Raw genomic sequence first — 72,089 nt, forward strand, 5'->3', positions numbered from 1 at the left:
CAATCCAAAGAGAATGAAACAAAGAGCCCCCAAGTTAGAAACCATAGACTTTTTATAACCTAATTCCGAAGTGGCACTCCCTCATCTCTATCACATTCTTTTCTTAGAGGCAGGTCGCTGTATCTCCCACTTAACTTCAAGAGAAGGTAGTTGCTCAGGGTTGTGAATGGCAGGAAGCAGAAATCATTATGGGCCACCCCAGAAGGTGCTCACCCGACACATGTGCATTCCTGTTAAGTGGCCCAGGGAAATTTTTCACATTACAAAAGACTTTCAAAATATAAGCCTGTCATCATGGTTTTAAACTGAAAGTAATTGCTGCCTCACAAATTCTGCAGTTTTATTTTTTTCCAAATATTTTCTCACGCCATATAATCTTATTAGTTTTAGGAAGTTTCATAATTTGAAAATGATGAGTATCGTTACTTAAATCTTTAAAGTAACTGGTTTTATCATCTTGCCATGGAAAAACTGAGATTTAAAAAAAATCCTCACCGACATAATTGTGTAAATTCTGGAGCTAACAAAATACTTAGCACTGAAGTTATGTAACATATGGTTATCCTAGTCCCAAACAGAAAATGTGTCTGTATGTGCCAGCTCTTAATTACCAGCTCATTAACACTCAGGTGTCAATTGCTGGTGGCGAAGGCAATACCCAAATGGCCTAGTTTCTGTCATGCACAGTGTAATTAAATTGACCTCCAGTACTAAAGCTTGCAAGTTGCCTGATACTATTTGGACACTAATTTCAGGCACTAGTCAAAGAAGAGTAATATGATGAACAAATCAATGCAATGAGAGAAAAGCTCTAGCAGGTTTTAAATTATATTTTCATGTATAATTATAACCTTAAAGATAATTGAATAATCATAATTCAAATCTCTATGTAGTACAAAAGTGCCTATCACATATTTGATTTTAACATCATTGATCTAAAACTGCATTAGCCACAAGATAAGGATAAAGTTGTTACAAACTAAAAGTAAGATAATTATTGCCATAGTTTCACTTGAGGATATTGGAACTACATAAGTATTGTGTGATTTTATTTATTGAGATATGAGAGAAATTAATTATTTACAATTTTATCTAAATTATTAATTTCCAAGTGTGACCCAATGTCAAACATACCAATGCTTTCTATACCAGTTTAACAACAACACAAAATATATACTAGAAATAATCCCACAAACTTTCAATAATCTAAGAGCAGATTTCTTCATGACATTTTCTGTTATATTCATAAGGCTTTGTTAATTATGTCAAAAATTTATTTTTAAGCTTCCAGTTAAAGAGAGAGAGAAGGTGAATTCATACAGTACCCTTTATTTTTCCTAAAACTTCACTAAAATGAAAAAAAAATGTAAAGGTAAAACCTCCTTGAAAGACAAATAAATAAGGAAGGAAACAAATGTGACATTTTAGAGTTTGGAAGTAGGTCAATAAATGGTAATTGACTTAAAATTTAATCCTTAGGTAGGAGTATGGAGAAGAAACCTCATTTATGCCACAGAAAATTCCAAAGGCTCAGTAACTAATAAGACAAATTAGTTCTGAAGTGGGAATAAATATAAAAGTAAAAAGAAGGATCAAATATGCCATTAAGAAACAGTTAGACTTCCTAAGTTTTTCTCATTGACTGCATACATGTCAGTGATCAGTTATCCTCTCTGCTTGGAAGACAGGAGATTTTCTCTCTGAGGAGTTTAGCACAGAGATGCCGAGACTGGAAAACAACTGACCCTGTTTGACGTGAGACTTTGAACCAAGAAAACTTGGGATCCCGAGTCTCCCAGCCATTTTTCACCATTCACTCTCAGAATGCAAGTGCCCAGTCTATACCTCTAGGAAGAAAATGCCAAAGTATTTATCTTGGTTTCTAACTACCCCCAAAATAAAAATATACCTAACATGCTAACATTGGACATGTCTCAATTAAGTGGTCCAGCCAGATCACCATAGAGACAAAGACACTCAAATGCCCTTTGCACAAGCATAGGGCTTAACTTCAGCAGTTTAGAGTACTGTTCCTACTTCCGAGAAAACAGCCATCACTGGCTGCCTGGGGCAGCTACGTGGACATTATTTGTAATGGTCCATCCTCAGGAGGAGCCCAGGGATGACTCGTTGTGAGGATTGGGGGATAAAGAGATCACAACCCAAGAGTGCATTGCACACGGCACTGCAGTCACCTAATAAGAGTCGTCCTGGCAAGGGCAGCTCCCAGCCCACTTCCCGCGTGACTGGTTCCCAGGCTGGCCATTATGCCTTGGCTACTGGAAGCAGCACTCCACAGCTCCGCACAGTTGCCAAGGCCTCCTCCCTCCAGGCTGGAGCTGCGTCTGGACCCTCGGACATAGCCCACGTGCAAGGAGGGGGTTGCCTTGCCTCTCCTTAGTCCCTTGCCAGTGCCATGGTGCTAGAGGAGGTTGCTCATCTCTCAGACCCCTTGGCAACCTGGAAAGCCCCTTGGGGACAAATAAGCTTTGAACATTAATATGAGTTCATACACTTTATGAACCACATCGTCACCATTACATAAGATGGATCTCGCTGGAATGTTGTTGCTTTTCATTTCTTAGGATATCCCTAATAAATGGCAGGACCTTGAGGGCTGGCACACCTCAGGCAGTTATCTCGGCACCAGGTGCTCTGGCCAGGAAATGGCCTCAGTTGCACATTTTTATAAACTTTCGTTGTGTTGTGTAAGACTTGACCCTTTTGAGGCAAAGGATTCTGGGAATCTCTTGCCTCACATTAACCTCAAATATCAATCAACAGATGTCCTACCAAGGTCACAATTTCTGGCCTCACCAGAACACCCTTTATCCCAGTCAGAACTCCAGGGGCTAAAGTGGAATACAGTAGAAAGCCTATCAGTTGCTACAAGGCAAAAATCTAAAATTCTATGACAATGTTAAAACATGTATAATGTAGTTCAGTTCCCATGTGGGAAGTAAGCATAGTGACACTTGAGTGATAAAGAGAAAATTAGCAAGTCCTTCTATAAATAAGACTACCTTCTACACACACCTTTGCCTTTCTTTCATGTTATCTTATTAAAGACAACAGGATCCACTAAGAGAAACCTAAAATCCCACTCACAGTAACTTCTCTCTCTCTGTGTCATCAGCCAGCTGCCCGCCTAATCAGGGAGAAAGTATAAATCTATGTGTCTTCTAAACGCATCTCAATCCTATCTCTCCCTCTTCCATGTTCAGTCCATTTTGCGGGTTCGCTGGGCCTGGCTGGAGATTTACAACAGCGTGGGGTCTTGCCTTATCCCAATTTCTCTTTTTTTCTTTTTTCAAGGTTATGAGTTATCTTACTAAATTTAAATTAGGTAGTAGTTAGATATTTGCAAGATTTATTGTTACCTTTTAGTCGTTATATGTAATACTGGGGAAAATGCTCTTCTAAAAAGAGTGTTAAAACAAATATTACACGTGAACTAACTGTGCTGATATCTGAAATTAAAACAAATACCTAATACTACAGTATTAGTATTAGGTGTCACAGATTCCTCAAGTGTCACAGGGATATACCTAATACCTAATTGTTCGCTCCTGGTAATGATTTGCAGTCGAAAACTTGCTTCTCTTCTCAGCAGCAACACCCGTCACTAGTAATCACAGCTTCATGGTCTTGTCATAAAGCTTGATGTCATTATGCCAACATCACATGATTCTTCACACAATTTCTGTTAATGGTATCGCCAATTTTTCCCCTGTTCTGGACACTATATTTGCAAGTTCATTATCTTAAAATCACTGAGACACCTCCGAACTGAGTAATATTTGCAAACACTGTCCTATGAATGTAGATAATTTGATGGCACCCCAATGAGTGACATTGGATACTTTTAAATGAAATGTATATACATTTTCTTTTTTATTCCTTCCTAAGGCATACTATATATCACTTTATTATTATTTTTTCATAATCTAACCATAATTACTTCCTTCAAATCTTTTATTTGTATTAATTTTCTTGTTTTAATTTACATATGGATATGACTACATGGACTTCAAAAATCAAAACTGCTTTTCAGTCTCTTACAACTTACTGAAGAATGAAAGAAGATAATATCTTTTTTCTCTCTCGTATTTTTTATTTACTATCTCTAAATTGACTTTACTTGGAATATTTAATTATAATCATTATGTTGACTCTTCGTAGTTGATGTAGGCCAGTAATAAATTAGGGTAGTTTTCACACAATGTTAAAAGAAATTGATCATTGATTGCCCGAGTGTAGAAACCCCAAGCCAACTTGTCGATGCAGATATTATTACGTTCCATCCAGACATTTTGATCTTCTAAACACTAATTAATAGAAAGTCACGGAATGTGCTTATCTATGAGACGAACCTTTCCTTTCATGTATTTCTCCACATGAATCTGTCTTGTGACAACTAATACCTGTCACCAAATTACCATGTCCCTCCTCCCCCCTCCTCTCCCTTCCTTTGCCTCTCTGCCTCTGTCTCTGTTCCTGTCTGTCTTTCTCTCTATCACACACACACACACACACACACACACACACACACACACACACACACACACACACAATCAGTTTTAAGAGAAATATATTGCCAGAAAACTGAAATTGATCATTCACTTCACTGTTAATTAGAAAACACAATTAAAAATGAGAGCATTATCACTCTTTTAGAATAAATTTCTGGTTTACGCAGTTCAAAACATCAATTTTTCCCCCCTTTGTCATTATTAAGAGAGGAGTCACACTGATAAGGGGCGGGGGGAGGCTCCGGGGATCGCGCTCCAGCTTAAGGGAGGGCGATGTTAATTCAATGGCCTTACTCCCAGGCGGATTGGTTGAGGAGTTGCCTAATGATGATCAACTGCTCTCAGAGAAAAAGGACAGAAGTAAAAAGAAAAAAAAACAATGAATATCTTCATCCACACAATATTCTCAATAGAAGTTTTTACATGAATTAATAAATGTCTCTAAAATATAAATGTTTCTTAGATATATTAATTTAGAGATTACTACGAACTGCCTATTAATATGATTTAAATTATAGTTTTCATGACAAAGAAATAAAATTCTCAATTGATGAAAAAGAGAAATTCTTTAAAAATTTTTGGACAGCTGAAGGGGCAGCTCTAGAGAACAGGTCTGATCTGCTCAGTGAAGAAACAACAATCTCAAGAAGTCTACAGTTAGAACCATTTTTAAAAAATCCAATTTTATTGAGCAGATATGGAATACTGCCCAAATTCATTTTTCTAATGTAAGTCATATGCAAAAATATATAATTCTTTTGAATACACAGTTGTTCCAACACCTAAAGAAAGATATTCAGAAAGCACATTGGGGTCAAGGGAAAAAAAAAACAACCCAAAACAGGTAACTGTGTTTGAGTGCAATCATACATCCGTATTGCTCAATAGAAGACCAAGAGGGGAGTGGAAGGCAATCGATCGCTGGAGCCCAGGGGCCGCGAGCTGCGTTTTGTGGACTCTGCCCCACCAATAAATAGAGACACACAGGGGAGATCGGCTAATCGGCCAATACCAAAGTTAAGTCTATTGTTTTTCAATCATCACTGATTAAAAACAACTCTAAAGTAGTCTGCAATCTTGAAAGAATTTTTCTCTTTGTAAACTGTTTTCTATACTTTTGGTAACCAAAAATAGGGTAAAGTCATGGCAAATAATATTAATAATAAAATGCACCACCTGTGTGTTAGCATTGTGTTATATGCATTTCATGTACATCTGTTCACCTAATTCTCACAAAATTTCTACAGTTAATTGTACTTCTCCATAATTTACAAATGTAACACTAAGATTAAATGAGAAGTGACTTTTTGAAAAAGATCTTCCCTGACTTTCCACAGCATTAAATGAGTTTAAATTTGAAATAGAGATCATATGGTGCTGTGCTTTTCAAACATTTGGGGAAATGATTCACAGTAAAAAAAAAAAAAATACATTTCACATTGTGACCTATTTCACACATGTATTTTGAAAAAGTATTTCACAAGGAACTATTTGCTTTTGCCATAAATTATGTTTTAATATTTCTCTATTTTACCTTTTTTAACTTTATTTACATCCTGGTGTTTTTATATTATCTTCTTAATGTATTAATTTGCTCTCATAACCCCACTGTTGGGATTTGACCACAAAACCTGATCACTTAATTATTTGACCATTTTGGTTATTTAGTATTTGTCTGTAATTTCTTTGTTTTCCAAAGCAAACTAGAATTTCTTTGAAGGCAGATATTACCGTGCTTTATTGCATCCCCTCTGTCAGACTTTAGTACATTTGTAATCTAATAAAATGTAATTTTACCTCTGAAAATCCATAAACTTGGTTAATTAGAAGAGTTCATGATATGATTCACAAAAGGTAAACTTTAGGGACAGGGGAACCAGAGCAAGTTGTAATTATAACTGTTAGTGATTCATTGAGAACTACCATTTCTGTATATTTTATGTAGGTCTTGTCCACCATAGCGCTGGCTTTAATAGATGTTCGGAGCAAGAGAAATACCTAGCCCTCTCCCTTGTTTCGTCATAAAATTAACCTCTGTCCAGACATGTGTCGTTTGAATTTAAGGAAACCAGTTTTATAGATTATACATGAGATTAAGAAGCACATTGCTTCTGTTACCTTTCTGCCATTTCAGAATGTAAATTTCTATAAATTTGTTCGGATTATTTTTAGATTACACTTTAACTTATATTTTCTTCTTGAAAAATGATACCCATGTACATTTTATTTTTCCTTATGTTTCTATCGACCAAATGTGAAATATTTTTCTCTAAAATTTTAGATACGTTTTTCTTTTATTACTTGAAGGCACTCACATTCTATGTATAGCCTCTATATTAATCCTTATAGACCCCTTGTGTTACTGCAAATCAAAAATCTAAAAAGAAAATATAACATCGAGTGGAAAATATATGTTTAAGATGCTCATTGTGGGTATCATGGGAACCATATGGGACTAAATGCCTACTTTCAAAACTATAAATATAGTGAAATCCTTTAAACCTAACATATGTTGCTTTGAATGAGACTCAGTTTTGAGCAGATGTCCCCTTGGACCTGTTTTATTAAAACTGAAATTACTAAATCAGCATTAGTTGTTTTTAAACTTAGGGCCATACTTTGCCACTGAATTTTATTCAAAGATCCCACCGGCGTCAGTGGAAGATCCATGCATGGAAAACTGGCATAATATGTATCCTAGTTTTATTTATTTCATATGTATACAGCAGTATAAAATAATATATTACATATACACTCATTTTACTTATGTATTATTATAGCATTCACAGTAACAAACACTATAGTTAAGATTTAAACTCATCTTTTGTTATAATACCCTGTTTTCACTCACAGATAACTGTCTCAAAAATGTGTCTAGAGCAGAAATTCCCTGCTTACTTTCAGCTCAAGGATGTATGGATGAATTGGAAGTCTGAGTTCCATCGTTCAGAAGCTTTTGAGTCTCCTGTGAAAATTAAAATTTTTTTTTGCATCGTCAATGCCATATTTTCACGCAACTCAAAAACATCTGGAGTGTAAAACTTCAAACTATGCATGTGACAAGTTTTCAAGAAATAAAAGCCATTTTTCTAACTTTACAAATACTTAAAAATAACAGTGATTAGAAATACATGCATGCACACCGAAGGCAATAGAATTTTAGTCATATTATTGCCTGCAATACTCTGGCGGCACCCATCTACTTGCATTCTCACAGAATGCGATCATCTAAAACCTACGCAGAGTGTTAGACGGAAAAAAGATACTCTACGGAACAGTAGTTTCACAAAGTACTGTAGAAGGACTCCGTTTGACCTAGCAGAGGGCTATTCCTTGAAGTGCAAACAATATATAAAATAATTTGACTACTCCATGGCATAAAATATATGGAATTCTGTCATTTCCCTTTTTTTCTTGTTAAAAAGGAAGCTAAAAAGGATGTTAAATGCAAAGCCTTTACCACTACAAAATGAAAGTTGAAAAAGGGAAAGAACGCAAGAAATTGCATTAGGAAATATATAAGATTTTCAGAAAAATTATCCAGTTTACCAATGTTTTTTAGGATTTTTTTTAGGTCCTCAGGTATTAAAAGTACACACAGAAATGCGAGGAAGAGGGGGAAACCACGGGCGATGACAAAGGGCAGCGCTAGTATCAGTCAGTAATGTGAATAATTTTCTTTATCCCGCTTAAAATTTATGTTTTGCCTGAGTAATTATATTAAGGATGAACTTTACTCCAGTAAGTAATTTTTGGACGGTAAAATGATTCAATATAATGCACAGTTTATTAAAGTTTATGCTGAGAACACTAAGGATTTTTTCCCATCCTTTTATTGGAGAAGAGGAGTGTCTCCATTATAAAAGATCTCACAGCAAATTATCACACTATTAAGAAATGAAAGAGGAGAATGAGTAATTAAGATATTTAAATATTCTATATTACTTAATTTGCAATGTTTGATAAAGGCATTGCATTTAATATCTTCATAAAATAAAATATACATATTCCCTTAATACTTCCCCCAAAAGATGATTCACATATTGAAACAGACATTATTATATATGTACAGTAATTCCTTTGTGATATTTAAATATTTAACTTAAAATGATTCCACAAAATTATATTCACAGTTAAAAATTAGAATTTTACATGTGGCTGAAATATTTCTAAAAATTGTCATTTGACATACCTTTGAAACATTAAGACACTGTTTCCACAGGAAAATATTTTGACTTTTAACTATTCTAAAACTATGTTAACAAGAAGTAAATATCATAATTATGCTTTTCTGAAATAATTTACTGATGAAAAACTGTCATAATTTGGACATTATTTTTGATATATATAAAATTATGAAAATTAGATATTAAGATGACTAAATAGAAACCCTGTTTTACAGTTCTTTGCATATGAATCTAATAAATGTTTATTTGGAAACCTTAAATTATTGGTTGGTTGCATTTTCTATTTAATAGTCCCTTATAGTAATGTATAACAATTTAGCCAATGTACTAAAACCAATCCCTCATTCTGTTGTAACCTCTGACTTATTCTGGATGTAGTAGTTGATTAATAACCTAATCAATTAGTATCTTATGTTTAAATAATTCTACTTGTCCCACAAATTAAGTTTAGGTAAAAGTTTTGTTGTTTTTGTTTCTGTAGATTGATAATAAAATTTAAGATCTAAAATGCAAATTAGCATAACTGGTTACTATGCTATATTAAAAAACTAATGCACATATATAAAAGAAGCTGGTTCAAGAAAGATTATATACAGTGATATAAAGGGCTAATTAAAGAAAAATTTTAAGTCAAAAGAATTAATAGAGCTATTATATATATAAAGTGAGAATAACCTTGTTTCCCATGCACATAATAAGGCAGATGGATGTGGGTTTTCCCCATAATTGTAAAATGATAAATAAAAGTTTTTAATTAAAGCAAGGTGATTCAACAAGAAAATGATTTTCTTGTTTAAAAAGCAATTACAACAAACACACTTTTTCTAGTTAAATTATATAGAAACATTTTCTTACTAAAATAGTCCATCATTCAAAATATTAATGTAGCAATGCCAAAAGTTTGAGAAATTTTTACCGCTGCACTTAGTGAACATATGTGCTTTTTGTGTCATAGATGATGAATTTGATATATTTTTAAAGGGTCCCCAAAAGACTGGAACATTACACACATTATTTTGTTATAAAAACTGATTGTGATTATGACATTAATATCTAATTTGACAACAGTCAAACAAGTGATACCAAGATATCTCTCAAATATACACATCAAAGATCTATGAATATATGTATGCATTTTAATGTTAAACCTAAGGAAAATATTCCCCATTAAATGACATAAAATTAGGTGGAAAACATTTGTTATGAGTTAATTTTTAGTCTATTCTTTAATAACATAGCATTGCCCAAACTATCATTGTAAAATAAGATCAGGTAAAAAGTAAGGGAAATATTTCCAAGTAGGTCTGTAATTTGGATTGGGCAAACCTTTAGATATAATGTTGAAGTTTTTTGTTTTTGTTTTTGTTTTTATGGGAAGTTGTGACAATTCTGTTTTTTTGTTTGTTTGTTTAGAAGTTTATCTCACATTCTCAGATTTTTTCCTCTTTTAATTTTGTTTCAATAAGCAATAGATAGTAGTAGAAATAAAGGAATATGTGTAAAGAAAAAAATGCACTCTACTGAATTTAGTAATTAATCTTGTTGACATAAAGTAAAAGGCAGGCTTCACTTTTCAAGGCTGACTCATGAAGAATTTTCTCATTAAAACAACACTGACTACATTTAAGCTATAAAATTTTCACACATCAGATAATATTGAAACAATAATGTACCATGTTTCTATCTCCAAATTTATTAAATTTGTTTTAAATTTAGAGATTCTTAATATCTTATAGGTATTCATTATCAGTTCAGGTATTTATATATCTCTATATATTCATATAGAGTTATAAATAGATTTTATACGCATGTTATTAGAAGTCACAAAACTATGTAAAATAAAATTCTGTGTAAGTTATATGATTGAGGACTTCTTAAAATAGTAATCTTCAATTACATATTTTACACCACAAAATGTACAGATACCCAGTGTTTGTTTTTTTTCCCTAACAACAGATACAGATGGATGTATTGATTCTTTATAAAAGCTTTAAATGATTCTAAATTCAAAGCCATAGAAATAGAATCGAAATAACGTAAATTGTTAGGTATTTTGATAGTACATGTTCAGTGCTCCTCTGATAATGTCGGCAGCTATATCTTTGGCATTGAAAATTCAGTACAAGTTCTTGGCAAAATTTTGTAGCTTAGAGCTTCGTTTTCTTTTAAACAAGGGAAAACAGGGTTGAATAAGATATGAAAACTGGGAGGAAACTATTAATGCTTATTTTTTCCTTCATACGTTTATCTTTGGGACCCTGAATTACCTTTTACTTTATTGTATGATGTGGACTGTATGAATCCATTTAAAAACCAACTGAGTTGTACCACATTTTAGGAAAATTATATAATATAATATATATTTATATTTATTTAGAAGCTTTGAAATAGTACAGTAAACACTTTGCAACACGGTGTATAAACTACAGAATGTCTTTGATATTTTGTGGGTCTTCAGAATACATTTTTTTATAACCCACAGGTGAAAAGAACATAATCACAATCTCTCTGGTAAAGTTGGAATAGTTTGGGGAACACTTGATCACACAAAAATAATATAAAACAGTCAAGTTGAAAACAGTGATATTGCATCTGTAATGCACAAATTTCCTTTATCCTTAATGACTGGCTTCTCGTGGTGAATATAAACATGAAAGGGCTCAGTGACATTTGGAGAGAGTAAGATAGATAGTGCTGTAAACAGGCACACACTGATCGGAGAGGCAAAATCCGTTGCCCAAAGTTTCTACAGTTCTGCACATTTCAACTCATTTCTCAGGCCTGCTGAGAGCAAAGAGGTCCTCTAATTGGCCACGATGACTGCGGGGGCGATCGACTACTCAGTTACACACAACTAACTGGATGGCCAAGATAATGAAGTTGAAAAGTTGATGCTTTTGTTGGTCGACTTTGTGCAAATCATGCTGCTTCAGGGAAGTCCTGTAGAATTGACTAGCATATCCTTTTCCGTGCTGCGAAAAAGAAAAAAAAAAAACTATAAGAAAATGAGCTCGACTTCTGGTGTGCAGAATTGAGCATTATCCTAACAGACACAAATATACGTGGAAACGCATCGTATGCCCAGACAAGACCCCATACTGTCAAAATGTTTCAGTATTTACCTTGGTTGCTATTGGTCACAGTTGTTCTGTTGTCGGGCTTTCTGAAGATGACAATTTGGATATTTTTACAAATAGGTTTTGTGTGGGAAATGTGTACTTCATACGTGAACCACCAATTATGTGAGATTAACTTTTAAAAATTATCAATAAACCAATCCCTACTTCATAATTCATACACGATCAGAGTATTGAAAAAATGTGTGGCTCTTACATTTTTAGAACAAGTCCTTAGAATATCTGTGAACAACTCGTTATACATATAATTTAATAAACTCTAAATTACATATATTAAATCAATATCTAATAGAGAAAACTGTACCAGGAAATGTTTATGTAATTAAAGAAGTAAAGGATGATTAACATGTTCTAGGTTTATTTTATCTCATTTTTCAAATTATATGAAAACCAAACCTTTTTATGGTCTGCATATTTTTTAAATGCATAAATGTATCCACTGAAATGAATTGTTTTTCTCATAGGGTAAAGGCGAAGAAAAAGAAAAGATAACAAATTTGGTCCAATCTTATAAAATGTGTTGAAATACATTCAGGTTCAATCATTCAGATTTTATGCTTTTAAAGTATTGTGTACATTTATAGTGATAAAGTCCATTTCTCCTCATTTATCCACAATCTCTTTGATATTATACCATGAGCTCAATGAGAACAGAAACCTGTGTCCCTTAGATCAGTAACTGGCACATATTAGATGTATATTAAAGATGAGCTGAAAATCAAGATGGTTCAATTACCTGTAGGAATATCTCATTAAAAATTAAGAACTAAACTACAGTGCATGACTGAATTTTTTTAATCTGGTGAATAATTGGCATCTTTTTTTTTTGACAAACGAAAGAATATGCTGATCAGTGCAATTCTTCTCCTAAGGTATTTCCACTCATTTCAAACAGATCATCTACTTATACGTTTTTCCTAATTTATTGTCCCTGATTTGTCAGTTACATTCACTCTCAAATCCAGTTTCTGAGCAGGCCACCACCCATTTCTTTACTAGTTCACCTTTGAGCAGAGACGCAGTGATTAACATTGTAGAGGCCAGCCACTACGATTCCAGAAATCAAAGCACAAATGAAGAGATGCGTGCCCTGCACAGTTACCAGCATTGAGAATAACCAAATGTATTTTGTTTTATATCATATAATATAATGAATTAATAAATGAGTTAGCAACAACATGGGACCACATGGTAACTATTACAACTTATCTGGTCAAATACTACAGAGACTATTCTATTAGCACATAGACATTATTTTAAAGGAATCTTTTAAAAGAATCCAATCCTATTTTTCTATGCCCCTGAATTCAATATCCTGCTTTATGATAAACTTGCGTATAAATGCTTCAAATACATTTTGTTTATACCAATCAGAATTTAAAATTATTCATTAAACTAGAATTGTTACAATAGAAATTCAGGTTTACAAAATAAATTAGAATAAATAATTACAGTGACCAAATAACTTATACTTCAAACAATTGTGTAAGAGAAAGAGAGCACCATTAACAATTACACAAGATATTATCTTGAAAGAAATGAATATATTGAAAAGCTACCTCTTAGTGTAAATTCAGAAATTAGTCGACCTAACACATCTTTAAATCTGTAAAATATTTCTAATTTGGTTAAAAATTACTTATGAGACAAGCTACTAACATCAATATTATATGTTCGTTTGACTTAGAATACAGAAAGAAGTTGTGTTATGAAAGTGATTCATAGTTATAAGAATCCAGAAGTTCAGCACTTTATACTCAATATCTTTAATATAAACATAAGCTTAAAAGGCATATGTTGATCTCTGCTTAGGGTTACTGTGATCTGCTTTTATTTAAAGCACACCTATTCCAGTATTATCTGAATAATATAATCATCTTGTATTAACTACACCTCCTCTGACCTCTCTGTTAATTCAGTGATGCAAATCTAAATAGGACATGTATAAGGACAGAGATTGAAGGTCAGCACAAATTAGAATGGGGAGGGACGACTTCCTCCATCACAGAAGCTAATTTGCCAAATGTGAAACACTGTCAGACAAACTAGGAAAATGAAATATTATATTATTACTGAAGTCATAGTCACACACATCTCGTTCCAAGACCTTTAAGGGGTGAATGTGTGAATACTGAATAATCATTATTGTTTGGGACATTATGAGTTAATAGTAGACAAGTAGCACACAAATATTATTTTTTTAAATCAATGTTATTACATTTTAGAGTCAGTGCCAACGGCAGTTACTCCACAGTGTTAACTATTATGACTATGCATTTGCTGAAGCATTTCAGGCTTGAGAGAATGGGTCAAATACATCGAATCTCTCTGTTTTCTGCTATGTTCTATATGTTTTAGAATTATCATAGCATAGTTGGAAAATTTCAATGCATTTTCCTCTAGCTATTCATCACCATATGAGGGGAATTGGTCACTTGATATGGATGAAAGATTTTCTTTTCAGTCAAATCCAAAGTAATAGGAAAGAGACTATTAGTATTCCTTTTTACCTCTATTTATTCCTTCACTGCATTTATTCTTCATAGTGAGTCATAGAAATGTTATATTTAAGACATTTATCTCACTGTCCAAACCACAGATAAAAAAATCACTCGATGGAAAAATTATATTCAAATATCTACCTTCTTATAATTTAGCATATATATGTATGTGTATATTTAGCATATATATGTATATCTAGTATATATACATACTTTTAATGAAAGTTTAATGATGCATATTTTTCTTATATTGTGCAACCCTGTTATTGCCTTTGATAATTTGTAAAGTATAAAATTAAACTATAGAGCTTTTAAAATTTGTAATTAATGACTTAAGAAGAATGACTACAAACATGTATGTTGCAAAATCAGTTGTAAAAATGTCAGTGCTAATATCTTATTTATACCATGTATAATAACACATAATATCCCAGTAAGAATAATTTTGTGAATATACTAACATGACAATTTAATAATTTCAATACTCACATTCTTATACGTGCATAAAAACAAAAAACCCTTTATACTTTATGACAGTACAAACCGCAGAAGCCAAAGCAATAAATAAGGCTTGTGAAGTGATCTAATTTGTTTCTGCAACTGAAAACTAGAACAGCCTTTAAACATCCCAGGTGACTGAGACTCTCCACTACAGGGAAACACTTCAGGGGCAGAGTTCAGAAACCTACTCCGGAGCTCATCCAAATGTGTAATGAGCCTCACATCACGACACTGCTTTATATCTAAGGTGAATCCGGCCTACGAGAGTTTAAGCCCATTACCCTTTGGAGAAGTCAGAAACACCTGCTCTCTCTTCCCTTTGTAAAGCTGAATCATCACAGGGTTCTTTCTAAACAGAGGATCCACAGGCTCTTGTAAATTTCTACACATTTGGGTATGTTTGTGTGTATGTGCACGCACAATGTAAAACTACCTTCTCACAAAGGCAAGAGTACATTTACAACTGCTTTCAAAGGAAGTGTCTACTCTGAATTACTGTAACCATGTCGACAACCACTCATATTTTTAACAGGCTGGTGTAATTACGGTAACTTGGTTTTGTTCGGTTTAAAAATCTTTGTCTCAGCAATTATATGAATTAAGAGTACTTTGAACTCTACAACAAAAGCCAGTGATAGTGTATCAACTTCTTTAATGTGACAATACACTTTGATTATTATCATTATCTGAAATGATTTGAGCAAGATATCCAAAAACGCACACTAATCACATATAACTTTTCCATCCAGACACAAGAATTGCCAATATCCTAAATATCTTTTTTAAACACTAGAAACATTAAACTCTTTTGAAATAATGTTACTGTTGTTCAATTACAGTTGCCCCCATTTTTCCCCCATTACTCTCGGGGGTGGGGGGTGGGATGAGAGCATTAAACTCTTAAATTATTTGTTTTAAAAAATATACTATGACATAGCACTTTCATAGAAGTTTCTATATTGAAGGAAGCTATTTCAAACTTTACTAGAAATATTAAAATTATGCCTTGGAAGCTTAATGTTTTTCCTGACATGGAAAAAAAATAAGTCATGACTCTACCTAAACCACTGACCAGGCGCTCTTTGATAAACAAAACACCCTTGCCTCATTTGTGTCTTAAAATCAAGTGTGGAGACTGGATTAATTTTAAATGCTTTATCTTACATTGCCATATATTTAGGAAATGAAACTTTAACATACATTGCTCTCTATCTTTATAATATCATTGAACATTTTTCTGAAGTCCTGTGTCATAATCCACTAAAATAGTGAAACTTCTGATTTGTTCCAGAACTATCCGAAAATCGTATCCTTTATGTTGGCAAAGAAGTACCCTTGAAATTTCTTTTGAAGACAATTCACTCAATTACATACTGCTTTAATAATGACAAAGAATACTTTCATTTAAATTAGTATCTAAGATTCTAACAAGATATGCTCCTTTAAAGAATAAATTGCTCCTTTTTTTCTTTGAGAATTATGAAACTGATAATATTTACTGACATTTAGATACTTGTATTTTAAGTAGTTCACTTCAAAACAACATGTAAGGAGATCAAATTAGTTACTCACTGTAAGGTTGAAATTAACATTAATTTCAAAGCAGATGGCATAGAAGATGCCTGAATAATATTGGTTATCCTATAAGTATAGAAATGCTGCACCTGTATAGATCTATTTGTAAGAAATGACATCATTGTATCACGATATTAGACCAACTACTAGTGACGTGCACAACTTCATCTTCTGTATGAAAGCCAAGCATGAATTCTAGCAATGAAAGATGGAAAAACATAATAAATACATAAGACCTTCATTTAAAAAATACATAGCCATGTATCTATTAACTACAAATAGTCTACTTAAACAGAGATAAGATTTTAAAATAATTTAACTCAAACCTTAAATAATAAAGCCATGAAAACAAATGAAAAATCTTCTTGGTGGAAAAATAAAATCCTTGTAACACAATTTATACCGGTTTATTTCCAAAAAAGGCACACACAACACACACAGCTTAGAAGCTGTATGTAAAAGCATGGCTGTTTATTTAATAGACTTGATGGTCTGATTTCCCCTAACATAATTCAGTGACTTCTCTGTCAAAACAAATAGCAGATTAAAAACAAGAAGTGCAGGGTCAGAGTGGGGTCGATATGCTGACAGGCTGAGAAGTAAAAGCTGACCACTGGGCTTCTGCATGGAGAAAAACACCGCCATGCCAAGGCAGGCGAGGAGCCCTAAGGCTATGTGGCTTCAGTAACACCGTGATAGGGTTGCCAGATAAAATACAGGATGCCCAGTTGCGTTTGAATTTCAGATAAACAATGACTAATTTGCTAGTATGCACATGCCCCATGCAACATTTAGGTGTCATGTGTTGTATTTGTTAAAACTGGAATGTCTATCCTCAAGGCAACTGCTTCACGACAACGCAGGTGACGTGTTAGTTATCACTGAGGCAAATGTTACACTGAGTTTTCTAGAAGAAGGCTGCACTATATTTTCTAATTAATTTGTAACACTATAGTTCATGTCATAAATTTTATACATATTTCCACCAAAAATATTTAAAAATAAAATGTTGGAATTTAAAAAGAGATAAAATTGTTATCTCAACTATAAATTTATATTCAATGACTAATTGTTTAATTATCATACATGAATACATTCTTGTTATTTAAATTATTTTAAAATTTTAACCTTGTTTGGAGTGAAATCTTTGCCCTTGTGAAGTAAATATAACTAATTAGATAAAATGTTCCTTCTTTGCATAATAAAAATATATTTAAATTATTTATTCTGTAATCTAACCCTACATATACATTTTAATTTTAGTTCTATCTTAGAACCCTCTTACCTTTTCAACTTAGTCTTTCATCAGATAATTAGAGATTTGAAAACGGATAGGCAGTGAATCAAATTCAGCCCTAAAAACCATCACAAAAATGCTAAATTATTGAAATAAGATTTTATCATGCTTGTTGCGGTTTAAAATCATTTTAGTTATGTTCTAATTAAATGGAAGATTTAGATCCTTAAATAGTTATATTACATTCTAGAACTTTAAACTTTGTGTTTGATTGGGGTTTGTCTCAATTACTGTAAATATTTAACCACATAGTAAGTAAAATTATAAGTCAGGATATACATTAAATAACTATGAAAAATGTTACAATAAATCTAGGAAAAAGTTAAAAATTTAAGTAATCAATTTTGTTGGGTTCAGTAGGAGAATTCTGGTAAAATAACATTGGCAATGTATTTCTATATATAAAACATCTACATCACTGTTAAAATATGACAAAACACAAAACCACCCACATATCTCATAATAAAGTTCTTAACAAAAAAATCAAAATTTTGTATCGCTATTTTTTTAAAAAGCCTTTGAGACACTCAGTAGATACCACAAGAGCGCACACACACACACAACACATACACACACAATATCTAAGAAAAAATTGAAAATAACATTGAATAATCGTGAATGGAAATACCCAACACAAAAACTGTTACTTAGAAACCCCAGAAACCTAAAGAAAACTCAGATAAACCTCCTCTAGCCGTAGTTACCCTGATCAACAACCTCCTGACTAATCAGTAACTGCAATGGGCCCTCTTTTATGTTCATGTTTAAAATTGCCTTATATATTTACTTTATGTTTACTTATGTTTATTAACTATATGTGACAGACAATGTAAAAAGAAATAGATTAGTGAAATTAGCAGCTGATGATTGTGACGCCTGAAGTTTAAGGAGTTGTTAAAAAGAAAGTGATCAATCAGAAGAAGAGAATAAAAGGACTAGTACAGCCGTGGCCAGAACACAAGGAACGTGAAAATCATGGCAGGTTGAAAGATAATGAACTCAGGTGAGAGTGTGTTAGAAGTAGAAATGTTTAGGTTTGAGGGGCTATTTTGTTGTGTCATTCAGAGGATATTAATTTATATAAGTCAGGAAGATGCCTAGATTACCAAAGAGGAAAAAAATGCAGTTTCTTCCTTGGTTTCTGGAGGTTTCATTTACTGATTTACTGATGTAGCTTATAAGTATTTACAGATGTTTACTTTGTTCCAGACAAAGTTCTGGGGTTCGAGACTCTAAAATGAATGTACATGGATTCTGCTCTAAAAGATTAAACAATCCAATGGACAAACGATTGTTTTACAAGATATTTTGAAACAGCAGTCATGTATAAAAATCTATGAGAAGTTACCAGAAGAATAAATATATCCGTCTTGTCTAGGAAGGAGTCTCATTAAAGGTAAAAGGACCCCAGAAATCTTGACTGTGGAGTAGGAGATGGCCAAGCAGATGGGGTGAGGCGTGAGTGCTCTCTTAAAGGAGACAGCATGCTAGAGGGAGACTTCAAATGTGTCAAAGTACCAGGGCCTGGAAGAGTGGTGTGTCAAGAAGCTGACAATCACTGAACGACATAAAGCAAAAGATGTAGGCATATTTTAAATTAAAAAAAAACCTTTAAAGCTAGTAAAAATGTGAACACTGTTGTGGCTGCAACGGAATGCCTCTCAAAAATTTTAAAGTGAATACGGAAGTCAAATATCTGTAAGGATAAATAAATGCTCTAATTATTTGACCAAAAAAAAAAAAAAAAGCCCGATACAAAAAGAAGGCGTGGGGTCTTCACTCTGGTGAGCGAGGCAGAAAGGGCTGGGTCAGGGGGACGCAAAAGCAAACACGTGCCTGTCTCCCTGTAGAGTGGGGTTTATACTTTACATAACTTTGCATTGCATCACCCTAAGTCTTCCAAATGTAACAAAACATTTTGCGGTTGAAATGACTGCCGGGGTGTTTGCAGCAGGTAACTCAATTCTACGGATAATTGTGGAAGAACAGAAGTGGTGAAATGAGCTGCTCAGGGAAGTGATTCTGTCCCAAAGCCTCAAGCCTCGGGCAGTGTCAGCAGCAATAAAAGTTAAGAAACTTTAGAAAAGCATAGAATATTTTCCATACAGTTTTAATATGAAAAAATAAGACATGATGATCAGAGACTAATATCGAATTCATTTTATCACTGTGAAACTGAATCTTTTTTAAAAAATAAAATATTGCTATAATGTTAGCTCCTTCATAGAGAGATGCTCACAAGTAAATCTCACCCTAGAAACATCTGGTCTGCAACTCAAAGAAATGGTGAAGACCCAGGGACAATTTTAATTATGGCATTTAAAAGAGCATAATTTAAATGCTTAAGGGTCAGGTACATGTGACCAAGTCTTTCATATTCCAAAATAAATAACTCCTGCTATCTATCTATCTATCTACCTATCTCCATCTACTAGTATTTTCAGTTATCTTTTCTCATGTCATCTTTTCACTTGCATAATTCTTCACTTGAGGGAGAAAACACACTTTTTTCTTTCAAAATTGAAGTCCCTCTGCCACATGAACTCTGTTAGTAGTAGCAGCCGCTGTAGAGGTATTGAGGATGCAATCTTCTCACAATCATCGAGTCCTGAGATCTGAGATGTCAAGACTGGATCACCAGAGATCTGAGAGCCATTCTTGAAAACTGCTTTCTCTGCTTCTTATTGCTACTTTTAGAATTCTAATATTATAAAAATTTTTTTTCAAAAATTTCTCTACTAGTAATCCTTTCACTTTCATTCTCCACCAGGCCTTTATGGCCACAAAGCTTAACAACTGCAGTAACACTCTTCTGGTAAAACAAAAACAAAAATACAACCCCACACAAGTAATCCTTACTGACTTCCTTCTGAATAGTGTCCAATTCCTTAAGCCTGAGATGCAAGCAGTGAATTGGGTTAAAAACACTTAGTCTAGAATAGGCTGGCCGCGCCTAAAAAGCCTGGCTCTCCCCATCACCTACCATCAGATGATGAGCAAGTTACTGGACATCTTCTTTACTTAATTGTATAATCTGTGAAATGCAGAAAGTAAGAACACCTATTTCATTTGGTTACTGTAAGGTTTAAGTGGGTTAGTATCTGAAAAGTTCTTAAAATACTGCCCGGCCCATAAAAAATGTTTAATAATTGTTAACTACTACTACTATTGGTATTATTCAAAATAGGTCTCGACCTGCCCAAAACATAACTTTCAAACCTTAAGTTCCACTGTTTCCTTGGACTTCTTTTATAGATTTGGCAACCCAGAATATGCACTTCTCCGTGTTCACTTGCATATTCCTGCACTTTCGTTCATAGCGTTCTGTTCTGCTGGGCGCCCTGGGCCTCCCTCAGCTAAGGCCTTGCCCCAGCGCTCCAGCACTGGCTCCAGAGTTCATTCCTACAAATCCTATACTGATCGCCCTCTACAGGGCCTCTCCCAAAGGCAGCCAAAGATACTGTATCCTAACAAAGGGAAGGATCTTGTTCACTGAATGAGGTAAGTGAACGGCACAGAATCATTGAAAACCAGCACATTTTGAGAAGAGAGAAAAAGCTTCACACAGTTGGCCTATGGTCATGGAAGATGACTTTGGTGGTGGGCACACAAATCAATATGCAGATCATGTGTCATAGAAAGGTGCACTTAAAACTTATTTAATCATTAACCAATGTCATCCCAATAAATTTAATAATTATAAAAAGTAAAATAAAACTATAATTCTGTCACATGTTAATTTAAGATAGCAGGATATAAAATAATAGAGTGACCATTTTATTAGCTATGTTGCAATAGAACAGGAGGTAGGTTTATATCTCAGTCCTACCACTTACTAGCTACGTATTCTAAATTTTCTAAGCTTAGATTTCTCATCTATAAAATGAGGTTACCATTAACTGCCAGGAAAAGTTGCGAATATTAAATGGGAAACTATAAAGAATATGTCTGGGCCATAGTAGGCACTCAGTAAAAGTACCTTTTTAAAAAGCTAAAAAAAAAAATACATTGTAATTTCATTCACATATATGTTAAATAAAAAAAAAATCTCTTAAACTTTCATTATTTTCACAGTAGGGAAACAAGACTATTAATAACAAGAAATTTCACCATTTTATAAACATGTGAAGCTTTTTTTCCACAAGATACATAAACATCAATAGAAATAAAAATATATACTGCTTAAATGCATTTGGGCCCTGGGACTTAGTTGTTGAATCTCTTTTTTGCAGGCAAAATAGTGATACATATGCAAAACTAATATAGAAGGCAGAGCATAGAAAATACACGGAATCAAAAAATCATCAGAATTGCACAGCGAGCCTAATGAATAAACATTAGCAGGAAGTAAAGTTTGGGCAGTTTTATAAGCATTTCTTAAATGGGCTTATGGTATCATTTGCTAGTTTTACTTGCCTTTGAAAAACAAAGGAACAAAAATAAAAATATAAGGCTGACTGAAAAAATCAAATTTATCAGATAATAAGATTTAATCGAGTAAAGAGGAGGCAAGAAAATCTCTGAGCATCTGTGTGTTCAAATACGGATTTATGGCAAACAGGTAACTTGGTATATCTTAAAGAATGACCTAATTTTCTCCATTCACGGAGTGTTTGCATTTGCTTTGTGTGATGATTTTAGGGCGTCTGTGTCTCTCACTTGGAGATAGAATTCTTTGGACTAACAATATCCCCTGTTATTCTTTGGGATAACAATATCCCCTAGTACAATTGTGAAACTATAGATTAAGTTAAATGGATATCAGGCTAGCACAATTGTCAAAATATAGGTTAACTCAAATTGTATCACTTTTTAAAGGTTTGGTCTGAAGGAATATAGGTTTTTTTTTCTCTTTAATCATCAAACAATATGCTGCTTCCTATATTGAAATAAAAACCTGTTGTTTAAAAAAAGTATTTTTGGCATGATTACTTTTTCTGCTGATTGTACAGAATCAAGTCTCTTCACTCATTGTAAATACAGAATTAAAATGATGAGAATATAACATTTAAAAAGTTAATAGTATGCTTTGTGACTAATATCATCATACAACAAATAACGCAGTCTCTCTTGGCATTATACCAATGGTTGTATTCTAACCATTCCATTGGTTTCACAGATTGAAAAGGGAAGTAGGGATCTGTACTTTTAAAATATATGCATTATGTGAAAGAAGATATACATCAGATGTAAAATAGCGATATATTGTGAAAAGAACATTTGGAGTCTGATTTTTTTTTTCTGGGAGTAAAAGAGAGCATGATTAGTTCTATTTAAGCCTAGAATTTTAATTTTCTCCCTATCAGGCTGATGTCATTGTTCTAATTTTAACTGAATATATGGTTGCCTTGAACACTTACTGAGTACTTCCTTTGGGACAGACGGTCACGGATTTAGATACGTTAAATAATTTAACCTCCACAATGAGCTTTTGAGGATGTATGTCACAGATGAGGAAAATGAGTTACAGGAGGGTCAGAGAAATTACCAAAGGTGTACGTAACTGCCTGGATCAGTATTTGAACCCTGGCAGGCTGTCCCCATTACTAGAGGTCTTAACTACACCACATCTTTGTCTGACACATGGACAGTAACAAAAGCCACTCCTATAATGCTGTCAGAGGTTACAAGTTCAAAAGGAAGGACACGGTAATCTCTTCTGAAATTACAAGTTCCAAGATATCATAAAGGCAAAATAAATAAAACTAGTGGTGCTTAGGAAAACCTACCCTGACAATAGTGAGTATTTTTCAGGTTTTTACTAAGGACACCACAGTCCAACTACCTAGGAAGGTTATGCCTCGTGCATACCATAAAGAGAGTTGAAAACTTGTCACTAGTTCTGTAATATGTCTGAGGTGGGTTTATTTATATTTTTCCAAAATAACCTTAAAGAAGGGCTGGTGATTTGTGTGAGGTATGTGGCAGGAGGCATCAAGAATTAAAAATGCTTTTGCATGCTTCTCTGATGGCCCAGAGCAGGTGACAATGAGGTGACCTGATCTGAGTATTTTACAATATCCCTATGTTACATGAGGATGCGTGAGGCCACACGTGATCACTAATAATGAAGTTGCTCTCATGCCCTTTATATGCTCAGCCAGCGTTCTTACAGCATTTCTCATTTTCTTGTGGTTATCTCTCAGGAGTATTGCACTTGATTCAGTTATTACATTTGTACTGTAAATTAAGATATTGATCTTATTTTCACATCAGTCTGTGATGAGCTCATGAGCCATAATCGTTTTCCTACGCAGTTCACCTTGAGACCATTTACATAACCAAGTTCTAGGGCAAACAACACTGAAGAAGACCACTGCGCTTGCTTCACAGTAAGCGTTCTTGAACGGGGATCACACTGTTTTCGTCAGAAGCTTGGGAGGACCTGCCGAAAGCAGCTGGTTAAAATTTTTTTACAGTTCTGAATTGCCATGTCGCTGCTTTGCAATAAATATTGTCTACAAATAATGGGGTCTATTGACATGATATCCCTCCAAAAGAAGAAAGTTACTGAAATGTGTAAAACTTTAAAGACTAAAAAAGGACATAAATTTAAAATTAACATAAAAGCAGTATCATATGCCCTTTGTAAACTACCTTAAATGTTTTATGTTAATGTTTTTATTTTATTTTATTTTATTATTTAATGTTCCTTCACATTAGTCACATTAGCATGCATTTTATAGGTATTATGGAAAGATAATTTCTATGAAGTATCCCTACAAGGCAAGCAATTTAAATTCTCAGGGATTATGTTCCAGAACTCAAGCTCAAGTTTAAGTGCGAGAGATAAAAATTAAATTTTTCACTGTTAGGTAGTCCCTTAAAAATATTCTAATGTAAGTCTGCATTTAAAAAAAATAAACTTTCTGAGTAATTTCAATGAGGCAATATTTTTGAGTTAGTTAAAAAAAATATTTGTAGTTAAACATTTTTAAAAATGTAATTCTAGATTAACAGTATAAGTGGTGCTTGATAATAATAGGTTTTTATAGAATTAAAATATACTACCTCATTTCTAATTGCAAATCAGGAACTGGAAATTCTAAAAAAAAAGAATATTTTGCTGTTATAATTTGAGAAGTAATTATCCCCACACCATTCCATGATATAAATTAAACATAATTTGAAAATATAGATTTTTCAAATCCTTAGTTTAATCGAAGTACCAAAAAGTTTGAATTCACTCCATCCTATCCACAAAAGGCATTTCTTTGTTTTCTAATACCAAACAATTCCTTTGCCTATATAAAATTAAGTATATTTATATAATCATAAACCATTAATATACTTAATTCTAAATTTTTTTATTATAGCTTGAGTTCATAAGACTTATTTCATGATCCTTGATTGATGAGAATAACTATCACTTTGTAACACTGGTGGTATATTTATGAAATTTGTGCCTTATGTTTTATTTCATCTCATGCCTATAAACTGAGCACTCAATAGTATAATACTATTATTAAATTTAGCATTAATATTTAGCTAATGATTATTTTCCCTTTTATTATATTTTTAGCTGTGTGACTAACTCACACTTCCACATTACCATGCTGATACTATGTTTTAATTTACTCTCCAAAATTTCAACCAAAACTTCATGTATAGCCTATTTCTTATATCTTTTAAAATGATTAAGAAAGCATGTCTTAATATCAGGTTTAAGGAGAGTAGGTAAATTGACCTCAAATCATTAATAAGAGCTATTTAATTTTTACTTAATTGTGAACTATTTTATGGTATCGGAGAAAAAACAAAAATTTTTCTTAAAATTCTGCAGAATATAATAATGAAGAAGAAAATTCTTATCATAGGAGAAATAAGCCAACTCAGTAGAAGGAGGTTTCAATATTTGACAAACAAAATTAAACTTTTAAAATCTATAATCACCCATATTCTTTTAATAAATATTATCATATATATGAAGTCTTAAACCTCCAAGTTATAGTCCATACTTTTAATAGGAACAAATCTGTTATTTATATAAATAATAGACAGTTTCATACTCAGCTTTTGCATTCTACACATTTCCCCCAGTTGTCTTCTAAAATTGCAGTTTCTTAATTTTTCTTCCTGATCATTTTATCATCCACTGCAATTCAATGTGTGTGTGGCGGAGGGGGGGGCAGTAAGGGTTTAAGAAACCTTTTTTATTTTCTTTCCAAAATTGCAATGTATGAAAAATAAGAACTCATTCACGTAAAAACTGGAAGGGAAAGAAATATATAAAAACCAAGGTTTTCTCTGTGATGGGATTAAGAAAGTACTAACTGTTAGCTACAAAATAGGCTTGCGGAATGTGAAGTGCAGTGCAGTGACTATATTTAGTTAACAGTACTGTAATAACTAAGTACGGTGCCAGGTGGGCACTTGAGTTATTGAAGGGAGCACTTGATAACCGATATAAATGTCTAGCCGCTATTTGTACGCCTGAAACTAATACAAAAAAGTGTTGAATGCAAACTGTAAAAAAATAAAATTAAAATTAAAAAAAGCAAGGCTTTCTCAATGGGCTTTCCTTCATCCTCTGGTAAACTAAGCATCGTCTTCATTCCTTCATCAGCCCCAGTTTAGGGAAGAACATTCTGTGGGAAATACACCCCAGGGCTAGGAAGCACTGCTGCCCCACATCCAGGGCATGTGCTCACGTCTGTAGTTTGTAAAGCTACACTTCCAAGTGAAGTGTTTCCCTGTTTCTCAGGAGCAAACATCACTGCCGGGGGCAACATATTTTCTATAATGTGTAATTTAAATCTCTCAGGATGCAAAATTGATTCATTCATATTCTCTCTCTTTCTGCACCCCACCTCAGTAAAGAAAGATTAACTGATCACTATTTATCTGTGTAGTATTTGTTTAAACCCTTAACATTTATTTCCCTTTCCCCTTTTATTTTCAATTACATTCCCTCAATCCATTTAAACTATCTTCAACTCTCTTCAGATAAGCTATTTTTTTAAAAATGATAATGTCTTTACTTTAGTCAGTGTCTCTTTTAAGCATCATAGCCTCCAATTTACATAATCATCTAATCTGGGCTCAAAAAATAGGAATTTCTCTTGTACTCTGGTGTTCAAGTTAACATATTTGTTTCTATAAAATCCCACTAATTATCAGATTATGTTTCAAACATTAACATAAACACAATTATCAAACAATTCTGAAAGACTATACAAGAAAACTCCCAAAGATAGTAAGAAAAATCATATCAACAGAAAACACATCCAAAATAAATTGTCTTTTTAGTTTATATCTGGTATATCTGATTGCTCATATTACCAGAGAGAATAACAGCCTAATAAATTTTAGTGAAACTCAAATATACTCACTATTTCATTTGCTCAAATTATGTAAATTTTAAAACTCAGGAAAACTGTTTTTGATTTGAGGCCAGGATAGTGGTAATTCTTTAGGTGAGAGTAACAGGAAGGGCGCAGAATTCTGGACTTAGTGAGATGCTAGTAATGTTTTGGCTACTGAACACAGTGCCTTGTTAATATCTCTGTCACTGATTATGCAGGCGTCCTCATTTTGTGAAAATTTCTTGAGTTATGCTTCTGTGACTTTTGCACTTTTCTACATACACACTATAGGTGAATAAAAAGTTTAAAAATGAAAGTTGCTATTTATGAAATTTATTTTTATCATGAGTCAACAAATTAACTGTAAACATAAATAATATTTAAAAGAAAATTATGGTAATATGCATAATAACTAACAACAATAGGAAAACTTAGGAGTATTGATTTTGTGATTATGATAAAAAACAAACTTTAACTTTATCTTTAATAAGCATATGCTGATACATTAATGGATTAAATAGTAGGACCTCTGGATTTACTTTATAATCTCAGTGAGGAGACAGCTGATTTAGTATTTGTATAAAACAATTTTGGCCAAGAATTGACATTATTTAAACTGGAGAAAAATGGAAAGTTTAGTATGCTATTTTCTCTATATTTGTATATATTTAAAATTTTCCATTATTTTAAAAATGTTTAAAAATATAATTTTGGTAGATCTAACTATTCTACCTAATATTGTTTTCTGTTGACATTGTTCTTATCAAAAAGATGGAGATAAGTCAAGAATCAAGATATATCTACCAAAACACACCTAGATTCCATGACCTCAGCATAATCGTCTGATAAGTAATTCTGTGGCAAAAAAAAAACACAACAAAACCACACACACTATTTGTGACTAGCAAGGGGATTAGTTAGGGCATCAGGTTTATTAACGGTGAAAAATGGGACAAGAATTTTATACTAATTTTAAAGGTCAGAGTCCAGATTTTCTACATATTTTCTAAGATTAAAATGATCCCAACTCTCAAAACGTTAACTCTCGTCTTTATTCCTACCTCCGTCATCTCACATACGCCATCAAGCGCACGTCCGCCAAACAGCCCGGTAATACGCTTAGTCTCCTGTTGCCGTAGTTAGCTCAGCAGTTTCTTTCCACCGTGTGCTTTGCAATGACATATTTAGTTAGATATGAGAACCCCTCTACCCTGGCTATTTCTTTAGTTGAGGTAATTCAAACTTTAACCCAGGAAATATATGTTTGATACTGATTTTATTTATATATTATTTCTATGATTAGGTCTTTTTTTATTCTTTTTAAGACATGATCTTAACAATTTTGACAAAATATTTGCAAATATGCTTTCCTTAGAATAATCTAGTAGTTATCTAATTTTCAGCTGCATTATCGTTATTGGTATATCCTTTAGCTTTGGAACACTTGATAACAAACTGAAGTCAAATTTCTTAGTAGTGCAAAATATACACTTAAATGTCCAACTATATTATGTGTAATGTTGGGAGGACTTAGTGTAGAATTCTGGATAATGCCAACATTAAAATGGGAGAACAGCTCTAGTGATTACAATGTTTTTATAAGCAGTAAAAATAATGTCTTCCTCATAATTCATAAACATTAGAACCAAGCATTTATCTCCTTTAAAGTGTCACGGTTAATTTTGCTACCTATACCGTGTGACCTGTTCCTCAGAAAGTATAACCAGTACTTAAAAAATTAAGGGAACAGACTAAAATTGACTGTGTCACTTCTCTGTTTTTCAGCAAGCACCATGTTGTCATGGTAACAATAACTCTGATAATGAAGCAGCTATTAGTTAAATAAACTTACACTTGTGTTAAACATAATCACTGTCCTTTCTCTGGTAATGAATAGATATAATTAAAATTACATTAAAAATATAATGCTTTTATATAAGATGCACATATGTGCAAATGCATCCATACAATGGAATCATAAAAACAAAACACAGAAAACATTTATAATCACATGTTGAACTTGGTGACTCAAAAGCTGTCATTGATCATTTAGATAATTCTATTGTACAAAGTTTTGAAATTTTATTGAAATGAAGTTCACATATAATCTTTTCAATTCTTACAGCTAAGAAAATGTATCTCTAGGTGAAAGCCTAGGCATAATGTATAAATATAATGTGATAGTATGTCAAATGTAATGTAGCTATTATAGAATCAAAAATAAAACTCTGATTTTTATTTGCAAAATTTCTAGCTTACGATTTGTTTTTATCCTTGTCTGTTTGTATGTAATTATATTTTGGGGTTCAATTATTTTAAAAGCTCCTGTAGTCTCTCCACCTAAACTGATGTAGGTAATTAGGGATCACTAATGCTGTAATTAGAGACTGTTACTGGACCTCCATATAACACTGCCCTGATTTTTATTATACTTTGGGAAACATTAAATGGACTCATTATGCTGAGTTTAGTCTTGATTCAGTACTATTATTTAATCTTGAACCTCACAGACCAAAGCAGTTTCCAAGCTACCTTGTCTAAATGGCATTATCTAATTCCTATTAAAAGGATTTCATAAGACACAGACTCACCCAAAAAAAGTCTGGCACATTGAGTATTAAATAATGTTTAATGATATTTATAAGCAATTGATTTGTATATTCCAGACTATTTACAATATCTTTGTAATTTAATGCATTTAAATTTTGACCCATAAGTCTTCAGTTTGATGAGGCAGGAAAAATTCCCAGGTAGATACTCCTTTTCAGTGAATAATTCTATTTCTATTTTAATGGATAATCTTCCTTTGTTACGCTCACATGATGAACAAATGCATATATGAATTTACTTCCAATGTACAAAATAAGAAAGAGGATGGAAGTGATCTGTAATATAAAATGAGGTATATACATAATATTAATAAGTGAAATGTTAACTCAGTAACTTACAAAGTATGTATGACTAAACTGCTTTAAATAATAGATGAAGACTCACATACCAAGGAGTGTAAACTATTGAATAAAGATATAAATTATCTTTATCAATTGTCTTCTCTATAGGCCCTTAAAAATGTATAATAATCTATAGAGTTATATCTCTGAGAATCCAATAATATAATTAATCACATGCAAAGAAGTAAATCCTGCGTGGAAATCAAATAAGAAGAAAAAAGGATCAAACAGGGGAAAGTATATACTTATAAGCTTTATAAAAAGTAAAAAATGGGAACTAAAATATGAAAGCTCTTAGTAAATAAAACATGTAAAAGAAAGATTGTCTCATAGACCAGTTACGAAAGGGGAATAAACTCTAAGAGAGTCAAGAAATACAAAACAAATTAACTCCTCCTTAGAATATGAAATAAGTTCTAAGAGCAAATCAAAAGAAATTTAAAATCTCAAAATACTAAAAAATTTCATCATATTTTATAAACACCGTGGTTTGGTCTATTTTAATATTTTGGATGAGTTCAAAATCTTCTTCCCCTCATGAAAAAAATTGTAGGTAATAGCAAGAGAGAAATATCACTAATTTATACGTTCAAAAAATCATTTTTTTAAATTGGAAGGAAAAAAAGAAAACTTGCCTAGACATATCAAAAAGTTTGTGTACAGACGTGTATGTCAAAGAAAATATGATGACAGCACTGAAGGCAACCTGGGTACTTTAAAACACTCTTTCATTCATTCGTTCTTCATCACATCATTATTTAGCATTTATAAGATACAGAGTTGGGTAGTCAGTCTAAATACCCCCCAAGGGTATTGCATACTGCTCATTCCAAAGCACCCAAAGGTCCAGATTTTAAATAACATGTGACATCACAAAAGCACTGATGTCTGAATAAGTAAAAAGCAGTTGCCCCTAGAAGTTACCAGATGTGCAAATTTCTCTGTTTTCTGTCTGCACCTCAGAAGTTTTTTATAGCTTTCACATTAAACCATATTAGTTGAGGCAAACCATTAACCAACAACTAAAGAATAATGAACATTGCTATATCTCAGTTATCTAGAATAAAGAGCATGATTATATCTCATTTATCTAGCATTATAGGGAGGTTCCAGTCAGATGTTGCATCAGTTAACTAAGGTAATTACATGTATTGTGAATAGATCACCTATTTCAAAGTAAAATATTATAAAATTCAGTGAATACTAAGTTCTGCAGTAAATATATAGAAAATATAAACTGAGGTTGGATATTTTCCTGATTGAGTTATCATCTGTTCCTGTTCACAGAGTTGAAAAGAATGAACTATTTTGATCATGAGAGAATTAGGTGTTAATTCCTGAGAAAAGGAATTTAATGGAAAAATAGAAAAACTACTGTGATTGAAAGACCAGAGATTTGTCACAAATAGATACACTAAACAGTGAGAAAATTAGTTAAGTTTACAAGTCCAGTTATGTTATTATAAAAAATAGTGAGAGAGAAAAAATCTCAGAAATAGGTAATAATAAAAAAAGTAACACAACTCAACGGAACAAAAAAAAAACATCTACTGGAAAAGAAAAAACTCTGGAAAAGGATGCCCCTTCATTTAATGATGCATGGATCCTATGAGACGGAAATGTTAAAAAGGCCATGTATAAAAATACTTATTTGTGGACTCGAATATTTGATAAAGTGATGTTATCTTTATGAGACTACAGGAATTTACAAATCTTAGAGAAAACACTACACAGGGGTATGTAAATATGAGGATAATGAGTATAAATAAAAAAGTTTGATTTTGAATTATATGTATGCTCTTACCACACAATTGAGTTCAACAAATGACAAAAATGTACAAAAGGCAGATTGAGGTCATGAAGGGATTGGAAGAGACGTGACTAAACAAAACACGTTCTACAATTTCAATTTAGAAAAAAAACAAACAAAACAACTTTAAGTCTTCAATAGAATTAATATAGATGCCCAAATTTCCCAAATTGGGGTTTACTAAAAACAAAGCCTAGGTAAAGTATCAACAATAGTTTAAACGCGATGTTTTGAAGCCCTGATGCCTTTTCTTATGTTACGACATGGATGAGTAGCATTGACATTCCAAAAAGGCTCAAAAGTAGGCAAAACTAAAGTTAGGTCAGAAAACAGCTAGTGTGATATTTTGGCCTACGGCTAACTCCACGGATCTGAAGACAATGCGCCGTGACAATTTTGAACAGGTGGTTCCCTATAGTCCTGTGATTTTAGAAAATTTCATGGATTTATAGTTTAAAAATAATTATATCGGTGCAGTTTTTCCCTTTATTAAATATAATTTAGTATTGTATGACTTCATCCAACAAAAGGTTCTTACAAATATTTTTTTTAAAAATTTCTTTGATTATCTTACGGTTATCTTCAACTCTCAGGGACTGTGCTCACTGACAAGAAAGCAACAATTTTACAAATACTTATACCTTTAGTTCTGTATTGTTCAGCTGATTAGTTACTGAAAGCCATAGTTGTTTACTGACAAAAACCTTACAAGATGATGTTCAATGTCAAGCCAAAATCATAAGCAAGAATTATTACAAAAATAAATTAAAGATACTGTTTTATTATTGGGTTTTTCTAAATTATATAACTTTTACTGATTATATTCTTAAAATTAAATTATTTTTGTTTCTTATTTACTGAAACAATCCAGTTTGTTTTATGTAACTTATTGCATCACTTGAAAGACTAATTTATTTTAAGATGCCTATAATTCTAAATTCTTTCATTCATTGTGATAAAAATGCAATGTTATTTTTAAATTTAAAAATAAAAGTTAAAGCAATATTTTAGTGTTTTTTAAAGATTTTATTTTTTTATTGTTAGAGAGGTTAGGGAGGGAGAAAGAGAAGGAGAGAAACAACAGTGCGTGATTGCCTCTCATGCACCTCCCAAAGGGGACCTGGCCCGTAACTCAGGCCGAGTGCTCTGACTGGGAATCGAACCAGTGACCCTTTGCTTCAAAGTCCAAAACTCAGGTTACTGAACCACACTAACCAGGGCTGGTATTTTTATTACTCTACTAATTAAAAGTGAGGTTAAGCTGAAATTTATTAATATTTTAAAATAAATCAAAATGCTGTGTTGATTTTAAATTATTATAAACATATTCTACATGTTGAAATTTCTTTCCTCAATTTTTCAGTGTGTCCCTTTGGTTTTTGTCAGAATATTAACAAATGACAACACTGTAACAAAAATAAGAGAAAGTGCTCATGACTAACAAGGCAAGTATTATAGATGTGTTTTCAAAATTACTCCTGATTAAAAATATAAGTTGTATTTTCATTAAATGCATCATGCATACTCTTCATGGACCTTTTCTAAGGAAGCATGACTGTATTTAGTTATTAAAAACACAAAGTACATTTTTTAATTTGTATATATACCTACCCTTGTGTAAGAGTCAGTTTCCTACTGAGTCTTTTTGCTATTGAAATTTTGAATTTCAATCTTAGCAATCAGAGGTATAGGAAAGGAAAGTTCTTGAGTATGGACGATGATCTCACTTGTGTTACTAAGCCTATCACTATTTCCCTGCCATCACTGCATGAATGACAGTGGTAACCTCGTTAGACATTTTTTAGAGCTTTGCAAAATAACTAAATATACAGTGACTTTTCTGAACATCAAAATGTACATAATGTTCATTATAAAACTAAATGCATGGTTAGTAAAAGAAAAACTGCCACCTCAGTAATTATTTAAACATTCTGATTAAAAACAAGTAATTAGTGTCAATTTTTAGCTTCCTTAATTACATAAGGGATGTGCTTTTCAATTTAGAAGATGAGGATATTTCCTTTGCCAATGATAAATGAAACAACTGTTAACAACTATTACCATGTGAATTTGGAGGGCAAAATGGTCAGGGATGGTTTTGGATTACAGTTTGTACTATTAGATTAACCATAAAATTGACTAAGGCTATTAAATCAGAGCCATGATATAATTTTGAAGATACCATGTGAGTCTAAGATGACATTAAATACTAGAAATTAAAAAAATTCAGATGTGATTAAAATTATAGGAGAAACTAAAGACAGCACAAGTAAAAACAAAATAGCTATTGTTCTACTTATTTTTCATCCAGGTCACAATTCATCCCAAACCCAGTATTTCGAGCAATATGAACTGGCTAAAACAGGAAAAATAAATTGCTATTAAGAACTAATTTATTCTAATACATACCTGGATAATATGCAAACAAATGCAATTCTCTTGTTAAAATAATAGACAGTCTTTGATTTCTAGCAATATACATAACTACCAACATATCTCCTAATTTCTGAAGTCAAGTTTCTAAATGAAAACACTGGATTCTTAGGGGTTAGATAACTTTTCATTAAAATATATGCAGCATTAACATTTGTATTAAATTGTTACTGTGATACTTAAAGAGAAATACTAGTCAGAGAAGAAAATACATTTGTAAATGTTTAAATTTTCACTTCTATATGCAAGTAAAACTTCATCAGAATTTATACTCACTATGAGCAAAAGAGGGTGAATCAATTTTTTTCAGGTATTTGATGAAGTCTCACCAATTGATATATACTAACAGAGAAATATTTGTGTGTATTTAAAAATACAAATTTGAGTTACTCTGAATCATATGTTTTTTGACCTTTTTTTTGTGTTGAAATCATTGATAACGTATATCTACAATGTATATTCTTAAAGTGAGAATATGTTATTTAAAATTGGAAAAGCTTGTTTTTTGATAACAATATTTAAAATCAAGAGTTCAGTTTGAGGACAAAAGGCTGCACCGTAGTTCACATTGATTAAAATTTGATTTTAGGCGACTTTAAAACACTAATGTGTGTAGATGTTTAAGTTAAACTTCAGGACTTTAGCATTCAACTTACACATTTATTATTATGTTAGATATTTCAATACTTTTCTTTCATTAAGTGTTTGTTTACCTTGTATTTTATAACTTTGAAAATAAACCAAAACAAATAATTATTTATAGGGCAGCACAATTCTTTGGTTCTGAAATGCTAAAATACTATATCATGCTAAGGTAATGGCATTTCTAAATAATGTGAAAAGCTGAACATGATCCTTCCTATAACAACATGTGATCATTGCTGCCATCACAATGTATGCATCTGATGGCAGATCCACTCTTTAATCATGTGACACTCATGTATTTTTATTATCAATGGCCAGAGTAGTAGCCACATCTTCAGTGGATTCAATCCATGCCTTTCACATTTATATTCATACAGGCTAATATATACGTTCTTTTATTTTTTTCATCCCATTTCATAAAAGTCATCATGTGGTTTGACCAAAATATTGAATTGTCAGTAGCATTTATCCACTAAAAGGAAAATATTTCTATGTAGCAGACAATAAATCGTATAATTTCATTATTAAGATCCTCAAAGGAAATATTCTACAGGGAATCTCAAAACATTTTTATTTTTCACAGTGGTTGTATAAAACAATCCACTTAAAGAATACAGTCCCAAGATTGAAAGAGAGGAGTGAAATTATCAAAGCTTCAATGCTACAAGACTCTGTTATTTTAAATAAATGAGGACATTGCTTTCATCATGCATTTCCTCTGGTTTGAATCAAGCTAGAATCCATACCAACATGTTGCTAAACCATGTTGCATGGTCAAAGTGAAGTCTGCACTGGTTTCTGAATTTAGCATAATGTGTTTGATGTCACTATGGTAAAAGGGTGATTAGGCAAAAACGCTGGCATCAATAAGAAAATGAGATCTCTCAGCGACTCAAGTGTAATAAGATGTTTTTCTATCTTGATTAAGCCCTTCAAAAAACGTGTAAGAGAGCAATATTCAAAGGAAATATGAAGAGCACTTGAAAAATGTTTTCAACAACATCAGAAGTATTGTTTTTGATTGTTGTCAACAAGCATGTCCTAACACGGAAGCCTATCTTCCTGTTAAGTATATTCATTTTTCCATAGTAAAGTGCTGCCTGCATCCAAGGGTCACTGTTATCCTTGTTTCTGAAAACAACTTGAACTCTCTTTTTATTAAGAAGAATGACGTGTTGAACTTGATTTCTTCAAGGGGAATACTTTGATACAGCCTTTTATGTAATACTTACTCAAATATGGTGGTTTGTAAGGCGCTCGTGTATTAGACAGCAGTCCATCCAGCTCCTTCCTCTCCAGGGTGCTGTGAAGGGCCTTCTCCTTGCCAAAGGTGGAGAAGGACCGCTCCGCCCCAGGCTGGGCTTCCGGAGTCTCAAACACCTCGGTGTCTGGAACAGAGTCCATGCCGGGAACGTGCAGATTGCTGCGGTAATCAGCAGCCTGGCGTCCATCAGAAGGGACAAAAGAAGGCATCCAGCACCGGTCTGAGTGGCCGAGGGCTTTACACTCCTCGGTGCAGTTGGAGAAGAGATCCATACCTGTGAGCAGGAAAGAGAGAGACTGCAGATGCAGGCTTTGCCAGCGTGGCTCAGCAGTGAAGGATTACAGGCAGCACAAAGAGTGATGTCTGAAGTCTTCACAAGGGGCCTGTCTTAACCTGACAGGAACCAAAACTCTGTTTTATTTTGTCAAGGGTAAGACTTTTGGCAAAAAGTCTTCTGAGATAGGTGTTTCTACACTACTTGGTGTATTGGAGAAAATATACTGGCTCTAAATTTTGTAAATACTTGGGAAATGATGAGAAGAAAAAGAATGAATACTTTTTAAAAATCTCTGGTGAAGTTCATAACAGAAAAAAAGAAAAAGAAGTGTAAACTTTTCATCATCCATAAATCTTTAATGATAATAACTCACCTGACAATTTTTCGTTAGAAGGAAAGTTAGAAGAAATACACAAAGCACTGAAGCTGATATTTAGATTGTGAAATCTGAACATGGTACAAAAAATGAAATTCAACAGAAAACTGGCATATATATTGATAAACCAGTAAATAGCAAGAATGAAATAAGATGTTATGAATGTCCAAGGACATGCTTCCCTAGGTTCCTAGGAAATTACTTCCTAAAAGATAATTCTCAATGACACTCTGGTAGCCCATATTACTACACTCATCATTCCCCTCCTTAGACTAAACCAGAACTAATGACTGTAATTAGTGAAACCAAGGTAACCAAGTGCAATGTGAGTCAACTGCAGATACTATTGACAAATACCTTATTAGTTGTTCTATATTGGAAAACACTGATCCTAGTCCACGCAGACCATTTGCTTACTAATCCCAGAATACAGCAGGTCCTTGAATAATGTTTCATCATTTTGTTATAATGTTGAAGAGATGGTATAGGAAAGTAACTCTTTTTTATTAATCAGCCTATGGTATAACTGGTTTATTATATGTCGGTCCACAGGACCTACAATGATGTTAAGTAAGGATTTGCTGTGTGAAGATTTCAAATGTCAACTTCAAGTTTCATTGTCTCCCATAGATTAACAAGACTATTACATACTATCTGATTTTGGCTCAAGAAAGCTCGTTCAGTTACTTAAGCAAAGCATCACAATTTTGAGAGCTACAGAATACTATTTCATATTCATTTTGATAATTAGAACTAATGCAGAACAAGTCATAAACTAAGATTGCATTTTAATGTTTTTCTAAATATAGTAACACATTTATCGAATATGTTTTTAAACATGGTCAATTTGAAATAACCAAAGTAAGATTGGTCTGTATGTAAGAAATTAGACTGCATGCTTATTCTTCATGAGATTGTTCTTATTGGTTTAACCAACAGAGTAGTATTTATGTAATGAACACACTTGATTGTTTCTTCCACAGACATCATAAGTGATTTGAGCTCTTGAGCAAGTTTCAGTTTTAAATCCCTGATGGTATTCTGTCACACACTGACTTACTTGTGTGCATGAATATGTTAACATCTGTATATATACAATAAAGAGAATAATTTTTCAAAATCACCAACCCTCTAGGTTATCCATGAATTAAGAACCATTGATTATGTAAATTATGTTTAAGGAAATAACACCGGGCTTCTTATCATATATTAATCTCACTTTATAATGACTCTTTAAAATTTAAATTAAACTATGTATAATGCAAAGTCTAACTTTGATTATAACATTCCATTGACAGTTGTCATGCATAAGTCTGCAAATAAATTACTGATCAGTGAACTGTTGAGGAATAGAAACGTGAGCCGAAGCTGGGATAAGGTCCAGGCTGAGAACAGCATGTAAAACATCTCAGTGTTTCCCAAGACACCAAAGGTCAGTTCTTTATCCTATTTCTGCAAGGAGCTATGTAGAGGGAAAAAGAGAAGAGGGGAAAGAATGTCACTACTAGACACTGCCATACCAGGAAGGTAGAAGCTAGAGAACCGGAGAAGTTCATATTATGATGCTCCTTATGTATAATGTGAGGGGAAGGCTTTTTTAAATAGATGAAATGACTGTGAAGAGCAAATTTATTATCAGTGCTTATTTACTTAAAAAATAAATTCAAGTTATATTAAATTTGAAGTTGATAGAATTATTCAAATGTTAAGGTAGAATTGTATTATTGATCCTGATAAAAATGGGTACCTAATGCAAAATTTAGAATTAAAACAATTTTTTCCCATATGAGTGAAAAATATCATTTTAAATGTACCACAAAACCATTAACAATCTTTCACAACTTTCGGAGGACCTGTGCCCCAGTACGCCTATAATTATGAGTATGATAATGTCACACAGAAAAATTTTAATGAAACTAGTCCTTCAACATTATTATGCAGTTGTTTAACTATGTTAGGAGGTACTTTTAGTAGAACTTGTTTTTACGGGTAGTTTATATTTAATTGCACCTACTTTCTTCTCTTGAAGTGTAAAGTGTTCTGCCTCTTTTAATTATTAGAGGCTAGTTAAGATTCTCTCAGATGATATAATAAAGTCCTCATGAATTGAGAACCCATACAGAATATACATGTGCGTAAGAAGAGTGGTGAAAGAAGCTGAAGTTTTCGGTTGGAAGAATGTTATTTGCCAGAAGAAACAAAATAAATAATGTTCTTAGTTAACACACAGCTTTATATAGCTAGAAGGAAAGATAAGGTGGCACAAATTATACATGAATATGTTTTACCAGTTTTACTGATAAGGGAAGTGTACACATAGCAAGGAAAATATCACAGAAACAATTTTTAAACAACATAAATAGTACATTAGTACATTTAACTAAAGTTACAAAAACATTATTGAAAATGGATTTTTTTCATTTGATTTTTAGATGTATTGTTTGAGAACGAAATAAATTTCTCCCATTACCTATCCTCACCTTAAGGAGCCATTGAAAGATTAACATTATTTTATCTTTTTTTTTCATTTATCGTTAACTCTATTAAATATATTATTTTAATGACCAAATAAGCAAAGATATATTTGTTTTGTTGTGATAAATGACTATATGACACCCAGGAATGCTAGATATTTTAACATGTGACAATTAAAATAACATTAAAATTCACATTGCTCTGGGGATTTTTCAATGGCTCAAATTGACGTCCCAAGAGAAAATAAATTTAACTTGATTTTTTTTTTGTCCTCATTCAAATGCCCTTACTATAGTACCTGTAGGATTTGTATAGCAGAAAAATACAGAACAAACCTCAGTTTTGAAGGTATGGTAGTTTCTATGAAATCTCTCTCTCTATATATATATTTAACTTCCAATTTCTTCTCCTACTTATTTATTTTCTCCACTTCTCAGAAATAATCTGTTCTACCAGGCATGACAGCTGATGTGATAGACTGCCTGTTATGCATAGATATATTTAGACAAATTTTAAAATATGTCTTTTGTAACTGGCAAGTAACTTGTCCCTTACAGTCAAAGACAGTGATATTACCACTGAGAACAAACTGTAATTTCAAAAATATTATATTTGTATTCAACTTGTACTGTGTCCTGGTGAATGTAATAATACAAAACTGTGTGTATGTGTCTTTCTCATGCATCAAACTTTCATTAAAAGTGTTTAATTTTTTTCAAAACATGGTAAGTTAATTTTTTAAAAAAATCAACAATTAATTTTTTATTAAATTGCCAGTCTTCCTTTAATCACATACCACTGGAAAACAGAGTTATTAAATAAAACCACAAAAATTTGTATAATTTTTAGAAGAATGTGGTTTGGAGACAGATATTTATCATCGTAATTCAATCATGAAAATCTGAAACATGTATATCATGATTTTCCCCCAATGTTTATATTTTTCTTCATTTTCTGTCAACATTTTATGTTATATATTATTCTAATTATAAATCTCTTCACATCAAGTTATAGCTCTGATTTTCACCAGAAACTTTAATAAAAGCTTTTGCAAACAATGGTGTAAATTCATTTTACCTACAAAGCCAAAAATTTTGCCAGTGTCTAAATTCTTGTTGGAGTTTGAAAAGCGGTCTTACATTTATGGTAAGTCAAGGATTCTTGGTAATATTGTTGTAGTTGAGCAATGGGTTAATATATTTCATAACATAATTTGTCTCCTGCTTCGAATATATTAATAATTTAAATCATTTTATGTTTAAATGTATAGACACATTTTTGAATATATATCAAGTATTAATCTCATAATAATGAGTTAAGAAATAAATACATTTAGAGAATGAGTTCCCTTATAAGTAAAAAAAAAATTAACATGAACAATTTTACACTTTGAAGTAAACTATAACAAGTAACATTAATGAAATCACTTATTAGGGTTCTCCTCTTCATTATATTTTTAAGAAGCCACAATTTTTAACAATAAATTCATAATTTATCCTAGTATTATTCACATTGTAAGTATTTTAAATGAAAATAAAACTTCTTACAACTTGATACATCTCCTTAGATGTACCTCCAATAATATAAGAAAATACAGCAAAAAATGGTGTATCAGTATTATAAATGAGATAAAAAAGCTTATCTTTTAATCTAATGATATAAAAAACAAATTTTAAAACATATTTCTTTAAAAATCCACTTAGACTTTCTCTAGCCATTTAAGCTGTGATTAATCAGTTTTTCCTCTTGTGATGATTTATGCATGCGTTTACCACATCTCCTTGGACTTCAGCCATATCTAACCAATACATCAATAGTGCACTGAAAAAAACGGAAAGCACCTTGACAAGGCTAGAGAAAAAAGTGCCACAGAGCAGTGGTCAAGCCGAAGAATTTCACACATGGAGCCAGGTGCAGTGGAAAACTGAAAAAGCTTATGTGATTCTCTGTGCAGCTGCCTCTGTATTTAAAGCCCTTCTATGAACAAAATTGGTGACTGCAAATGGCTTAGAATGAGGACAAGTGGAGGAGGGGTGGGGACAGAACAAAAAAGAAAACTATTCATAGAAGAATAAATGGAAGGCATATCTAACTAAATGCATACAAAGTAATGTGAGCATAGGAAAAGAAAGTGGGGATTATACAGGTGAAGCACTAAGCTAAATAGTATAGGAAATGCAGTATGGAACGAGGTACAAATTAAAGAAGAGATTTCAGAATCTGTATCTTTCCAGAGTAATTTTGCCTTGATAATCTGACCTATCCCCCATAAAATCCAGCTGAGTAGGATTTGCTTAGTAGTACAAAATGTTTTCATATCCTAAACCTAAAAATAGATGTGCTATGAAAATTTCCTAAATATTGCAACATTGGAAGATCATTAATACCTGACTTTTCAAGGACATAAAACAGATGTACGTAATTACCTGAAATGGGCTGAACTTTCAGAAAATATTCTAGCTACTTGGTGCGGGATTTACAGTATGCGCTATCAGTATGACTGGAAAAAAGCATTAAGTAAAAGTATTTTAATTCTCTGCACGTAAGGTTTTGCACTTGAAAGAAAACACTCAGAATCATTCTTAAAATAAGATTAGACATATTAAAACTGACTGCAACTCAGCACCCAAAGGTGCGATCACTTCTTAACACAAGTGTGCGATGCCAATTCTGAAACAGCTCTTTTGTGCCCAGTATGTAGTGGCTGCCCCAGGACTGCTCATGAAATACACAGATTGTAAGTTCCATAATACTTTTACAGATTTTAAAACTTAAAGAGAGGGGAAAAAATTGCCACTTTGATAAAGAAAAAAAATCCCTTTACTTTTTAAAACTGTTTTTTTCAGAACACAATTTGGCATTTTACTTTCCCTTTTAATGCTTTGACATCTCAAACAATTTGAGAGAAACATTACCCAAATGGCAAAACGGAGGGCCTGTGAAATAAAATAGCTACTGGGAAGGCACATGGGCAAGGATAGATCCCCATCCATCTTCCAAATTTAGTGGGTTTTTTGCAGATGTTTATTCATTTTTCTTTCTTTGGTTAGATTATTATAGCTCATTATGTCTGAGGGACTAAACTAATTGAAATGTTCCCTGAGATTGGAGTGCCACAGAAAAAAGCCAAGTGGGGGAGTGGGAAAGGAATAAAGTGCATCCCTGGAAGCATGCAGCAGATAGTCTGTTTTTAATATTAAAGATTTTGTTTTAAAAGTTTTGAAAGACTGTTAAGTGAGAAACCCCAAGAAAAGACTAGGAATGCACAATTCTAAATGTACAGCTTCTTAAAGATAACAATAAATCATATGCCACATATAGGCCAAAAATAAAAGGGACTTTGTACTCAAATATAAACTTCTGGCAAGATCTGGTTTGTTGTCAGGTTCCCAGACACTAAATAGATGCTCTGTTCACTTAGCGTGAAGGCCCGCAAGGGGCAGGGACCTCCGGGGTTTCTTGGCAGTTCTCAAGTCTCATTAGGTCTGCATGTTAATGACTTGCAGCAATATAAAGAGACCCTTGAGCAGCCTTCCCCCCCCTCCTCCTGCCTGTGTTTCCCAAGCCTGAGGCGGCCTCAGACACAGCACACATTAGCCCAGTCTTAGGCTTGCAGCCGCCACTGCTGCCAGGCGACCGTGGGGCGTGGCCTGCCCTTTGACACCGGGCCTCAGCGCTATTCGGACCATTCGGAGGTCCACCAAGTGTGTTGAGGAATGGGTGTTCTCGAGGACCAATGGCAGCTTGGAAATGAGGACCCTATCATTCTCTGCTATTGCCATTAGCCAAAATAAAGCTCAAATTGTAAGTGAAAGGAGTTGGATCCTGAGACGGTCCAAAAACGGACATTCTTAGAAGTTACAAGGGTTGACGTCCCTTTCCGTTTTCTTCTGTGTCAGATAAACAAAACTTATTCAGAAAAGAAAAAGTAAAAAAAAAAAAAAAAAAAAAAAATCAGCAATCACCCTTTTAGCTGGCATGCAAAGAAAACAAAAAGAAAACCAAATTTTATGAAATGATTTTCATTATTTTAAGGTACGTATTTTATTTCCCTTAAGGGTTGCCTTTATGCATTAGTAATTGGAGTTATCCGGGTCCTATAAAATGTGAAGATTAAATTTATATAGAAAAAGTAAAGCAAAATATAAGGGTAAAATAAATTTTAAAAATATGTACCCCATTGCAGCCCTGCAGTACAACCATGAAGCCCACATATAAATACACACAAAGTCCAACTTTTTGACAGGTCATGAACTCAGTTGAAAGGATGAGGAAATGTAGCACTCTTCAAAAAATACAAGCTATCAAAAGTCCTCCAAAGACCTGAAACCGAAGAACCCAGGGTTGGAAATCCTGCTTTCAACCTATTTGGGCCTTTTAATCACCATTCATTCTCTCATTCACTACTTGGTGACATACAAAATGCACTGTCTGGACAGCAAGAAATGTGGGTACTAGTCTCCAGTCATCCACTTATCCTCTTGTGACCTTGTGCAGGTCAATCAATTTCATTCATCTTCAGTTACCTCATCCACAAACAAGTCTAATAATACCTTAATTGACTGAAGACTGGGGGCTGGCCCAGGTAAGGGATCTTTGGCTTTGGGCACGCACTATAATTCCATTAAAGCACATTAGATAAGGAAGAAATACTTCGTATTCTAACACATTCCATAATGAATGTCTAACTTTAACTGTCCAAAGGAACATTCTATTTCGATAACCCTCTTTGAGTATATACTTATCAACATAGGATGACACCATGCATTTCTGTAGAGGCACCAACATGAAATTTACAAAGGAATTGCCTAGAACATCATCTTTTCCGGATTTCTCTTTTTTTGATTATGAAGGTCAGCATGCCGATGGCCCTTTGATCGCACTCACCAGCTGACTGGCCACGGTTGGTGGCATCGTGGTCGCTGTCTCCCTGCTCACTGTCTCCATGACCGCTGTCCTTGGAGCTCACTATGTCAGCTTCCTGGAATGCAGAACTAGAAGTGCAAAAACGTGAATATTGGAATTTTAGAAAAAGGTGAAGTGACACAGAAAACATTCTTCTGCCACCACATGGTCACTGGTGGCGCTGCAGATTCATAGGCCTCTCGGCTGGCTTTATTTCTGCATGATGCCTGTTTTTATCACCTTAAGCCTAACTCTGTAAAATTAGCAGGCAGTTGGAGCCCTTTAAGGCACGTAAAGTTTAGGCAGTATTATATGATTGGAGCTAAGTTTATGGTTATATTATTTTTATACAGCATGTGTGTGTACACACCCCCCCCCCGGAATAATTAGGAAGACTACCTGAAGCACTGTAGGAGTGAAAACTGACAAAATATTCAAATACATTTAGTAGCTTCTATATAAATAAAATATACCCATATTTTAATGTATTATCTAGGAAACACAACATAATTAGTATTTATGACCTGCCTTAATCGAAAGCGTTTTGTATCTTAATATTGAATGATATACCTAATTCCTACTTGTAGCAGGTAGCAGCTTGTCTATACACCAAGCTAAAGAAAAAAGAAGAAGAAGAAGAAGAACTTCATACCTGTTAACGCGGCGAGGTCTGTCAACTAGATAGCTGAGCTCTGCTCTCTGGTGTTTAGTCTAGGAAAAAAATAAATAAATCAAGAGCATTTGAATGCTAAGGGCTTAACTAATAGTCTGCTTTTGAGGTTAGGAACTAATTCGAGCTTAAGTAATTGTGTACGTTTGCATGAATTTCTACATTGCTCGCAGAACTCAGCCCTTCTTGCTGGGTGAGAGCAGGGAGGCAGGTAAAGACACGCCAGTCTAGGTTTTCAGTACAGGTTTAAAAAAAATGCGGAAATAAAAGGCCATTTTTCAATGTGTGGGGGTTTTTGAGAATGCAAATGACCTCATAGCTGGGACTCAGAGACTCTCAGAGCCGACCTAGGTATATTCTGCAGTCTTTCTTTCAATGGCCTAAAAAAGTGTTTAGGTGCACCCTGATTGACACAAGAAAAACAGCACGCTCAATAATCAAAAAGTTTGGATGTTTTATGGAATTATTTTGTTGTTTATTTTCAAAATGTGCTTAAGATACAAATGAGCTGTACAAATATTCATGAAAGTCAATGATATCTAAGACTCAAATAAATAAAATAACCTGCCAAGGAAGGAGTTCATAACCCTCCCTCCCGCCAAAATCTTTCCCCCTCCAAAACCCCTCTTCATGCTCCTCCCTCCTCCACCACCCACATGCCTCTTCTGGTCAAACTTTTTTTTTTTTTTTAATACATAAATCAACTCTCTTCTCCCTCTCCCTCCCTCCTTCCAACTTTGCCACTTCTCCATCTTTTAAGAAACCAGAATTGACAAGCCAAGTTCTTTGATGAAGAAAGCCAACAACAGTGATGTATGAAAAAGCAGTGTCAAGGAGGTGACTGTTAGCTAAAAGATATATTTAAGACAATCATCGTTTAAGCCTTCCATTTAGTTTACGCTTACAGGGGTTTGTGCCAAAGCAACTTCATTCAAATTCACACTGTGTGGGCCTTCGGCTTCAAGAGCATCTGTAAATGCTGTCCGGAGCAGAACTGAAGGCTTCTCTGCACCCCGAGTTCAGAGCACAAGAATCTGATAGCTCATTCACTACGACATGCATTCGAGTTTAGACAACTGTGCAAAGTTAAACAATCTATAGCTTACTTTTACACGCGACGAAAGCATTGATAAACAGGGCGAAACAATTTTAACTTTATTAATGCCTGTGACAAACGCGAAGAGAAAAAGACCTTTGCCAGTGCCAGCAAGTTCCCCCACCCCATTTCCCTCTGTCCCCTCCCATTTGCCCCTTCACTCCCAGATTTCCGAAAAGGGAAACGACTGAGAGTGAGCGGGGATTAGGGTTTTAAAGCAAAGATGCCAGAGGGAAGAAAGAAGGTCCAAGGTAGCGAGCACCAAGGGGAGGGAATGAAAATAAACGTGGAGGGGTGGAGCGCAGAAAATCAGGGACAACGCGTAGTTAGGTTACACACAAAGGGGTGAAAGAGGGTGATCCCCCCTTCCCACCTCCACAAAGATACAAATAAGCTAATATCCTAAAAATAAATACACAGTGCACCAGAGATAACAAGGGCCGGGCTAGAGGAGGCTCTCAGATGGAGGAGATGAGAGATGGTGGTCTTTTCGCTTCAGCCTTACCTCGTTGGACAAAATGCTTCCGTTGGAGATGATGTCGGGCTGCTGGTCGGTGTAGCCGGTGACGATGGCCCCACAGGGGTTGTGCTCAGTGTCCGTACTCCGAGAAGGGCTGCAGGGCTTAAGGAACATCAGGTCGGTCTTGGCGGACTCAGGGGTCAGGCAGACCTGGTAGCAGTAATTCTGGTTGTGGTGGTGGGAGCCAAAGCCCCCGGACTCCTCCACCGGCACTTGGGCCGGGTTGCTGGGTACGTTGGAACTCTGCACCAGCATGATGTCAGACTTGCTGAGTTTCTTCTTGCGCGCCCGCGCTTGCCGGCCGCAGCAGGTCGAGCCCCCGCCGCCACAGCAGCAGCAGAGGCAGCAATCGCTGGCCAGACACGTGTAGATGTTGAGCTTCTTCTCTTTTTGGCAACGCACGGCCAGCACGATCATGGCCAGCAGGAAGATGAAGGACACCGAACCCAGGGCGATGATGAGGATGAGGGTAAGGTCCAGCGAGGTCTCCCCGCCGCCGGAGCGGCTGGGGCGCTGGTGCTCCCCTGACCCCCCGCCACCGCCCCCGCCCCCGCCTTGGGGCTCGACTGCGCCGTCCACCAGCTGCACCATCAGGGTGGCGGTGGAGGACAGAGGCGGCTGCCCGTGGTCGCGCACCTCGATCACCAGCTCGTAAGGCCGCTGGGGGTCGCGCTTGGCCGGCACCCGGCGCGCTGTGCGGAGCTCCCCGGTGCGCCAGTCCATGCGGAAGAGGTTCATTTCGTTGCCCCGCACAATGCTGTAGGTGAGCCGGGCGTTCTCGCCGTCGTCTGCGTCCACTGCGGCCACACGAGTCAGCAGGTAACCGGGCTCCGCCGAGCGGGGCAGCACCTCGCGCGCTGGCGTCCCGTTGCGTCCCGGCAGGGGCGCCACGATGGCAGGGGCGTTGTCGTTCTGATCCACGATGAGGATGTTGACTGTGGCGTTGCCAGCCAATGCCTGGGGACTGCCGGCATCCCGGGCTTCCACCTGAAAGCTGAAGTCCTTGAGCTGCTCGTAGTCGAAGGAGCGCAGGGCGTACAGGTAGCCGTTCTCGGAGTTGATGGAAACGTAAGTGAAGACGCTCATGCCCTGGATCTGGCACTCGAGGATCGAGTAGGATAGTTGGGCGTTGGCGCCCTCGTCGCGGTCCGTGGCGCTCACCGCGTAGATGTAGGCGCCCGGAACGTTGTTCTCTGTCACATACACGTCGTAGACCGGCTGGTTGAACCGCGGTGCGTTGTCGTTCACATCTGACACTTGCACCTGGATCGATTTACTGGTGGAGAGCGCCGGCTCGCCCCGGTCCCGAGCCACCACGGTCAGGGTGTAGGAGTCCCCCGCCTCGCGGTCCAGGGGCGCCTCGGTCACGATGGTGTAGTAGTTCTTGAAGGAAGACTTGAGGCGGAACGGCACATCCCCCAGCAGCTCGCACTGCACCTGCCCATTCTCCTCCGAGTCGCGGTCGGTCACGCTGAACAGGGCCACCACCGTGCCGGGCGCCGCGCCCTCGCTCACCGCCTCCTTTACGGTGCTGAAGCTGATCTCCGGCGCGTTGTCGTTAGCATCCAGCACTCGCACGAGCACCTTGCAGTGTGCCGGCACGGCGTTGGGGCCCAGGTCCTTGGCTTGTACGTACACTTGGTACACCGGGCTCTCTTCGTAGTCCAGCTCGCCGCTCACCTCCAGCCGGCCTGTGCGCGGGGAGAGTCCGAAGAGCTCCCGCGCCCGGGGCGAAATGTGGCTGCTGAAGGAGTACACGACCTCGCCATTCTGGCCCTCGTCTGGGTCTGTGGCGTTGAGCTGGATCACCAGCGTGCCCGGCGGCGAGTTCTCTGGGAGGGACACAGTGTAGACGGGTTGGTCGAAGGCGGGCACATTGTCGTTGGAGTCTAGCACTCGGATGGTGAGTAGTGCCGTGCCTGTGCGCTGCTGCTGGGGGGGCAGGCCCCCTCCCCCGCCGCCTCCCCCTCCTTCACCTCCTCCTCCCCCTCCTCCCCCGTCCACCGCGGTCAGCACGTAGCGGTGCACCGCCTGCTGCTCTCGGTCCAGCGGCTTCTCCAGCACCAGTTCGGCGAATCGGTTGCCATCCCCCTGGGTCTGCACGTCCAGGGAGAAGTAGCTGTTGGGGGTGATCTCGTAGTCTCGCAAGGAGTTGGTGCCCACGTCTGGGTCGAATGCGCTCTCCAAAGGGAAGCGGGTGCCTGGTGTGGCGCTCTCGGAGATCTCCACGGTCAGGTCCGGCTCCGGGAAGGAGGGGGGGTTGTCATTGATGTCCAGCACTTCGATCTCCACCCGGAACAGTTCCAAGGGGTTCTCCAGGAACACCTCCAGGTGCAGGACGCAGGACGGGCTCTGCTTGCAGATTTGCTCGCGGTCTATCTTCTCGTTCACGTAGAGCACCCCGGTCTCCAGGTTGAGGTCCAAGTACGGGGTCCGAGAATTGGGCACCGTCTGGAACCTGCGAGCCGAAAGTTTTGTAATGTCCAAGCCCAGATCTTCAGCGATATTCCCCACGAAAGTGCCATGTTCCTGCTCCTCCTGCACCGTGTAGTGAAGCTGGGAAAAGACTCCTTCCACCATCCAGAGCAAGGCAAATAATAGCACAATCATCTCCAAAGGGAAAGGAAGCAGCTTCCCGCAGCCAGTCAGCCACCCAATCACCTCCCCCACCACTACGAGAAAAAAAAAAATTAAATACAAATAAAAGTGCGCTATGTGGGGGGCCCCTGTGTCTTTCTGTCCTTAAAAATCTTATTCCTTTTGCTTCATTTTAGGACTTCCCCCAATTCAGCCTCATTTTTCAGTCTTAGCGCAGGAAGGGTGACAGGCGTCCCCTTTCCTCATCTGTAATCTTCCCACTGACCAATTAATAAAATAATAATACAATAGTCAGCGTCCTTTATTCCGACAGTCTTGGCGCAACGCGGCGCTGGCAAATCCCAAGGAGGAAATTCCGATATTTCAAGACTGTCCTCGGTTTGTCTTCTTGCTGATGGGAGGAGAAGGAGGAGGAGGGAAAGAAGGAGGAGGAAGATGAAGAGGAAGAGGAGAAGGAAGAAGAGATGCTGCCGGCACCGCTGAACATGCCTCTTAATGTCAACGGCGGGCAAATGCAAAAGGGCTTAAAAACAGCGAGAGAATGTTGTGCCGGAAAAGCATAGACCGGCTCTGCAGCATAAAACTTTCATTCTCTTCATTTCTCCGGATGGATGTTCTTCTTGGCATTTTTTTTTTTCTTCCCTCTTTCGCTCTATTTGAATTTTTGGGCTTTCATGTCTTGTCTCTCTCCGTCCTCATCCCCACCGTCATTTGACTCTCAGTTCGATGAGATGTTCCTTTTTTGCCGTTTCCTTCCCCAGCCTTTCCCTCTAACCTGTCTCTCTTCCTTCTAGTCCTTCCCTCTAGTCCTTCCCTCCTCCTGCCTCAGCCTCAGCGCCTGTGATCTCCGCTGGCAGTTTCTGAGCTCCGAGCGCAACGCGTCTCTGTTTTTGCGCAGCGCACTCATTCTGCCAACCAATCCCTGAGGAGCACCGCCCACCGAGCCACTGTTCACTGGCAGAACCGGCCGTCAAGTAGGCGCGTCACCTGGCACCGGGCGGGGCGGGACAGAACTCGCGCCCCGGCGGGCGCGGTGAGTGTGAGTGCGCGAGCGAGAACCGCCCGGCGGGTCCCGAGGCGCTTGCTGGGGACTCTGCCGCGGAAAGTTCCCAGTCCCCAGCCGCAGGTAATGGAGAGGGAATAGAGAGGTTCCCCCGTTTGCATCAGCAAATACGAAACCACAATAGCAACAGCAGCTGCGGTATCCTCTCTCAGGAGCGGGGTTTCCAATGACGCTAACATTCTTTTTCCTTCAAGGTATTTTCCTTGCTACTGATCATGGAAATAAATCACCGAGAACGGGAAAAAGTTGCAGTGTGACCATTAATTGGCAGGAGGAGTTACCTAATTTAGGACCTCTGGCAGAGACTGGCAGGACATTTAAAAACCGGGTAGACTATGGCCTGTGTCACACTGAGCGTGAGGGTGTGCAGGGGCCGCGTGGACCGGGAGGGCGGCAGCTGAGTGTGGAGCGGAGGTGGGATTCAGGCCAAGGGTCAGGGCTGGCCTCTCCCACCGACGTGCAGACTCCGTGGACTTACCTCTTCTCCTCCTCGTTGCAGAGCCACGGTATTGTTTACCAACTAGATTAATTCTCCTGGGGACCTAGTTGGATCTGTGAGCGCTTCGAGCAAGGACTGAGGGGCCTGTTTCGTTTGAGCTCTGCCTCCAGCCCGCCGAAAACTCGACCGGTGGCATTGGGCACCGAGTATCGAGCACCGCCGGGCGCTTCACGGCGCCGCGGAGAGCCCTGCGCCTCTCCCCACCAAGTGCTACGTGGCGGCGGCGCGCGCAGGCTATTTTCTGCTTTATTTCTGACAATTGGAGATTCCCCCGCCCCCCGCCTCCGTGCTAGACCCGGGCACCGATTCTTGCCTAGTGATTATTGCACTCTCGCTGGCTGAGTACAGCGGGGCGGCAGCGAACTCCGGCGGGGATGGGGGCGGGGGGTGGGTCGAGGCCGCGAACACGCCAGGCCCGTGTGTGTGTGCCGCTGCGGGCATCAGCCAACGCGCTGGCACCTTCCCGAGACTCGCGTCCATCCTCCCTGGCCCAGGCGCTCAGCTGAGCTTGAGCCCCAACGGACCCTCCACCCCGATCCCCGGATCCTGAAGGATGTGCTTGGCGAGCTCTGAGTGTCCACTCGCGGGGCGGAGGGCAAAACGGTGCGTCAACTCGCCCAGCTCCTGTGAAGTTCAAATACAGCGCGAACTCTTCCATGCGAGAGAGAAGATTGCATGTCAATTCTCCTAGAAAAGATTTTTAAAACAGTTGTGTATTAATTAATGGGCGGTAGAGGGGTTGTTGATTCACTAAATTAGCTCCTGTTCTGTCTCCTTCTTAAGCCACAAGATTCGAAGGCCCCTTGTGGCTTCCTAGTGTTTAATGACCGCAGAGTAACACCGCCACAACCTGCGGGAAAAGGAGATTTGTTTCCCCGACCCCATAATTTGCCATTCCCTCCTGACAGGGAATTAAGGAGGGCGCGAGTCCAGGGACGTGATTGCAGCCTGAGCCGTGCCCCTGCCAGTCCGGCGAGTGCGTGCCTACGCCCTGCCCCCGCCCCCTGTGATGGGCCCTGCCTTGGAGCGGTTAGAAGGAAAGGATGCCAGCAAAAATGGCTAATCCTTTCCCAGCTGCAGTAAATTGATGACTAGCCAAAGCCAAGCGAAAACCGCTGCGGTTAAAATGATTGTAGCGTCACGTCTTGCGACTGAGAAAGGAGCGGCACTTTATAGAAAGGACCTGTGGATCAATGAAAAGGAGATTATAGCTTATCTGAATATTAATACGGCATCGCTTCTGTACTTTTACCCCTCCCTCCTTCGTTTCTTTAGATCCGCAAGATTGAAATTACATGTTTTTGAGCTCTGCAAGCTGACTCATCAGAATACTGGAGCATTTTTTTTTTTAAATGACGGTAATTTTTCTAATGTTTTCATTTGTACGTATGGAAACACTTGTGTGTGCGCGCGTGTGCGTGCGTGTTTGCGTGTGAGAGCCATGCGGCTGAATGACAATGCAGATCCTGAAATTGGGGAACTCGTTTGTGCTCTCAAAATGCAGATGAAGTTCGAGGAGACTTGGGGCGTTCGCTGAGAGCCAGAAAGCTTCCAGAGGTGGAGATGAGGACGTGGAGAGATGGCCAGATTCGCCTGTAAATAATCACTACACACACTGTAATGCTCGAGCGCCCCCCCCCCTTTTTTTTCTTTTTAGTAGCAGTCTTGAGCAGGGACTCTCTCCGCAAACGTGGGTTACAAGCGCCTCCTAGCGGCGAAAGCAGCATAGGGCAAGCCAGAGAATTTTGCTTGGAGCTCTCGCTTGGCAGGGTCGGCCTGTTGGGGGCTCTGAAGGATTCCTCAGGTCGCAAAGGCCTATGTCTGCGCCGGCGACGCCGGTCGGGGTCCTCTAGAGGTCTCGCCTCTCTGATTTATAGTCTCTGATGCTCCCTGGAACCGGCGGGGTGACGACGGGGTCTTCTGCCAGGGCCACCCGCCTCCCCCTAGGCAACTCCAGCCAAGGGCAATTGCAAGAGCATTTTGCTGGGGACCAAGATCCAGATAGTGGGCATTGATAGCCTTCCCGCCTCCTAAACCTGAAACCATTAAACGGCCGCACCCTGTCACCCATAAAACAAAACACCACTTTAAATTTGCCTTTTAAAAATGCCTCTAAGTGCAACTGGTTTATTTTCTCCCTTGCTGTGTCAATCAAGCAGATTTTTCCCCTCCCCCTTTTCTTTTTCACTCTCCCTTGGGTGCACCCAGAGTTTAGTGAGCTATGCGCGTATAAATAGCCTGGGTGGTGGGTTGACGGCCTCTGAAATTCAGGGTATCATATAATACTCGGTTCCTGAACACCCCATCACTGGAAGGAGACAGGAGAAGCAGTCCCTAGCGAACATAACCCCCCAATCCCCATGTCCCCTGCAGGAGCACCAACCACCTGGGCCAAAACAAACTGCATCTAAAACAGAAGGGGAAAGTGGGGGTTTTTTTTTGTTGTTGTTTTTTTTTTATTTAGAAAGAGATTATCAAAATCAATGTTCTTAAAAGCCATGATTGGTGTATGAGAATGATAATGCACATGCGTCTCTTTCATGGGGCTCTAAGTGCATAAGACATAGGGAGACGCAAAGGATCCCACAAATGTGTAAATTTATGTTCATAGTTACAAACTTGGAAAGTAGGTAACCCGGTTGCTTTCTTTCCTACCCTGTTCTAGAAAAGGCAGGAGGGAAATGCGTTTGTTAACCAGCCTTTGGATAAATGAGTGTTTGCAGTGATTTAACTTGACTTGAAAGCAATTTGTCTCTAAATCCTCTTATTATTGCAGTGTACCCAGAGCTTTAAGAGAAGACTTTTTTTTTTTTTTAAGAAGTGGAAGACAAAAATTAAAATTGTCAATTAGGAATCTTTCAAAGGCCAGGATCATTCAGAATTGAGCTAGATGGTTCCAGGCATTTGTCATTTCCAGCAAGGGGAGTGAAGAGAGCAAATGCAAAGGACCTGGACTGCATTGCATCTTAGAAGAGTAACCATGCAGTAGGTTTGCCTAACTTAAGAGGGAGGAAGGTAAGGCTTTGGAGACAACACCACAGTCACTGTGTTAACTTTTGTTCATCTGCAATAAAGAGTAAATGTTGGCTGGAAATTTTTGGTGGGAGGGGATATATATATATGGTCTCCTATGTGATTAGAAGCATTCAGGTAACTCTTTAGTTATCGCATTCTAGTGCTTTGACCCCAACAGAGAAGCAATCCATGTTTATGGGGACTGAGAATGCTAGCTATTCCATTAAACTGTGCTTGATATCCAAAGTAGAAATGTTCTCTATTTTGTTTAACCTAGTTAACATTGGTATGGCTTCACATTTCAGTGTCTTTTCAAGTGATCAGACAGGGCCAGCATTTTGTTAAACTCTAAACAGTGAATTAAAAGCACTGATGAGCTGAAGCAGCCCTCTAATGCAAAATGACAAATTGCACTTAAGCAATACATGAACAAGAAAATGATTTATGGATTTTTACAATGGTCTGAGCAAATGAAAGCAACATGAATTATACATCCTAATGCTCATGGTATCATTTTCTAATAGTGCTGTTTCAGTTCAGATGCTACACTCTCATCCTTTCTATAAGATATTGATCAATAAGAGGTCCAGGAATATTTTTAAATTAGGCAAATGGCTTTTGATACTGCTTTCAAATATATATATTTTCCCTGAGTATGGATGGGTGGTGGTGATGAACATTGCACATACTAACATAACATTCTTGTTAGCTCCTTCACATATTGTGTCTTTTAGTGATAAATAAATAGTCCTTTGGATTTGTTTTGTTCCACACCTTCCTTCAGAATCAAATAAATAGATCTGATTAAGAATGTCAATCTTTGTTTCATCATGACCTTGTTTTCTGTAAATCAAAATGCATTACCTCATCTTACTCTCTTCTTTCATCGCTTCAGATATTGAAAAATATGATTTCTCCACAACATCTTTATCTTATTCATATTTGTTTTATCCTGTTTCTTAAAGAACATTGTTCAATACCCTATTGTGTGAAAGACACACCTGAGTTAGTAAAAAGGTCATAGCCTAAGTTTTCTTCTTCTTCTTCTTTTTTTTTTTTTTTACCTTAGTAGACAAAATATATCTTATGGCTATTAAATTATAGAAGGAAAACTCAGATAAAATTTTATATGGTTGTTTTTGGAGTCTGAATTTTTTTAAAATGTATTTACCTCTGTGTTGTGATGAATGAATGCTTCTAGCATTTTTATTTAACCATTTGTGGCTTGGATAAGTGAGTATTTTGGAGTGTGTATAGAATTTTAAGTGAAGATAGTATCTTTGCTCTAATAATACTCAACTAAAGGAAACTTCTAGTTGCCCAGAGTCCCCTAGAGTCACATTATTAGACTTAATCTTAATGATCCAAGTTTATTAAAAAAAGAAGATAAAATATCAAATCTTAGAGTCTGCTTTTGACAATATTAATAATTTCTCTTGCTGAAAGACTATTGAAGTCAGTGATGTATTTAGGGTTGCAAATAACAACTATAAGACATCACATTTAGAAACTCAGTTGTGTTGCTAGCAGTGATTATGTGTGGGATTTAGTGATGAAGTAGAAATGAAGTTTTAAACTCAATGTATAACAATTTCAAAGATTAATTGAAAGCCCTGATTAAGTTTATTTGAGTAAGAGTAAAGGTGTCTAGAACTCCCCACAGGGTTTGATTCTTATTTGCTAGGGATACAATCAGCATAATGCCAGTGTTTGGCAAGTATTAACTCTATTCTTAAGGAGAAGCCTTTTGACTACTTTATAAATAAAGTGGTCGATTTTTAATAAAATTTGGGCAACCTCATTCTTGAGGTTGCCCAAATTGTGATTAGGACTAGAAATCATAGTGTTATTTTCTGAAGAGTTTGAAAATATTAACAGACCATGCACATAATCAAACATTACTTGAGATTATATTAGAATTGCAATAGTAAAAAGAATAGTTAAATAGAAACTTCAATAACAAAAAAATTCTCTAAGTTCGACTGCCTTTCATGATGCCTTATGTAAATAGACTTGGCAGTGCAATACTGTGAAATGCTTTATTTCATTGAAATGTCTCGTTTATTTTTTTAGGTGCAAGTGACTCATGTTTTTGTGTGCACCAAGCATTTTTACATAAATAATCATATTTTCTCCTGTGTCTATGGGTATTATTGTGCCAACATTATAGATAAGGATACTCAGAATATAAGTAACTCAACAAATTAATACAAAATTCAAATCCAGGCCTTTTGATGCTTATGTCAAGGCTCCTGTATTATACTCTGTTTATCTAATCTATCTGAATTGGATTTACACAGGAGATAAAACAAACAAAAAAAATGAATGAGTTTGGAGATATGGTTCTTATGTACTGACAAGGTTTCTGATTTTATCCTAGTTAAAGTGGCTGTCATAGACAAAACATCACTGAGTTGAGCCATGGAGGAATTCATGATATATTTGAGGATTTTTAAATTATTATTTTTAATCTTTATTGCATTTTTTCCTTTACCATTTATGCTTTTTTGAGGCTGTGTCAGGAAACCAAGGTTTGAATATGTTGTCTTACAAGGGAACCAGGTTTTCAGCAGCCACCTCCTGTAGCAGAAGTGCCTGTCCTGGCAACCTTGACTTGAATGACCAGAAATGGAAATTGACAAAACAAGCATGCCCTGAAGGAAGGTGCCTCTGCTTTGCCCATTCGTGAAAAACACCCTGTTGATCGGTGGTCCTGCAAGTATTGCCTTGTTCACTTCTTTCGTCAGATGTTAAAAGCCAGGAGAAAAAACAAGTATACCCTTTTGATAGAGTGCAAAAAATAGTGTACTTTTTATTTTGTATGCATTTCTGGACTGGTCTTTAATTTAACAGGGAAGCAGTGTTTTGTTAAACAAAATTTCAACTATCAATTTTTACTAATTTCTTCAAGGCTCTGAAAAAATTGTTTTAATTTGCATTTTCTGTGAAAATTAGATTACATTTATTTGACAATCTCGTGTCAAGAGAAAATGGAAACAACTTAAAAATAAGTTTAAATATGCAAAGAAATAATAAAAGCAAGATGATTATGAAATGTTATTTACCTATGTAAGTACAATATGTATTATTATTTTGGTAATAAGTACTGACAGAAGAAAAACATCTCATCTCTTTTAGCAGAACAGTTTACCTCTCAATTCAGAGTATGTATAATGTCGGCCTTATCGGGGAAGTTCTATATTTTATTCATTTCCAAAGGCAACCAACTGTCACAGATCATAATACAGTAAATTATAAAGAATACCATATTAGACTCAAATCCCTGCTTTTCCAAACATTTGAACTTGGCCAAATTACTGGACTCCTTTGAAACTCTGTCAAAGTGAGTCATGCATTCCAAACATCTGATAAGTATAATGATATATTGACCTTGTTGAGTCAATGTAGAACTTAAACTAAAATGATGTATGTGAAATGCTCAACCCATGGAACACTCTTAGTAGATGTTAACTATTATTATAGCAAGATGCTTTGAGAGAGGTAGTTTTCAATTAGGTAGTTATTGAAAATCATTGATGTTAATTTATCTGCTGGTTTATTTTCTTTATGAAACACAAACTAAAATGTTTACTTTGAGGTACAGGAACAATTTTAAATTGTCCCTATTTTTCAGAGGATTATAATTTTGAAGTCAAGATGCAAATAATAAATGAAGACAACTAAACTAAATACATTTAGGTTAAGCTTTTGTGTTGTTTTATTTTTGCACTTTCATTTGCTTTTATTCAGCTAAGTTTAAATTTTCTATAATTTTAAATTTATATGGAAATACTGATATGTAGATAGATTTTGATAATTATTTTGATAAGAACATGCCTCTTTTAGTATAAAATACTGTTTTTCCTATATCAATCTCAAAATTTTAGGATTAAAGTATTCTTATTTGATACTCACTCATTTTGTTTCAATTCCTTGATGTCAAATCTTAATACCTGCTAGGATATTCATGACAGTGAGTACTAAAATTCTCAAAATTAAACACAAATTGGTGAAAATCAGTTACTTAAAATAGAATGAATTTATGAGAATGACCAAGTCTGAGCTTCAAAACTAAACTGTATTTGACTTGCTCTTCGCACTTTTCTCGTCATATTTTCTGCTTAGTATTGCTCTTATTACTCTTCTCTTTAGTAACTTATAATTATAAAAGCGAAAGCATGCATTGGTGCTGGTGTGATAGAGCACTGCCACTGACACACTGAGAGAAAGGAAAATAAGTGTAAGTCGTATTTACGTTTCCCAAGGATTCATAGTCTAATTGATAAAGGATATGCATAGAAAGCTTTAAATAACTTCATTGAGCAGTGTGAAAAACTGACAAAAACATATAATAACTATGAATACTGAGTGCATGGGGAGTAAAAACCAGAATAAAATTAATTAATTAAGCAAAGATTTCTAGAGAAGGGCAGTTTTTGTTATGATTTTTTAGGAAAATTATAAAACTTTATTAACAGATATTAAAGAAGACTCAAATATACAGGGACATGGTATATTTATACTTAGAAAAACTTTGTATCATACAAATGTCAATTCTCCTCTAATCGATGAAGAGATCCAATGCAAAAGCAAACAAATTTCAGATTAGCTGACTCTAAAATGTATGTGGAAGAGAAAAAATTCAAGAATTTCACTTCTGAAAAAGGAAAAAAGGTAGCACATATTTGCCCTTCCAACAGTTAGGATTTGCTAAAAAATATAGATAGTATAGAACTGATAAAGGGGAAGGAAAAAAAAATGACCAGTGGAATAGAATAGAGTTAGAAAAACCAACCCATACATCTGTGGAACTTTGGTACGTATGAGATCTATCAGATCGGCAGGGAAAGGAGAGGCTTTGCCCTGCACAGGGCAGCAGTGCAGGGGTTGTCTGGGGGAACGGGGGAGGGGGGGGCGGCGGGTAAAATCTGGGACAAATTTTCGGTAATAGCATAACCAACAAAATATTAAAAACAGAACAAAATAAAAATTATTTTCTACTCTAAAATCTATAAGATATTCATCTATATTTCTAATGATCTGAAGTCTTATTATTCACTCATTCAGAAGTGATTTTTGAATATAGAGTGAGTTAGGGATACAATTTTCTTTCTTTCATATGTATAACCTTAATTGTTTCCTGTTTTGTTATGATATGATTTTAAAGGCAACCTTGAGGCCCTGGCTGGTATGGCTCAGTGGATTGGGTGCCGGCCTGCGAATCAAAGGGTTGCCAATTCGATTCCCAGCCAGGGCACAGGCCTGGGTTGTGGTCCCCAGCGGGGGCCCTTGAAAGGCAACCACACATTGATGTTTCTCTCTCTCTCTCTCCCCCCCCTTCCCCTCTCTAAAATAAAATTAAAGAATCTTTAAAAACAAAAACAAAAAAAAACTCCATCCTTAAAAAAAGAAAAACATAAAATAAAATAAAGGCAACATTGACCCAGGTTAGTAGGAGGAAATATGTGAAGCAGGTTAGAGGGACTTGCCCAGTAAAGGAGTTAATGCAACGAAAGCAAAAACTTCTCTATAGGGATCATAAAAACAACAAATTAATCTTTTCAATTATGGTTCAATATCCTGACTTTGGACCCATTTTCTTAAATCTATGATGTCAGGTGGACTCAATTTTGTTTCATTCGATTTCTATGTGCCTGTGCCCACCCATAAGAACTTGACCAAATCTAAAGTCAGCAGATTTAGTGATGAAGTAGACCCTCATCAGCATTCACACCTGAGAAATGCTCTTACTATGGCCTGGGCTAATAGCCATTGTTCAGCCTCCGAATATGATAAAACCTAATATTATTGCTTGTTCATTAGCATATCTATTTGAGAGCCTTAGCTGCTGCTGCTAATTTAATGCTGAGATTCTGATTGCCGATTTTCTCAAGACATTTGTCTTGACTTGGTCTAGTCAGACACATAAATGAGCATCTAATTTAACAAGAACATACTTTTATTCTGCTGGACAAGATTAGAGAGAGAGGCATTGCTTAAGCCCAACGATTCTAACCAACATTCAACTGCATGGTCATATTGTTGATGAATGGGTTGGCTGCATAACCAGTTCTTCATAAAGATGCACTGACTAAATTAATGAACTCTTGACCTTTTCGAGGTTCTACTATTCATCTTAAAAGATATTTCTACTATACTCAGTTTCACCAGCTTTGTTTTTAGTAATCTCTGTTGGAGAAAAAGGTCTTTGTAAGTTGGTTATTTCTAAGAAACCTTACCTAAGATGGAAAATCGATTGTGCATTACAAGTGTGTAAAAAACACTTTATCTCTTACAACCAATGAAATGCATCCCTTCCCTCTCCAAGTGCTCAAAAGTGATCTATCATCTCATGTTTTTGTTTGTTTTCTAATTTTTATGTCATATATACTATGTTGACTGGGTAAATATGAATAAAGAAAGTATAATAGTCCCTCCTTATCCATGAAGGATTGGTTCCAGGACCCCCACAGATGACAAAGTCCACAGATACTTAAGCCCTTTATATAAAATAGTGTAGAACAAAGCAAAAAGTTGTCCCTTCACATCTGAGGATTCCCAAATCCCAGGTTGGTTTAATCTGTGGGCACAAACCCAGGGATATGAAGAGCAGACTGCATATTTATTTAAAAATATAAGTGGACCCTCACAGTTCAAATCTGCATGTTTAAAGGTTGACCAGTATTCTGACTAGTTTTATTCCATTTATAAGATCAGGATTATGAGCTAAGAAGGAGTCCTCTGAGATTAAAAAATTAGATATGAGTAAATATAGATCAGATGGTAGGACATTTGCTGCCTTGGGTAGAATTAAGAAATATAATTTAGAAATGCATTTGAGGGTTAAGTTAAAAAGAAAGATTGATTTAGTCGATTCAAAGCAATGCCCTAAATTGCAAGCCACTGTTTTGCTTTTTGTTCTCAGTTCTTCAATCTCCTGGAACGGAGGTATGTCAGTTCACAAAAGGGCTGTTAGTCACCATAGCATGTTTTTGTTTTCCTTTTCTTGTTTTCCAGCACTCTTATTCCATAACTGACAGAAATATATTATTTGTGGTTTAGATATTATGGAGTTTGGAAATACTTCATAATTAGGATAGTAATTATTTTATACATACATTGTTAAGAGTAATCCTGTGAGACTTTCACAAGCTAGTAAAATCAGGATTGGCCAGAATAAAAGGATGTAAGTGTAAATGTAAAATATGTACATGTACACACATATGAGAAAAAAAGCATGGTCGTTAAAACTGTGTTTTTGATATACGAAAATGTATATGTATCCGTGAGACCGCAGACATCACAGTCAGATGACGCTAACTGCAGACATTGGCTTGGTTTACAGTGGAGAAGCTCCATGTCTGTCTGTTATGAAAGGAAACGGTTTTTCGTTTTATACAATATACAAACATGAATTCCACATGGATTTGAGCATTGCTTAAAAAATAAACTATGGATAATTAGATCTATACTAGTATCTGTCAACCTAAATAAAGAGAGAAAACGAAGCAAGCTCCAAAGACCACAAATTGAGTTTATTTGGAAAAGCACAGGAATTGGAAATGGGCAAAGCAAACAGCAGCAACGCCCTGCGGGTCTGAGGGTTGGGGGCGGGTCTGCAGTCACGGGCAAGGTCGCAGGGAGAGAGGCGTGGGGCTGGAGTCCTCGCAGTAAGGCCTAAGGCCGTGGTCTTGAGGATGGGCAGAGATTCTCGCCGACGTTCCTGGGTCGGGAGAAGACTTCCGATTTTCCCTAAATCAGGCAATTGAGGGAAATCCGCCCGTCTGTCGTTTTCTTCAGGGCAGACACCTGAGAGTCTGTTTCCTGTCCTCCAATCGCATCTTAGATCGAGGTCCTTTCAGGTATCGAATAACTGTTTTGCCACCCCAGATATGCTTCTTAACTGGCTTAACGTCATGCTGTTCAGGTCAACTCCCAAAGGCAGGAAAAAACGATGACAACCACTCCCAAATCGGGAAGGAAAAACCAACAACAACTCCCAGACAACTATTTGAGGGACAACAGAAATCGGTAGCTCTTCCCAGGACACAAGTGCCTGCTCCTGGGACTTCTCTTGGGCAGCCCCTGTCCACTGAAACCTCCGGTGGGGGCGCAGACGAAATTCTGGAAAGGGAAATGGAGGCTTCAACGCGATGCCCTTTGACACCCGCTGGGGACGAGGTGCAGGTAAAATTGTGAGCCTTTCAATCTGTTCCTCATTAACAGGATTTTTAAAATCCAACTGTTGGTGTTGAGATCCCAGAACTCTAGGAAGTGGCTTGTTTTAGTTGAAGAGTCTTTAAACAGTAACTTACTTTTCAGATTCTAATTGGAGGGTGTTTGGAGAATAGTGAGGTTTATTTCTAACGTGCACAGATAGTTGTGACAATCTCTTCTGACCAGAAAACCCAGTAACTGGTTGTTTCATTGTTACTTCTTACTAAAGTTCACTGTGGAATTCTTTTTTAAGTTTTTTTTGTTTCTTTATGTTTTCATATATAGTTTCTGATTAAACATATTTTCCTAGAATTAAAATATAGAAAGTTATGTTTACTTCTGAAAAGCAGAGAATGATTAGATACCAATGTAGAACATATAATTTATTTGAAAAATCTATTGATCTTTGTTGTGATTCTTTTCAACAGTATATCAGAATTGAGCTAAGTTGAGATGTGAAAATTGGTTTACAACTTAAAAATGAACGCCCCCTTTAAAAATTCTCCTTTTCCTCCCCCTTTAAGTTAGTAGTTTGGGTTTAGCTAGTATTCTCCAAGTTTATGTAATATTTTTAAGTTTAAACTAAGGACATGTATGGGCGCATGAGATATGATTCATAGCTCAGAGACGCTAACAAGAACTCCTCTGCTTATTTCTGCGTTCTTACATTGTACCTACATTTGATGAAGAGTGCTAGATATACAGAGGGAAATGTGATTGATGTTAGAGTTTATTTTAACTTTAATAATTATGGATAAAATAGATAAAAAATTAAGGCTGTGGAATTTAGGGACATCTTTTTAATATGGTTCTGTTGTCTTAACTTGCTGATCGTTAAACAGTTTCTGCTGATTTTTTTTATTATGTTTGGGAATATTTGTGAATATTTTTCTTCTCCCTGAGAAGAATGTGTTATATTTTAGTGAATTATAGGTGGCAGTATACACAGCTAAATTTTCATGTTTTATTGTAAGTATAAAGAAGATAGTTCAATTGGTTAGCAATTTTATATATAAGCTTTATAACCTCTGCCCTAAACTACCCCTTCCTTTTTATTATTAATATAAAAAACATCAAATAAACTCCCTCAGGTAAGAGAGTGCTCTTGGGAAGTATTTTGAATTTCAGGTTCTTTCTGAAGATAGTTTCTTTTTAATGTTATTAAATAAAGATGCATTAGAGATAGTGTAATATTGACTAAACAGCCGATTTAATATTAAAATCAGAATTTCAAAGCTGAAAGGATTCTTAGAACTACATCTCAAGCCAGCGACAAAGAATTTTTTATTGTCTCTTTAGATTTTCTGTTTTCAAAGTTACAGGCAAATGTGCTTTGTTTGCTAGGTGGTAAAAATGCAATACTTTCTTGATTTACTCTCCTGAGGTGTGATATCTATCTTAAAGAGAGTTAAGTACAAAATTGCTATTCCATATGCCTGATATCTCCTGTGAAAGCATGATAATAAAATTATAAATGATGTAGAGAACAGGGTAAACCTGAAGTTGATGATCGATAGCCATAGCGTGACATCTCAGGGAGCATAAGAACGTGAGGCACTGGGGTGGGCCGATGGCATCAGCCACGCCGGAGACTTTCACAAAGTGCATCCAGAGGTGTCTTGGAGGTTATTCAGAAACATGTTGGGGATCAGGGGCTCTGGGAGCAGTGAGAGGGAAAGAGCGAGCCAAAGGGGCAAGCAAATCCAACTCTGGCACCCTGAAGTTTTCTTGTTGTTTTGTTTTACATATTGAACTTGTAAACTCGAATTCTTGAATCTAATCCAAATTCTTCACAAGTAGAACAAAATCGAGAACTGAGCAGATTCATTCACTCTCCCACGGTCAAGGCAATGATCATCAGCCTAGGGCTGACGTAACAGAACACTGCCACCCATAAGCAAGCGGTACTTCCTTTGTATTTGTTTTCTCCAGCGTGGACTTTCCATTTGTTTGCTTTGCTTGTCCTGTTGCTGCCATAATTTGTTTATTCATTTTAATGCCACTCAGTTACTTGGCAATTTTTGGCCCATATGTAGCTTATAATTTTCAAATAAAGACATTTGCTTGCAAATACTCACATTAATGCTGGTCAATTGTTTTAGGATCATTTGATTTCACTCAGGCTGATATATAAGCATTATTAATTCTAGTAGGAAATAAGCAGGCTTAAATTCAGATGGAAACTACTACTTTAGATATTTTTTGCTGCTCTTTTTCAAGGTCATAAGAGAAGTTCTCTAAGCCTGAATGTTTCTTAAGTACTTTCCAATACTTTTTATTGTTTTTTGATATGATGTAGTTCTCCAGCAATCAGAAGTCTGAACACTCTTTAGCACTAGGGGTTTAAAATAGGCATACACCTGTAGATAACATGTAGAAATGCATTGAACTAAGCTCCTTTTAAAAATAAAGTGAAGCCATGAGAAGTTTGTTAAAGTAGGAAAGTAACCCAAAACCTCCTGTCTGAACAGGACTAATGCAATGGACTCCAACTTCTATCTTCCCTGTTTTTGAACACTGTACTTTCCAGGACAACTTCTAAGTCAAATAGCAAGTTAAGAATGAGTACCTTTTTCCTGAAACAGTTATTATGTTGAGAGCTACCATATTCCAGCTGGAAATGTCTCTCTAAAATAAATTTTTAAAATGTATTGGTTGAAAGCTCATTTCCTCCCACCATTGATGCTTAGGTTTAATAAAAATTAAAAAAATAAATAAACACCTTCAAGATGTGGATATTGTAATATAAGAACAGTTGACTTATTTTGCATATTTGGCTAGGACCTAGGGGGAAAATCATTTATTTAGGTTGGGCTTGCATGAGTCCACGTGACAATCTAGATTTCTGACCTTTTACTTTTATGAATTCACACTTATTAAGTATAGGGCTTCCAGAAGCTAATAATTTCTTAATGCCCTATGTAACTTAAACTGAAATTTAAGAAAATGACCAAAAAAATCAGTTGATTAATTCAAGAAATGCATATTGAGCACCCACTATGTGCCAAGGGGCTTGGGATATATTAATGAATAAAATAGACAAATGTCCTCACCTTCATTTCAGCGATGTTACATGTGTACGGGCAGTAAGAAATGAGTGTCTTCAATAAATAAATAATCTAGCATGTCAGAAGATGAAAGTGCTATGGAGAGCAGGAAAGGAAGAACAAGTTAAGAGGATCGTTTAATTGAAACTGAAGTCCTTTTTTCCCTTCTGAAATGTGCAAGGGCTGAGGAGCTCAGAGAGGAAATGGAGCAGGTTATCAGTGGCTGTAGTTGTTTTGCCATGGGAGGAGAGAACAAACACAACTTGAGCTGTTCTTTTGTAACTTTTCCTTCAGGAATTGCTTTCAAGTAGATTTTCTCATTAGCCACTAAATTGAATGTTTTCCTGCTAGGCAAGCTACCCCGAACACTAAATTAGTGGGAAAACCGCTAAAATAACTCTGTCATTCTATGGCAAGGTTTTTAAAAGAAAGAGATGTCTGGATGTACTGTAGCTTTTCATTTTTGGATAGTTGCCTTTTTTTTTTTTTTTTTTTTTTTTTTGCAGAGACACGAGGTAGTATTTAAGAATCTGTTGGTGTAGACAAAACTTTGGTTTAGGACATTGAGTGCCCAGCAGATTTCAGAGGAATTCCTTGCTTGCCTTAACAAAACCCTTATGTTCATGGAGAATGGCTACACAATAATAAACATAAAGAAATTAAAAGCAAAGAAAAGTGTAGTTATTGTCATTGGAACAGGTACTTTTCACATGGAAACTGATGACAAAGAACTGTCAGATGTGACTGCCCTAAAAACCTGCCTCCATTGGCCTTTGCAAAAATCTAATTTGCATTTAAGTTGGAACAATGATGCTTAGGTATGCTAACTGCCAATACAATGGGCACTCTGGAATACTATCAGCCAGTAGTACAGAAGTGCAGCCCATACAGACTTTATATGGTTTTTCTCAACTCACTCAGTTGTATAATTTGACAAGCAGTGGTCTTACAAGTCACGTCCTCTCTGCTTGTAAAATCTATAATTACAAACGCTCACTCTCGTTCTCTGGAAGATTTTCTTCAGCTAAAATTTTATTTTTTTATTTTACCAGCATGCCATCTCCCAAGCTTGTTTCTTTATTTGCTTACTAACTTCACACATTTATTTATTCACTCACTAAACATATGAAATGAACCATTATGTGTTTGGGACCTTGTATGACAGAAACTCTTTTCTGGGCAGACACTTTTCACAGGAAAGGCCGGAAGGTGATCGGGCTAGTCGGGGCACCCGGCCTGAAAGGCGCCATCTAGTGCTTCTTCAGCTATGGCAGCGTGCCGATTAGAGATGGAGAGATGAATGATAGTGAAGAGATAGGTACAAGGATCCCTAGGTCTGGAAGTAGAGGAATCAGCAATCTGCATGGTTAAGTGCTATGTTTGTGATACACATGATAATGACAAAGAGAAAAAGTTAGATGTTGTAGCCTGTATTTTTCCTAATAAGGTAGAGACGTTTCTAATACATTTAAGAATTATTTCAACAAAGTAGTCCACATTTATATAAAATTAATAATAAATTACATTAATGATAATAATTCTTTACATTTATAAATTCAAGAATATTGTGAACTTCTTGATTAGTTATTTTTAAAGTTCTTTTGTAAAAATTATTTTATATGGCTTACTTTATTTTTAGATTAGATAAATGACACCATTAATTAATCTATTTTTTAATTTCTCCATATATATTTATCTTACTGATTTGCTGCAAATTGTTTTTTTCTGTAAAAAATTCCTATACCTTATAGATTTGCAATGTAGTTAATAAACATATATATGATCCTTCCAAATGTTTAAAAAATCACATTTAAACCATTCTCTCCCCTATATACAATAAGCTCTACTTTAGCACAACATACATAGAATTATCTTATGCATACTTACCTATGAAAATCTTGTTTCTAAATTTCATCACATAAAGTTGGAATTATGTTTAGGTTTTTTTTTTGAGTTTTATATCTTAGCTTCTATAGTCTGTTAAATTTCATATAACATCTTTCTGGGAGAAATTAGAGTAATTAAGAAGCACAAAGTACCTATTTAATTAGCCTACTTGTATCCTCAGGAGAATCTTCAGTTGTAAAAAATCCGAAACGCTTGTTCGTAGTTAATTGAATAAGATTTTTCACCTTTTTATATCGCTTCCCACTCATTTGATTTCGTTTCGTTCACTCTAAAGTCACTCACTAAAAAATTCCAAACAATATAGTTTACCTCGGTAATATTTTGTTGAAACCTGTAAATCTATGGTCAAAATTCCAAACAATATACTTTTGTCTAGGTAATATTTTGTGGATGCCTGTAAATCTATGGTCAAATCTAGGGTCAATATCAATCCTGTTTTGTTAACAGAAGGGCACAGAATATATTTTTATGATAAAAAAGTATTCAAATATGAAAATAATCTCATTGATTTTTAAGAGTAAGGGATTTATTATGTTGACATCGATTGAACAGCTCAGAATGCAGTTTGAGAGCTGTTTAATCTTCCTTTCCTGTGGATATCGCTAAGCCACAGGGATGGAGGGGTTGACTTACATATAGATCCTTCCTTCCCCAGATAATTGTAGTGTTTACTGAGATGAGCTTTATCTGTCTGGTCTTCATATTTCTTTGAAAGGGCAGTCCTAATTTAGGAGTGAATAAAAGGCATCATCCTTTTAATTACTTTTGTAAAATAACCTGATTCCTTCCTCTTTGAATACTCTACATTAGATTAAACTTTGGGGGGAGGAACAAAGCAGAGAGGAGTTGCCCGTGGAGAAGTATTCTAAACACAAATGTAAGTTACTGATCCTTTCTTGGAATAAAGGAAACTAAGAAAAACAGCAGCTGCCATTGCAGCTCAATAACTCTGGTACCTCCTAGTGAAATCATTTTGAGACTGCTGAGTAGAAATAGTTTAAAGGTCTATTGTAAAAGAAACAAGAATTTTACTCCTTAATTAGACTCCTCAGAAGGCTGTTGTGATTTTGCAAAATTGAATAACCTTTTCTTCCTTGGTTGTAGTTGAATCCTTAAGCTCACTTGACTTCCTGTGCCCCATCTGATTTCACATTAAGGTTTCACCTTTACACATGCATTTTACCAGGCCAGTCCCAGGAATGTTTTCATTTTTCTCTCCCTTTAGTAAAAAAAGCAGAGTAACTTCTTAAAAAAATTAATACGTGACGTGTGGTATAAATTGCACACCTGAAGTCTGATAATGAACAAGTAATGGAATGGGGAAACATTTTGTTTATGTTTTTCCTGCCTCAATGTCAGATAGATAATGAAGGCTAAGTATTTCTTATTTTTAATAGTGATATTTTTATGTTGTAAAATATTGGATTTTTATGGAGATTACTTTCAGTTTTGCTGCTTATCACTGGAGGTTGAGTCAAGGCAGAATTTATGCCAGCATTTTGGATTTTGCTATCTAGCAAAATGTATGATAATGTCTATCACACATTAATTTTCTGTTGATTAATTTAGAATTTCTGAACATTTGAGTTTCATATTAAACTTTTTTTGACATAGTAAAAAAGGGGTAGGCTAAATACATAAATACTGTAAAAACTGGATGGAAACATACTTAGAGGTCAAGCAGTTTCCAGAGTTTTTAAAATGATTAAAAATGTTCAAAGCATTATTTTTCAATTGCTTTGATATGACAGTTTTAACTCACTTATGTTTATACATGTACCTTTCCAAGAAATATTTGGTTGTTTTAGATTATAAGTTTTTTAATAACTATTTTCAACTTTTTCAATGTAATAAAATTAGCATGAATTTTCATCAAATAGTACAATGAGCAAAATATAGAGATCTTCTGTTCTTGCTTCCCCATTAAATATGCTTAATCACCAAGGCCAAGTACAATATTTGAACTTTGTAAGTGTTTTCTTCTAGTATCAGTACTTATACATCTAAATAGTTCACTTATATTTCTTGATCTCTCGGTTTTAATCTTTGTGCATCATTAATGTCCCAGAACAAAATAATCATATTTTATGTAACAATAAATTTCTGTATACTATTGGAACTCAAGGAGGAGATAAATATGAATCCAGGAGTTATTTAGTGGTAGTAATGATGACTATTTCATATTACAAATGAGAGAGGAAGCGTCTAGGGTAAGGTCTGTTTTGAATGAGTGGACAGACACTGGCATGGTTCATTGAGATGTAAAGTACAGGAATGGAGTTTGGGGATGTTGAATTTGGTTTCAGATGCATTCACCTTGAGGCTCTTTTGAAATAGTAAAGAGCAACCTCTAATATAAGACTGGAGCTCATCATGCCAGTCTGGTTCAAATATACAGAAATGGTCAGCTTGCTTAGCTACACAAAACGGAAATACCCCCATATCACCGGTACTTAAATGAGAAATGTAATTCATGCTTGTAGAAGAAGCATGGTCAAAGGCAGCCTGTGCCGAAGCGAGCACAGCGTGCTCAGGCAGGCTCCTTCCAGATCTCCGCTCTGCCATTTGAAGGGGCAGCACTCCTCCCTGGACTAGAAAGCCTCAGAATTTCTGGTATAAATTTCCATCCCAGCTCAGCCCATTCTGTTTGTATCCCTTTCATTAAGATTTAGTCATATCTCATCAAGCCACCCAAAAGCCCTAGGGGTGTGGTCTGTATTCTGCGTGGTAGTGTGGCAGACAGGGTATGCATCTCACCGTTCAGATACGGCACTGGCTCATCGATTGCATTGTGAAATGTAGATAGGTGTGAATCATAGCATGTATATTAAATTCCTTATACTTAAGTCAGATATTAGTGGATTGAAGAATGAATGACTCATGAGGAATTAAAGAGAAATGGAGACAGATCCTTCAAGAAGCTTGGATGAAAGATGAGAGATTGGCCAGTAGTCCAAAAGTTTAGTGTTTGTGGGAAAGTAAAGTGAATTTTTTCAAAACACAGTTGAGTCAACATAGAGGAAGTGATAAGGCTGATGACCACTTAATATTTAATTGATGCTCTCTATTGATGCTGTGCTGAATATTTTTATATGCACTAACTTTTGATGTAGGTATTTGTCTTACAAGTGAGTAGACTTAGCCCTGAAAGATTAAATAACTTGAATTGTGACACAGAGTTGCAAAATATTAGAGCTGAGACTTTTACCTTAAGCCCCTGTGTCAACTCAATTCACAACCTACCTTACTGTAGTTTCTCTTTTAAAAAATTGAATTTATTGGGGTTACATTGGTTAAAAAAAATCGCATAGGTCGTTAAAGTACAATTCTATGATACATCATCTGTATATTGCACAATGTGTTCATCACCTAAAGTCAAATCTTCTTCTATCATTATATATCTGAGCCCCTTTTCCCTGTACCACCTTCCCTTACTCCCCTTCCCTCTGGTAACTACCCTACTGTTGTCTGTTTCTATGAGTTTTTGTTTGTTTTTCTTGGTTGTTCATTTGTTGCTGTCAGTTTTATATCCCACATGAATGAAATCATAGGGATCTTGACATTTTCTGTGACTTACTTTGCTCAGCATGATATTCTCAAAGTCTATCCATGATGTGCAAATGGCTGTATTTCACCTTTTTTTATGGGAGAGTAGTAGCCCACACATTCTGTATCCAATCATCTATGAAAGGACAATTCAGTTGTTTCCATGTCTTGCCCACCGTGAATAATGCTGCAATGAACATAGGGGTGCACATACCTTTGTGAATAAATGTTTTCAAATTGTTGGGGTATATGCCCACAAGAGGGGTTCCTGGGTCATATGATAATGTCATTCTTAATTTTTTGAGTGGCCTCCATACTGTTTTCCTTAGTGGCTGTACCATTTTCCATTCTCACCAGCAGAGAATGAAGGTTCCTTTTCCTCCACGATCTCTCTGATGCTTGTTATTGCTCGTCTTGCTGACAATAGCTATGAGTGGTATCTCATTGTATTTGTAGTTTTGATTTGCATTTCTCTAATAGCTAGTGAAGTTGAGCATCTTTTCATATATCTGTCGGCTTTCTTAATTAAGAAGGAGCTCAACTCTTAATCCAAGTTACTAACAATTTTGTTTTGTCTTGTTTTTGTTAGGAAATTCAGGAACACAATGAAAGTGAATAGGTTTTACTGAGAATGGACAATGTATAAGTAAACCTTCAGATGAAAACAAATTTTAATAGTGAAAAATTTCAAAACAATTTTACCAGAAAACTGAATCAGAGGCCAAAGGTACATATTCTAATTACATTTCCAAAGCAGAAACTGATAATCACAGTCTAAGTAAAATTAATACTGCTAATCTTCATTGAATATAAATATTGCCCCCCCCACCAAAAAAAAAAAGGAATCAATGTTTAGTTCTTACATTTCATTCTTTTCAGTTTTGTTTGGCCTCTTATTATTTAAAACTTTAAATATGGTAAAATAGTTAGAACTATGATAATTTTTAATTAGAGTTAATTTTGTCTATATGGAAAAGATACCGGGCACTTCTGTGTAGTTGGTGACCACATTTTTAGTGATTTAATTCTTTAAATCTATATAATGTGTATAGTAGATTCTCAATGCTGTTGTAACAACTTACCACCAACTGGTGGCTTAAAACAACATAAATATGCTCTCTCACAGTCAGGGAGGCCAGATGTTCAAACTCAGATGCTTGTCCAAAGGCTCTAAAGAAAGATTCCTTCCTTGCCTGTCATGGTTTTTCCTGACATATGCCACCCTAACTCCAGTGGCCACCTCCATCTTCTCATGACCTTCTGCCCTGTGCCTCTGCGTCTCCTTTCCTGTTGCTTATAAGGAAACTTGTCATTGGAATTAAGACCCACCCAGGATGGTCTCTGGAGATCCTTATCTTAATTACATTTGCAAAACTTTATTCCAAATAGGATCGCATTTTGTGGTTTTGAGTGGACGTAGCTTTTGGGAAGACTCACCCCACTACAATAAACATGGCCAATTTTTAAAAAACATGTTAAATTGTGAAATATTACAAAAGTACACAAAAGACATAATACATAACGCACAATGTTGTTAATGATTATAAAGTGACATCCGAGTAACCACCACCCACATCAAGGCAGAGAACCTCCCAGCACCCTGAAAATGCATGGTTTTCTTTCATGAGAATCTCCTTGTCCATGCTCACCGAAAAATCCTGACTTTTCGGGAATGACTTTTCTTTAAAATTTTGCTACTCATATAGCAAAATACTACAACTTTTTCATGTTTTTGAATT

General features: G+C 36.0%; 1 protein-coding gene across 2 annotated transcripts; it reads right to left on the reverse strand.

Annotated features, from left to right (window-relative positions):
- Window positions 1-11,359: 11,359 nt before the first annotated feature.
- On the reverse strand, window positions 11,360-49,169 carry PCDH10 (protocadherin 10). 2 transcript variants are annotated; one of them, XM_054561858.1, is made up of 5 exons: window positions 46,443-49,169; window positions 44,824-44,882; window positions 44,154-44,260; window positions 36,107-36,412; window positions 11,360-11,691 (listed from the first exon to the last, which is right to left on the reverse strand). In XM_054561858.1, the coding sequence occupies exons 1-5, from the start codon at window positions 49,065-49,067 to the stop codon at window positions 11,672-11,674; spliced, it is 3,117 nt and encodes a 1,038-aa protein (XP_054417833.1). In that variant the 5' UTR covers window positions 49,068-49,169; the 3' UTR covers window positions 11,360-11,671. The 2 variants fall into 2 exon arrangements, with proteins under 2 accessions (XP_054417833.1, XP_054417825.1); XM_054561850.1 differs by lacking the exon at window positions 11,360-11,691 and adding an exon at window positions 29,880-29,920.
- Window positions 49,170-72,089: the final 22,920 nt, after the last annotated feature.

This window comes from Pteronotus mesoamericanus, unplaced genomic scaffold (genome assembly GCF_021234165.1).
Source record: "Pteronotus mesoamericanus isolate MK-2021 breed Mesoamerican mustached bat unplaced genomic scaffold, CSHL_Meso_final contig_163, whole genome shotgun sequence".
Classification (NCBI taxonomy): domain Eukaryota; kingdom Metazoa; phylum Chordata; class Mammalia; order Chiroptera; family Mormoopidae; genus Pteronotus; species Pteronotus mesoamericanus.

Coding starts and splice junctions, on each gene's coding strand:
- PCDH10 (XM_054561850.1), bottom strand. CDS start 49,067: ATGATTGTGCTATTATTTGCCTTGCTCTGGATGGTGGAAGGAGTCTTT. Junction 44,883..46,442: donor GAAGCATTTTGTCCAACGAG/GTAAGGCTGAAG, acceptor TTTTTTTCCTAG/ACTAAACACCAGAGAGCAGA. Junction 44,261..44,823: donor AGACCTCGCCGCGTTAACAG/GTATGAAGTTCT, acceptor TTGCACTTCTAG/TTCTGCATTCCAGGAAGCTG.